At 44.7% G+C, this 60,948-nt stretch overlaps 1 protein-coding gene across 1 annotated transcript; it reads right to left on the bottom strand.

Moving 5' to 3' along the window:
• Positions 1-2,709: 2,709 nt before the first annotated feature.
• Positions 2,710-29,824, bottom strand: LOC132380874 (membrane cofactor protein-like). Its single transcript, XM_059949793.1, has 6 exons — positions 29,808-29,824; positions 24,113-24,209; positions 22,009-22,082; positions 20,457-20,633; positions 16,452-16,631; positions 2,710-2,813 (listed from the first exon to the last, which is right to left on the bottom strand). Exons 3-6 carry the CDS (start codon positions 22,019-22,021, stop codon positions 2,710-2,712), a joined length of 474 nt encoding a protein of 157 aa, XP_059805776.1. The 5' UTR covers positions 22,022-22,082; positions 24,113-24,209; positions 29,808-29,824.
• Positions 29,825-60,948: the final 31,124 nt, after the last annotated feature.

Raw genomic sequence — 60,948 nt, 5'->3', positions numbered from 1 at the left:
GGAAAACCCCAAGGCATCCTAGAAGTATGTGAAGAGCATGAGGATAAAACATGAAAGAATAGGACCTATCAAGTGTGACAGTGGGAAAGTGTGTATGGAACAGGAGGAAATAGCAGGGGTACTTAATGAATACTGTACTTCAGTATTTAATATGGAAAAGGATCTTTGTAGTGCAGACTGAAAAGCTTGAGCATGTAGATATTAAGAAAGATGATGTGCTGGAGCTTTTGGAAAGAATCCAGTTCATTAAGTTGCTGGGACCAGATGAGATGTACCCCAGGCTACTGTGGGAGGTGAGGGAGGAGATTGCTGAGCTTCTGGTGATGATGTTTGCATCATCAATGGGGACAGGAGAGGTTCTGGAGGATTAGAGGGTTGCTGATGTTATTCTCTTATATAAGAAAGGGAGTAGAGATAGCCCAGGAAATTATAGACCAGTGAGTTTTATTTCAGTGGTTGGTAAGTTGATGGAGAAGATCCTGAGAGGCAGGATTTAGGAACATTAGGAGTAGTCAGCATGGCTTTGTGAAGGGCAGGTCATGCCTTACAAGGCTGATTGAATTTTTTTGAGGATGTGACTAAACACATTAACGAATGAAGAGCAGGAGATGTAGTGTATATGGATTTTAGCAAGGCATTTGATAAGGTACCCCATGCAAGGCTTATTGAGAAAGTAAGGAGGCATGGGATCCAAGGGGTTATTGCTTTGTGGATCCAGAACTGGCATGCCCACAGGAAGTAAAGAGTTGTTCTAGATGGGTCATATTCTGCATGGAAGCCGGTGACGAGTGGTGTGCCTCAGGGATATGTTCGAGAACCCTTACTCTTCATGATTTTTATAAATGACCTGCATGAGGAAGTGGAGGGATGAGTTAGTAAGTTTGTTGAAGACACGGAAGTTGGAGGTGTTGTGGATAGCGTGGAGGGCCGTCAGAGTTTACAGCGGGACATAGAATGCAAAACTGGGCTGAGAAGTGGCAGATGGAGTTCAACCCAGATACGTGTGAGGTGGTTCATTTTGGTAGGTCAAATATGATGGCAGAATATAGTATTAATGGTAAGACTTTTGGCAGTGTGGAGGATCAAAGGGATCTTGGGGTCAGAGTCCATTGGACACTCAAAGCAGCTGTGCAGGTTGACTCTATGGTTAAGAAGGCATACGGTGTATTGGCCTTCATTAATCATGGAATTGAATTTAGGAGCCGAGAGGTAATGCTGCAGCTATATAGGAACTTGCTCAGACCCCACTTGTAGTACTGCACTCAGTTCTGGTCTCCTTACTACAGGAAGGATGTGGAAGCCATAGAGAGGGTGCCCAGGAGATTTACAAGGATGTTGCCTGGATTGGGGAGAATGCCTTATGAAAACAGGTTGAGCGAACTCGGCCTTTTCCCTTTGGAGCGACAGAAGATGAGAGGTGACCTGATAGAGGTGTATAAGATAATGAGAGGCATTGATCGTTGGATAGTCAGAGGACTTCCCCAGGCTGAAATGGTTGCCACAAGGTAACACAGGTTTAATGTGCTGGGGAGTAGGTAGAGGAGATGTCAGGGTAAGTTTTTTTACTCAGAGTGGTGAGTGTGTGGAATGGGCTGCCAGCAACGGTGGTGGAGGTGGATACAATGGGGTATTTTAAGAGACTTTTGGCTAGGTACATGGAGCTTAGAAAAATAGAGGGCTATGGGGAAGTCTAATAATTTCTAAGGTAGGGACATGTTCAGCTCAACTTTGTGGGCCAAAGGGCCTGTATTGTGCTGTAGGTTTTCTATGTTTCTAAATATAGATTTATTAATCAAATGTTTTGCATATATTTCTGGTTGCCCTACTATAGGAAGGATGCTGACACTTTGGAAACGGTGCAGGAGAGGTTTACCAGTATGCTGTCTGGTTTATGCTATCATGCAATACTGGATAAACTTGGGTTGTTTTCTCTGGAATGGCAGAGGCTGAGAGGAGATCTGATAGAGATTTACAAGATTATGAGAGACAGAGTTAGAGTAGACAGGGAGTATATTTTCCCAGTTTGAAGTGTCTAGTACCAGAATATAAGAAAGAGGATTAGAAGTAGGCTACCTGGCTCATCAAGTATGCTCTACCGTTCAATAAGATCATGGCTGATCTGGCTATGGACTCATCTCCACCTACGTGCCTTTTCCCCAAAACCCTTAATATACATTGAGTGGGGACTGGTTCAAAGGGGGTGTGAGGGGTAGGGTTTTTACTCAGAGAATGGTGCCTGGAATAACCTTCCAGGTATGTTGGTAGAGGTAAATACATTCGAGGCTTTTAAGAGGCATTTGAATAGGCACTTGGATGTAAGGAAGATGGAGGGATATAGACATGGTGAAGGTAGGAGGGATTAGTGTTTGGGTGTTTTTGATTTGCTTTTTAGCTGGTTTGGCACAACATTGTGGGCCAAATGGCCTGTACTGTTCTATGTACATAGAAACATATACTATTGTCCAAACTCTTAGGCATGTGTAAAAAAAATTCTGCAAAGCAAAGATGCTTTCAAAAATAATGAAATGAAAAGTTTCTAACAATAAAAAATGACTATAAAGAGCAGCAAACAATTGAAAACTAAATCAAAACAATATTTGGTGTGACCACCCTTTGTCTTTAAAACTGCATCAATTCCCTTAGGTAAGCTGTCATGCAGTTTTATAAGAAAGTTGGATGGTGGGTTGTTCCAAGCATCTTGGAAACTTGTCACAGTTCTGCTGCAGACTTTGGCTGTCTCGCTCGCTTCTGTTTCTCCAGGTAATGCCAGACAGCCCCTATGATGTTGAGATCATGGTTTTGTGCCATTTGATCTAAAACCATATAATACAGGGTATAACAACCTGGGCTCCATGGCATTAAAAATATGTTGGGAACCCTGATATAAAAAATCTAGGGTACCTAAGAGATTTGAACTGTGAAATGTGCTGTTTGCATTAACAACTTATGCACCCAGTGATGTGCTGGGGACAACCTGCAAGTGTCATCATACATTCCAGTGCGACATAGTATGCCCACAGTGCTCAGCAAAACTACAGAACACACCAAGCGACAGGACGACAACAGCAAAAGAAGCCTCGTGCCTCCTTCCCACCCACCCGTACAAAATCCAATAATCTTGCTGCCTCTTTGGCCCCGGCCTCCAGTGGACTCGTGGATTTACAGAGATTACACCTTCAACTTTCACAGTGGACTCGCAGAGATTCGCAGCCTTGGGGCTGTGGCCGTTGGGCCTCCATTTCTGAACTTCTGATCAACCTTCAGGCTTCGATCTTCGCTTTTGACCCAGCATTTTCCGATGATGGCGAACTAAGGCTCTCGGTGATGATCCAAAATCTAGGCCCTGAGCTCTTGGCTTGCCAACAATGACAAGGAACACTAGGCCTCGAAATGCACTCACATGATTTGCATACCTAGGGGATCAGGACCCTCATTTCTCCTGGCCACACAGGACACTGATCCCAGAATACGCTGATGACTCCAGCAGTTGTCTGTCCTGGTCTGTGGGTTTCACACCTGAACATTCTGAACATGGAGGCTTAGAATCTGGCCTGTTCTATAATTCTCCCACATTTCTGTCACTAAACACGAAGCTGCTCTCTAACTCCCCTCTCCCCTCAAACCATCTATGAACCTAAAATACAACTAATTCTGAGTTGTGACCTGAATGGAGACTGCAGCTCAACACCATATTGAAGATGCTATTGGTGTCAGGATGTGTGAGTATCGAGGATGTGGAGATCGGACAGGATATTGAATCCTGAGGGCAAACAGCTTATACAATCTTGTTACCTGTGCTCATCTTGATTGGTCCCCACAGGTCCTAAAATCTGCTGATTTTTGCCCTGTAAACAGATATTGACTGAGCCTCTCTGTGGGGAGAGGTTTACAATGGTTCAAAGCCCTCCAAGAAAAGAAACTTCTGTTCATCTTGGTTTTGAATGGCCAACCCCTCGAGAATGTGATCCCAGGTTTGAGACTGCCCATCCTGGGGAAATATCCTGATACTGGGGAGCCAGAAAATATTCCATAAAATTCATTTGAAAATGCTTGGAAAAAAATAATAATGTTAGTTTAAAAAAATTCCTTAATGCTGGGGAAGAACTTGGGTTACTCATTGTTACGATGGAAATATTAGCTCATTGGGAGGTTTTAAAAATATCCAAACTATTACACAAATTTAAGTTCATTGTTAAAAATATTACAAGCCGAGTAAAATGGTTGGCTGTTTTAAGTTTAATGATAATTTACTTTTTAATTGCTATGGGCAGCACTGTTCCACCTAATCTGTGCTGCTGCGCAGAATCTGAAATGCTCCCGCGCACATAGCCTTCGTTACCATGCAGATGGAATGTTCTTTTTTTGAACATTTAAAGCGCCGCACAGTTTTTAGGCCATGTAAAAATTTCCTGCTCAGAGCAATGGTTGGTCTGTGCAGTTGGTAAAAAAAAACCTGGAGGGAATGTTAATGGGCAGCTGGGTTGGAATGGACTGTATGGGCTGAAGGGACTCTTTCTGTGCTGTTTGAGTCTGTGCAGCTGTGAAGCCCTGGAACACCCCTACCCAAGATGGACACATGAAATCATTCTCCAAGCAGTCCTTTAGTGGTTAGATAATATCGTCAGTCTGTGTCAAAGTTTCCCATCCAGCAGGCAGGTCATTTGATTTCAGAGCACGGACTCAAAATACCAACCCCATAAAGAGCTGAGGAGATGAGATTAAATGTTACTTGTCTTTCTATCTATCTATTCATGGTAACCATAAGACCAGAAGATACAGGGGCAGAATTAGGCCATTTGGCCCATCGAGTCTGCTCCACCATTTCATCATGGCTGATCCATTATTCCTCTCAGCACCAATATCCTGCCTTCTCCCTGTATCCTTTCATGTTTTGACTAATCTGCTAATCTATCTACTTGTGCCTTAAATATACATAAAGATTTGACCACAACAGCTGCTTGTGGCAATGAATTCCACAGATTCACCACTCTCTGGCTAAAGTAATTCCTCTGTTTTAAACGGACACCCTTCTATTCTGCTGCTGTGTCCTCTGGTCCTAGACTCTCCTGCCATAGGAAACATCCTCTCCACATCCACTCTATCAAGGCCATTTGATGTTTCATTCTTCTGAATGGTAACAGGTCTTTTCAGCCCAACGAACCCATATTGCCCAATTACACCCATGTAACCAATTAAGCTACTAACCCGTACATCTCTGAAATGCGGGAGGAAATCAGAGTGCCCAGAGGAAACCCACATGGTCATTGGAGAATGTACAAACTCCTTACAGGCAGCAGTGGGAATTGAACCCGGGTCACTGGCACTGCAATAGTGTTACGCTAAACGCTATGCTACCGTACCACCTCAAAAATTTGTTTCAATTTCGAGAGCAAGTGAAGGTCCAATGGACTAAAGAGCTGAAATAAAGAGAACTTGTCATCTGTCTGATGGGATCAGAAACTCATGTCCTTAACTTCCCAACCGTGTTCAGCAGCTCAGATAACATCTGTGGGGTAGAGTAACAGACATAATGTTTCAGGTTGAAGACTGGGGAAGGAAGCAAAAGAATCTTGTTCAGCTTCAGGCTGGGGGTCTGGTGGAGGGGATTATCTCTGATGGGGTAAAACTTGGTGAACACCATCTGTTGGAGTAAATTCAATTCAAGTTTAATAATCATTCAACCATACATAAATACTCATGAATACAGCCAAACGAGACAGCATTTCTCCAGGACCAAGGTATAAAACTCAATACCAGCAGTCACACACAGCACAAAGCACACATAGCATCTACAAGATAGCAAGCACATAAAGATCTCAGTAAGATACAGCCACACAATTAGAAGTCCTGACATGAGCCGTAGAAATCTGAAGTAGTCTGCAGCCCACCACAGTACAGCCAGCGGATTGTCGAAGTGGGTTAAAGCTCCTCATCAGGACTGTAGCCAACAGCATGTCGAAGTTGCAAAACAGAGAGCAGGGGCACACCCAGCAGGTGCATGTGGGCATGTTCTTCATTCCCAGAGGACAAAAAAAATCAAGTACAGAAAACAAAAACATCTGAAATGAGCCAACGTCACAGATAGACGACTGATACGGACAGATATCAGTCACCTGAAGTTGTAGATTTCAAGTTCCAATTTTTTTCCCCAGATATACTTTCTCTGACTAGTTCTCTGATCTCACAAACCTGACCCCAGTGACTCCTTACCCACTGCAGGAAAGTAGCCTTGTCAGTCATCGCAGAATGTTATAACTCTGACAAAGAGTTTCTTTTTACATCTGTGCTAAAAGGACTGACCAGAATACTGACTGGATTTGGGGCCTGAGCTACAAGGAGAGGTCTTGTGGATGAGGACTTTACTCCCTGGAATGGATGAGATTGATGATCTCGGAGGGGCACAGACAGGGTGGTGGCACATTGTCGTTTTCTCAGGGAGGGGGTACTGAAAATCAGAATCAGAGTCAAAATCGGAATCAGGTTTAATATCACCGTCATATGTTGTGAAATTTGTTGTCTTTGCAGTAGCAGTACATTGTAATACATAAGAATAATAAAAAGAGTGTATTACAGAAAGAATATATATATTTTTAAATTGTTAAATTAAATAAGTAGTGCAAAAATGGAAATAAACACAGTAGTGAGGTAGTGTTCCTGGGGTCAATATCCATTCAGAAATCGAATGTCAGTGGGGATGATGCCATTCCTGAATCGGAGTGTGTGCCTTCAGGCCTCTGTACCTCCTCTCTGATGGTAACAACGAGAAGAGGGCATGTCCTGGGTGATGGGGTCCTTAATGATGGATGCTGCTTTTTTGAGCCATCATCCCTTGAAGACATGCTGGATGCTGGGGAGACTAGAACGCATGATGGAGTCCGCTGAGTTTACAACTTTCTGCAGTGAAGTTCAATCCTGTGCAGTGCCCCCCATCCCCGCATACCAGATGGCAATACAGCCAGTTAGAATGCTCTCCACAGTACACCTGTAGAAATTTGTGAGAGTCTTTGGTGATACATCAAAGCTCCTCAGACTCTGAATGAAATATAGCTGTTACTTACTGTGCCTTCTCTGTAGCTGCAGCGATATGTTGGACCAATATTGCCCCGGGAACTTGAAATTGTTCACTCGCTCCACTTCTGATCTGTCTCTGAGGACTGGTGTGTGTTCCCTCGCCTTACCCTTTCTGAAGTCCACAATCAGTTCCTTGGTCTTACCGATGTTGAGTGCAAGGTTGTTGCTGTGATACCTTGTTCCTGTACGCCCTCTCGTCACCATCTTAAAATTCACTCAACCAGCTGATATATCGCCTCGTTGTGGGAAATATGCTGAGGCTTTGGAGATGGTGCAGAAGAGGTTTACCAGATGCTGCCTGGTTTAGAGGGCCTGTGTCTTCATGAGAGGCTGGATAAACATTGGTCGTTTTCCCTGGAATGGCAGAGACTGAATGGAGATCTGATAGAGGTTTATAGGATTATGAGAGGCATGGGGTGAGTGTACAGTATCGGTTTCCCAGGGTTGAAATGTCTAAAACCAGAAGGCATGCATTGGAGGAGAAACGGGGTAGATTCAAGGGGGGATGTGTGGGGTAATTTTTTTTTAACTCAGAGAATGGGGGATGCCTGGAATGTGCTACCTGGTATAGTGCTAAAGGCAAATACATTTGTACATGCAAGGCTTTTAAGAGATGTACAGATAGGCACATGGCAATGGAAGGATGTGGACATTGTGTAGGCAGGCGGGATTAGTGTTTTGGATGTTTTTGATTTGCTTTTTATGTGGTTCAGCACAACTTTGAGGGCCGAATGGCCTGTTCCTATGCTGAGTGTTCTACGTTCGACCTCGCTCCTGCATACTCTCTCGTCGCCACTTAAACTCATTCAGATAAGCACAAGAATAAGAGAAGTTTAGAGGACATCTTCAAACGGAGATGTCTCAGAAAGGTGGCATCCATCGTTAAGGACTCATCACCCAGGACAAGCCCTCTGCTTTTCTCATTGCTACCATCAGGGAGGAGGTACAGAATCTGAAGACCCACACTCAATGATTCAGGAACAGCTTCTTCCCCTCTCCCATTAGATTTCTGAATGGACAATGAACCCATGAACACCACCTCACTGTTTTTATTTCTTTCTTTAACCTCTTTTTGCACCATTTATTTAAAGTACTGAGCAAATGTCTTGGGGTGCCGAGGACATTTGCACAGTACTGTACTTGTCAGCGTGGAGCGGAGAGCGAGTGCGTAAATCTGGCAGGAGCAAAGTATTTTGGGAATGGGTAGAGTGGGGCGCCACGGCAGAGGTGTGGGGCAGGTGGTAGAGAAGGAGTACCAGGAGTGCGGGGTGTGTGGGTACAGACTCACCCAGCCCTGAGACACCAGACAAAGTAATTTGTTCCAAACAATTGATATACTGATCATTACAGAATGTCTCTCTGGTGCTTCCCACTCCCTTCCCTTTTTCCCAACCATGATTCCCCTCTCCCTGTCCCCTTCCCACTCTCAGTCCACAATGAAGACCCATATCAGAATCAGGTTTATCATCTCTCACAGATGTCATGATTTTGTTTTTGTGACAACAGTGCAATGCAATACATAAAATTAGTACAGTACTCTGCAAAGTCTTAGGCATCCTAGCTGTATGTCACACACACACATACATATATATATTTCTCTGGATTGCTGCCTGTGCCATGTGCCAGTGAGGGTAAGAATAGGATGATTTGACAGGTAAATGCACGGCTGAGGAAATGTTACAGGGGAAAGGAGTTCAGATTTATGAATCATTGGGATCTCTTTTGGGAAAGGTATGACCTTTACAGAAGGGATGGGTTACACCTGAGCCAGAGGGTGTTCAATTTCATTGTGGGCAGGTTGGCTTGAGTTGTTCAGGGGGGTTTAAACTAATTTGGCAGTGGGGGGTGGGAACTGGTGTAATAGTGCTGAAGATGAGGTAGTTGGTTTACAAACAGAGGCAAGGAGAGGCTGATAGGCCAAAATTTCAGTCAGCAGGATGCGTTGTAATGTAAAAGGCAGACAAAATCAAAAAGGCCGAATACAGGACTGAAGGCGTTATATTTGAATGCACACCGTATATGGAATAAGACAGATGAACTTGTACACAGATACAGACTGGCATGTATGATGTTGTGGGCATCACTGAATCATGGCAAAAAGAATATTATTGCTTGAGTTTAATGACCAAGGATACATGATGTATCGAAAGGACAGGCTGGAATGCAGAGGGAGTGGAGTGCTCTATTGGTAAAATATGAAATCAGATCATTAGAAAGAGGTGACATAGGGCTGGAAAGTGCCAAACCATTGTGGATAGAGTTAAGGAACTGCAAGGGTAAAATGACTCTAATGGGAGTTTATACAGACCCCCAAATAATAGTAAGGGTGTGATCGACAAATTACAATGGGAGATAGAAAATGCTTGCCAAAAAGACAAATTTACCATAGTCATGGGGGACTTCAATATGCAGGTAGATAGAGTAAATCAGATTGGTGCTGGATTCCTTCCTAGAGTGACCATGAGATGACTTTTTAGAGCAGCTCGTGGTTGAGCTCACTTGGGGTTCAATTATTCTGGACTGGGTGTGTGCAATGATGCAGAATTGATGAGAGAGCTTAAGATAAAATAACCTGTAGGGAAATTAAATCGTAATATGACTGAATTCACTTTGAATTGTGAGAAGCAGATGATAAAGTCAGATGTATCAGTATCACAGTGGATTAAAGGGAATTACAGAGGCATGAAAGAGGAGTTGAGCAGGATTGATTGGAAAAGAACACTGGCAGGGATGATGGCAGAGGAGCAATGGCTGGAATTTCTAGAAGCAATTTGGAAGGCACGAAATATATGCATCCCAAAGAGGAAGAATTATTCTGAAGACAAGTTGATACAACCATGGCTAATATGAGAAGTCAAAACCAACATAAAAGTCAAAAGGAGGGTATATAATACAGCCAAAATTAGAGAATTGGGAAGCTTTCAAATACCATCAGAAGGCAACTAAAAAAGTTATTAGCAACGTTAAGATGGAAAGCAAAAGTAAGCTAGCCAATAGTATTTAAGAGGATGCCAAAAGTTTCTTGAGATATATAAAGTGTACAAGTCTAAGGTGTCTCTCATAAAAGAGAGGTGAGAGTGGAGATCGGACCATTGGAAAATGATGCTGGAGAGGTAGCAATATGACAAGGAAATGGTGGAGGAATTGAATAACTATTTTGCACCTGTCTTCATTGTGGAAGACACTAGCAGTATGGTGAACTCCAGGTGTCAGGAGTCACGAAGTGTGTTAAGTTACCATTATTTGGGTGAAGTTTCTTAGGAAGCTGAAAGGTCTGAAGGTAGATAAGTCACCTGGACCAGATGGTGTACACCCTCAGGGTTCCGTAAGAGGTGGCTAAAGAAATTATGGAGGCATCAGAAATGACCTTTCAAGAATCACTAGATTCTGGAATGGTTCCAGAAGACTGGAAAATTGCAAATATCACTTCACTCTTCAAGAAGGGAGAGTGCAAGATAGACAAAGGAGAATTGGTTGATGTTGTGTATTTGGATTTTCAGAAGGCCTTTGACGAGGCGCCAAACATGAGGCTGCTTAACAAGCTATGAGCCCGTGGTACTACAGGAAATATTCCAGCATGGATAAAGCAGTGGCAAAGAGTGGAAATAAAGGGAGAATTTTCTGGTTGGCTGCCAAAGACTAGTAGTATCCACAAGGATATATGTTAGGACTGGTTCTTTTTTACATTATATGTTAATGATTTGGATGATGGAAGTGATGGCTTTGTTACAAAATTTGCAGATGATAAGAAGAGAGGTGGGGGGGGGCAGGTAGTTTTGAGGAAGTAGAGGGGCTCTAGACGGACTTCGATTAGGAGAATGGATAAAGAAGCAGGAGATGAAGTACAGTGTCAGGAAATGTATGGTCATGCACTTTGGTAGAAGAAATGAAAGGGCTGACTATTTTCTAACTGGAGAGAAAATACAAAAAGCTGTGGTGCAAAGGGACTTTGTGGACCTTGTGCAAGACTTTCTAAAGGTTAATTTGCAGGTTGAGTCTCTGGTGAGGAAGTCAAATGCAAAGTCAGCATTCACTTGTAGAAGACTAGAATATAAAAGCAAGGATGTAATGTTGAGACTTTATAAAACACCGTTGAGGCCTCACTTGGAGTATTGTGAGCAGTTTTGGGCCCCTTAACTTTGAAAGGATGTGCTGAAACTGGAGAAGGTTCACAAAAATGATTCCAGGTTTGAACGGCTTGTCATATGAAGAGCTTTTCTGGGTTCTGGGCCTGTATTCACTGGAATTCAGAAGAATGAGGGGTGACTTTATTGAAACCTATTGAATGGTGAAAAGGGTGCTTCCTTCAGTGGGAGAGTCTAAGAGCAGAGGACTCAGCTTCAGAATAGTGGGGCACCCTTTTCGAACCCAGATGAGAGGAATTTCATTATCCAGAGGGTGGTGAATCTGTGGAATTCTTTGCCACAGGCAGCCATGGAGGCTAAGTCTGTATGTGTCTGTGTTGTACATATAATACATTTCACTATTTTTATCATTATGCATTTCAACATGCTCCTGTTGCAAAACAACAGATTTTACAATGTATGCCAGTGATAGTAAAGCTGATGCTGATGGGCAGATGGGACCAGCACTGTGGGTGATGGTCAGCATTGATGTGTTGGGCTGAATGGCCTGTGCTTTATGACTCTTTTACTCATTGCTGATATCCTGGTAATGACCAATAAAATCAAAGTAGACCCTTTTTGCCAAACTTTATTTCAAAAGAAAAAAATTTATGCCCACAGTTATGTCAATAGATTCAACTTGTGGAGTTGTCAGTAAAACACATTTGCATTAACAACTGAGCAGAACTCTAGGCTGCTTTGGGGATGCTTGTTCTGTTAAGAAGTATTTCAAGATTTTGGACAATAGCTTGGTACTTTAAAAGGATACTTTCTTTCTTCTGAAGAAGTCGATGCTCCATTTGGTTAATATCTTTTTTCTCATTAATTATCTCGTGGCTCCACTGAATGATGGTGTTTATCTTACCACGGGCTGTTTTTGAAATGGTCCATTCAGAATTGTCTGGAGTAGAAAATAGAAATCATATTTTGGGATCTTTGCTCTCTCACCTGAGGGGAATGTCATGGAACTGAGGTCAGGGCATGCTGTCTGATGAACTGCCTGTAGACGGTGTGAAGTGTGTTTCTCCAAAAGCTACAATATAATACCTTGGTATCCCAAGACCTAGCCTTTGAGTCTGCTCCACCATTCCACCATGGCTGATAGATTTACCCGCTCAACTCCATTCACCTGACTTCTCCCCGTAGCTTTGATATGCTTACTAACTAAAAACATACTTTAAATATACCCAATGGCTTGGTTTCCACAGTCATCTGCGACAACAGATTCCATAGATTCACCATCCTCTGGCTAAAGAAATTCCTCCTCATCTCCGTTCTAAAGGGGAGCTCTTGTATTAGAACATAGAACAGTACAGCACAGGAACAAACCATTCAGCCCACAATGTTGTGCTGAATCTGCAAAAATGCTAATCAAACCTACCCCCTCTTACCTTCAGTGCATGCCCTCTGGCATTAGACATTCAACCCTAGGAAACGGATACTTCTGTCCACTCTATCGATGTCCCTCATGATCTTATAAACCTCTCTCAGATCTCCCCTCAGCCTCTGGCGCTCCAGAGAAAACAACCCGTTTATCCAGACTCCTGTGATATCTCATGCCCTCTGAACCAGGCAGCCCTACCAGGGAAGGAACCATATCTGAACTGTTTCTGAGAGGTTCCTGAATTATCCCAGGAATGACAGGGTTAACATATGAGGAGTGTTTGATGACTGAGTCTATATTCACTGGAGTTTAGAAGAATGGGGGAGGGGATCTTGTTAAAATACTAAGACAGAGTGGATGTGGTGAGGAAGTTTACCATAGGGAGAGTCTAGGACCAGAGGGAAGAGTTTCAGAATACTGTAACTAGTGGAGGTCCACTACGGGGATGTGAGGGGTAAGTTTTTTACTGGAGAGTGCTCGATGCCTGGAATACGCTGCCTGCTGTCGTGGTGGAGCCAAATACATTCGAGGCTTTAAGAGATATTTGGATCGGTACATGAATGTCAGGAAGATGGAGGGATATGGACATGGTGTAGGTGGGAAGGATTAGTGTTTGAGTGTTTATGATTTGTTTTTCAACTGTTTCAGCACATCACTGCCTGCTGAAGGGCCTATTCCTGTGCTGTACTGCCCCATGTTCTATATTCAATGTTCATACTGCTTCACAAAACTCGTGTGCATTTGCATTTTACAACTAACTCCCACCTAAGCCCCCTAATTTAAAACTTCTGGGTGATTTGTATGTTTTCTGTGGGGGGAGGAGGTGTTTGATGTTTTTCTTTGTTTTGTGGCTATTTAGAGAAGACGGGTCTCAGAGGTGCATACTGCATACATACTTCAATAATAAATTATCCTTTGAACCTTTGCATGGAGGCAATTCCAGTCCGTTCCGGGATGGTTAAAATTTCCCCACTTCCATTACCCTATTATTTTTACACTCTTCTGAATTCGATCCAATTGACCCTTTCAGATTCCCACTGACTAGTTAAGGATCGAAGATTAACTTTATTCGCTGTATACACTGACATGTATTAGGAATTTGCAGTGGTGTGTTGGTCAGGGCTTGGCATGTAACAAAAAACCAACATTCAACAATGGCAAAGAATAAAGAATTATACAGAAATAAGTTAAAGTATGGATATGAAAAATAATGTGCACGGGGGGGGGGGGGTGGCTGCACTTTACAGAACAGGCGACTTGGGTTCAATGGCTGCCGTTGCCTGTAAGCAGTTTGTATGTTCTCCCCGCGGACGAGCGAGTTTCCTCCGGGTGCTCTGGTTTCCTCCCACAGTCCAAAGACATACTAGATAGTAGATTAATTGGTCATTGTAAATTACCCTTTGGTTAGACAAGGATTAAATCGGGGGATTGCTGGGTGGCAAGGCTTGAAAGGCTGGAAGTGCCTATTCCACCATGTATCTCAATAAATCAATTTAAAATAAATAACTAAATGCCAGCATGTATTTACAATGTAAACATCATTATAAAGAGTGGTGTAAAGTGATTACAGTGCAGTGATGTGGGTTATAGACAGAGGGGTGTGGGGGCTAACTGGAATCGTTGATCAGATTCACTGCCTGGGTGGAAGGAACTTAAAAGCTGGCATGAAGTTTTTGTTTTCCTAGTCTTATAGTGCCGTCCAGAAGGGTGTTTTTGGAAAAAAGAGTGTGCAGAGTGGGTGCTGTCCCCAGTGATTTTCCTGGTTCTTTCTTCTGGGAGGACTGCAGTAAAGTCCCAACAAATAATCACCCCTTTCTACCCCTGCACCCTCACTAACCAGCCCCTGAGCACTGCTGTAATATTCTGATTGATTAGCCCCTCCCTTTTCATACCCCCCCCACCCTCTGTCACAAATAGAACTGCGATATCCCAGCATTCTTGTCCCTCCCTTAACTGTGTTTCTGTTATTACAATATCGCTATTGCATAGAGACACAAGTGAGTGGAAATACTTGAACCTGGAGCTAGCGGAACTCAGTTTGTCCAGCAGCTTCTGTGGGGGGGTGGGGGGGAGTGCTGATCACATGAAGCAAATGGATCCAAATCACATGCGTTGATCCACACTCTCAGATCCCCCGTCTCACCCGTGAGCCCCCTTACGTTAAGACTCAAGATTGTTTATTGTCATTCTTCACTGCACAAGTGTAAAAGAGAATGAAATGATTGCTACTCTGTGTTTGAGCTTTTATATTGAAATATATATATATATATATATATATAGAATATAGAGCAATACAGCCATGAACAGGCCATTCAGCCCACACTGTTGTGCCAAACCAGCTAAAAAGCAAATCAAAACCACCAAACATCCTACCTACACCATAACCATATCCCTCCACGTGTTTGTCTAAATGTCTTTGCCTCTCCATATATAGCCCTGCTGACTTCAATTCTGATGGTGCTGACGCCTTTAAATTTGAAATTCAGTTTGACCACGTGAGGAGAGAAGCCGCTTTGTTTCCGTGTTTTTTTCAGACTGAAGCACTGTTACACAATCCTGAGTTTCTCCCTATGTTTGCGCCAGCAAAATCATCGTCAGTAAGATTTGGCGTAGTCCATAAAGGAGAATGCTATCTGAGCAATATTTTGCATTATTCATGATTATCGTTATTAATGCTTACATGATATTAATCTGTAAAACTTTATTCACTCATGATGTGTATAATTGCAGATATTTTATATGTAAGTCTAGCTTCAAGTATCCTTAATTTCTTGTGAATCTGTGATTTAATCGCTAAGTTTGCTGCATTAAGTACTTACAATATTTTTCTGGTTTGTTCTCAGTTTAAATTTCACTCAGTTGTATGTGTGTGTGCTGCCCAAATAAATCACCCAGACTTTGAATCCAGGGTTCAGTTGACTGCAGTTTGGCTTGCTGATGAATTGTTTATTCTTTAAAAAACAGCGCAGAACACACACTTACGGACCTTCGAGCTGCGCCCCCAGCAATCCCCTGGTTTAACCCTACCCTGATCACAGGACAATTTACAGTGATCAATTAACCCTCCAACCAGTATGTTTTTAGATTGTGGGAGGAAATCAGAGCACCAGGAGGAAACCCACATGATCAATGAAGAGAACGTACAAACTCCTTACAGGCAGTAGCAGGAATTGCTAAACACTACAGTACCATTCTTCATACATAAAAATAGAAGTACATTCCGTTCTGATGCACATAATAAAGACAAAAAGCATAAAGAACACTGAAAACACTAAATATAAATATATTTACAGTGTTTTTGTTTCCTTTTTGAGTTCTTTATGCTTATTGAGTTGTTTCTATGCTGCATCAGATATAGAATACAATTAACCTAGTGTCCCTCCCACACTTCCTGTCTTGACCCTGCCTATACTCACATCTCCTCACCAACTCTGATCAGCTCAACTCAACCCAGCTCAGCCCCATCGCAGCCCAGCCCGACCCAGTCTCAGTTCATCCAAACTCCAACCCAACCCAATCCTAGTGTCCAACCCAGTCTCAGTTCATCCAAACCCCAATCCAACTCAATCCCAGTTCATCCAAACTCCAACAAAACTAAACCCCAGTCTGACCCAATCCAAGTGCCCGTCCCTGTCCCAGTTAATCCAAACCCCAACAATACCCAATCCCAGTCCAACCCAATCCCAGTTTATCCAAATCCCAGCAAAACCCAATCCCAGTCCATCCGAGCCCAACTCATTTCTAGTCCTTTCCAGCCCAGCCCAGCCTTGCAGGTTCCTCTGGACAGTACAACCTCACTGGGACCTGACAATTGCAGCTCACGAGAGTATTTACATTTCATTCTGTCTTCAGATTTAGTAGCAACTCCTTACCTTTCTTGCAGGTAGGTGGGGGAGGGTCAAAGGTGTCTCTTCCTACACACACACTCTCAATGCTCCCCATCAGTATATATCCAGGATGACAGCTGAAGGTAACATGATCTTCATAATAATAGATGTGTTGATCTGGATAAATGATTGCATTGTTCAAATTTCTGGGTCGTTCACATTGCACTGCAGAAGATGAACAGATTGGTTGTCACTCAGGGCTGGTGGGAAGCTTTGATAGATAACAAGAAAATCCCTGAACACAAGATGCTGGAAATCCAGACCAACAAACACAAAATGCTGGAGAAACTCAGCAGGTCAGGCAGCATCTGTGGAGAGGAATAACCAACTGACAAGGTAAACCCTGTTCTTTATTTGTAACAAAGGAAGATATTAATGTTGATATTTTCTATTAGATGGAAGAAGCCAGCCTCGTCCCAGTCTCAAATCGTGGGCTCAGTTCAGTCTTTATGCACGTCAACAGCCGATTCACCTTTCTTTTGGAAACTCCTCCTTATTGGAAACTACCAAACATGACAGGAAGTAGCCCTTTCTTTTTTGGGTGATTAATAATTAAGGACCTTTGCCACCCAGAACATGCCCCCTTCTCATTGCTACCATTAGGGAGGAGGGACAGGAGCCGGAAGACACACACACAACATTTTAGGAACAGCTTCTTCTCCTCTGCCATCAGATTTCGGAACAGTCCATGAACTCCTGAACGAGATTAGAGATGAGAGAATTCCAGATAATTGGGACGCATCGGGACCAGTGCATTTTGGCCCAATTAAGCAGCTGTTCAAATTAGCTGAACTTTCAAGGAAATAGTATAAGAAAGACAATCTACTGTATAACTGAGTAACAAATTGTGTAGTTAAATGCAATGTGCAACACATTAGAACACTATTAATATTACTAAATTACTGTAAAGCTGTGTATTTGTTCCTAACAGTTATCGATGGAAGAGTCCACTCTGTGTTCTTTCGATTGACTGTAAATGAACAAAATTAGTGCAGACACCTAGTTAGATAATGGACGGCCTTTATACAACGCTTTTGATGAATACATACTTTGAACCTTCAGCTTCATTGTAATATTTAAGATGATTGTTGATAACAAATTTCTTTTGCAGTTCCTACAAAACTTGAAGTAGTGACATTGCTTAATTTTCAAGCCGGGCCATTTCTGGCAATTCCAAGCCTGAATGCTGGAAACCTCGGTGATTAAAACAGTTCTGAATTGTCTTGCTGCTTATTTTTCACCAACGATTAGTGACAAGCATCACTGTTTTTTGAACATAATCATATGCAACTGATGCCATTTAAAAACTGATCACTCTAAGTATGGTTTACTGTCTAATGGCTGTATGTGACTGACACGAGTTAGAAACAGTTCAACAACAGTCTCCAGATCCTATTAAGCAGCATATAGTCCAAAATAAATGATGGGAATCCCAGTTATTTTCTCGATTCGTTTTTAAGAGTTGGCCCATATAAACGACTGCCCCATTAACTGATGGCCCAATTAACCCATTGATCCATTGTATTATATTTTTTCTTTCTCTCTCTCTCTTTGAATATATATATTCGAAGTAAAAGTTTATTATCAGAGTACATACAAGTCACCACATGCAACCCTGAGTTTCTTTTTTCTCTCGGCAAACTTAGCAAATTCATAAAAGAGTTCATAAAGTTCATAAATTCATAAAATTCATAAATTGATAAAAGAGCCTGGGTGGTGAGGATCTTTGATGATGGATGCTGCTTTTCTACGGCAACATTTCATGTAGATGTGCTCAGTGCATGGGAAGGGTTTACCTGTGATGTAATGGGCCGGATCCACTACCTTTTGTAGGATTTTCCATTCAAAGGCATTGGTGTTCCCACCCCAGGACGTAATGGAGCCAGTCAGCACACTTTCCACCACACATCTATAGAAGCTTGGCAAGGTTTTCGATGAGACGCCAAACCTCTGCAGACACCTGAGGAAGTAGAGGTGCTGTTGTGGTTTCTTTGCAATTATATTTATATGCTGGGTCCAGGACAGGCCCTCTGAGATAGTGACAGCCAGGAATTTAATGTTACTGACCCTCTCCACCTCTGATGATTAATGGCTCATGGACCTCTGATTTCCCACTCGTGAACTCTATATTGAGTGAGAAACTGTTGATATTACACCACTCTGTCAATTTTCAATTTCCTTCCTGTATGCTGATTCATCATCACCACCACTGATATGGCCCACAACAGTGGTGTCATCGGCAAACTTGTAAACAAAAATATCTCTCTCTCTCACTTTCTCTTTCTCACTCACTCTCTCACTCTCACACTCTCACTCTCTAACTAGCTCTCTCTCTGTCTGTCTCTATCTCTATTTTGGAGAACTGTCCAGGACCCAGCACCTAAGTCAATTCCAAAGAACGCACAGCAGTGCCACTACTTTTTCAGAAGTCTGCGGAGACTCAGCATGACATGTAAAACTTTGACAACCTTTGAGAGATGTGTAGTGGAAAGAATATTCATTGGCTGCACCACAGCCTGGTAGTGGAAACAGCAATGCCTTTGACCAGAAAATCCTACAATAGGTGGTAGATTCAGCCCTTTGTTCTTTGGAATTGACTTAGGTGCTGGGTCCAGGACAGTTCCTTACTTGTTTCCCACACCTTACACAATTCAATATCCTTCTCCTTAGTGAATACCGAAGAGAAGAAATCGTTCAAAATCTCTCCCATCTCCCTCGGCTCCACACATAGCTGACCACTCTGATTCTCTAAGGGGCCAATTTTATCCCTCACTATCCTCTTGCTTTTAATATAACTGTAGAAACCTTTCGGATTTACTTTCACCTTATTTGCCAAACCAACCTCATATCTTCTTTTAGCTTTTCTAATCTCTTTCTTAAGATTCCTTTTACATTCTTTATATTCCTTGAGCAATTCCTCTTCTGCACCCTCTCCAAACTTCAACATCCTTCCTCTAGCAGGGCGACCAGAACCATATGCAATATTCCAGATGTGGCCTGAACAGGCTTTTATAAAGTTGAAAGATTTTTCAACTCATTTTCTCTACTAATGAAACCAACCATGCCATAAACCCTTCTTAAGCACCTTATCGACCTGTGTAGCCACTTTCAAGGCGCTATGAACTTCGATCCCAAGATCTCTCTGCTCTGCAACAATGTTAAGGATCTCATCTCCTGTCTCCTTGCATTTGCCCTACCGAGGTGCAACACCTCACTTTTATCTGGGTTAATCTCCATCTGCCATTTCTCTGCCCATATCTGTATCTTATCGATATTGTGCTTTCCTCTTTGCCAGTTGTCCACACTATTCACAATTCCAACTATCTTGTTATCATCTGCAGATTTACTAACCCACTCATCTACATTTTCATCCACGAGGAGATCTGCAGATGCTAGAAATTCAAGCAACACACACAAAATGCTGGTGGAACGCTGGAAATTGAAGCAACAGGAACCAGTCATGAAGAAGAGTCTCGGCCCAAAACGTCGACAGTGCTTCTTCCTATTGATGCTGCCTGGCCTGCTGTGTTCCACCAGCATTTTGTGTGTGTTACATTTTCATCCAGGTCATTTCTAAACATCACAAATAGCACAGGTCCCAGTACAGATCCTTGCAGAAATGGACTAATTACAGACCCCCAACTTGAATAAGTCCCTCAACACCTACCCTTTGTCCTCTATTCACAAGCTAGTTCTGAATACAAACGGACAGTTCACCATGGACCCCACTAACCTAGCCTCCCATGAGGGACTTTGGAAAACACCTTAGTAAAATCCATGTAAACTATATCCACGGCCCTACACCCCCATTGTCACCCTCAAACCCCAGGCAATTCCTGCCTTGTGGCATTTGGACAGGTGCTGGTATCAGGCAAATCTTTGAGATTTGGGCTGAAGAGCAGCAAGTGGGATTAGTGTGGAGTCTGACAGTGGCCTTGGACCAGGTGTGCTACAGAGACCTTTCTGCCTGTACAAAGCCTTGACGATCACCTGTACAGTTTGGAGGTGGGTGACTCCAGGCCCCGGAATCCATGCAGTGAATGGTCTCTTGACCGGTCAAGGTATATCCCTTGTCACAGGAATAAATCGCCTCGGCCCCGTACGTCCACTCCTCTCCCTGAGTCACCGTTCCATGGCTGATTATCGGTGGATGGTCACACATTATTTCTGTAAAACAGAGAGTGAAACTGTCATCACCAGTGGTTACAGGCAGGAGTGAGCAGAGAACTGAGACAAGTCTCCGTCCACCCTGAAACTGACCGAGAGCAAACTGATTTATGATGGTCACTTGGAGTGTTTATTCCAGCCGGTCACTCTCAGTGGTCACTCCCCAAGGTCAATTCCACCAATCACTCTCAGCTATCCCTTCCAGTGGTCAATCCCAGATGTTAATCCCAGCAGTCATTCCCGGAGAACATTCCCAACAGTTATTCCTAGTGGACAATCGCAGTGGTCACGCTGATGGTCATGTCCAGCAATTACCGAGACAAATCTTGACATCCAAGTTTGATCCTGAGAAACTTAGGACACTCCTCAAAGCATCCTGTCAGCTGCAGGGAGCTGTTACAATCCCTCCCCCAAACTCCCAGCAACTCCTTTCCGTTCCCTTTTCAACAGGTGCTGGGATTAAGAAGATCGAAGGGATTCGGACCGAATGTCAACGATGGGGGTATTGTTAGAGAGTCTGACAGTGGGCTTAGACCAGGTGTGCTACGGAGACCTTTCTTCCTGTACAAAGCCTTGACGATCACCTGTACAGATTGGAGGTGGGTGACTCCAGGCTCTGGTATCCATGCAGTAAATGGTTTCTTGACCGTTCAAGGTATGGCCCTTGTTACCGGAGTTATGTCAGTGCAAAGCCTATAGCTCCCTTACACTGACCACACAGGTTGACAGGGAGTTCAAGCAGGATTACAGCATGCTTGCCATTATTAATGGAGACAATGCATCGGGAGCAGTATCCAACAACAGGGATCCTGACTACAATAAAGAAATAAGGTACAGGAGCCTCAGGACCTCACCTCCAAGTGCAGAAACAGTTACTACCCCTCAATCATCAGTCTCTTACACCAGAGGGGATAACTCATCCCCATTTCTGAAATGCTCCCACAACCTATGGACTCCCTTTCAATGACTCGTCATTTCATGTTCTCGATATTCATTGCTTATTTATTATTATTATTAGTATTATTATTTCTTTTTTCCCATTTATTCTTTGCATTTACACTTCTGTTGATTTTTGCACAGTGGTTGTTTCCCACCCTGTTGGGTGCAGTCTTTCATTGATTCTGCTGTGTCTCTCATGTTACTGTGAATGCCCACAAGAAAATGAACTCAGGGTTGTATATGGTGACATTGATGTACTTTGATAATAGGTTTACTTTGAACTTTGCTCATTACGGACTGACAAGCACCTGAGTGAAGAGATCTCTCCTCCCCACTATCCCAACAGGCCAACATCTAACTTTCTCTACAACTGTTTCACAGTGAAATGGTTTAAAACATAGCAATCAAGTGAGAAGAAGGTCTATTCATCACTTACTCTGACAAGACATAGTAGTTTTGGACCATCCCTTTCTCGTGCACAGTATCCTGTTTCTCCCATACAGAATATAGCTGAAAGAAAAGGCTTCAGATGAACTGGACAAGATTCAAGATTCAGATTTACTTATCAGACATACATAGAACCATACAGTAAAAGGTATCATTGGCATTAACAACAAAAAAAATCTAAGGCTGTGCTGGGGGTGGCCAGCAAATGTTGCCACACACTCTGGAGCCAGCATAGCTTACCCAAGTGCACGGCAGAACAACACTGGACCATAAGACCAGAAGATATAGGAGCAGAAGTAGGCCATTCAGCCCACTGAGTCTGCACCGACAGTCAATCATGGCTGGTCTAATTCTTCCAGCCATCCCAACTCCCCTGCCTTCTTCACATACCCTTCCATGCCCTGGCTAATCAAGAACCTCTGTTGATGCTCACACAGTGTCACCCACACAAACCAAAACTAACTGAGTTACTATGAGTTTCCATTCCTTCCAAATGGGTGGAGTTTTTCCCAATGGAGGTTAGGAAGCAAAACTCTAAACTCCAAAGGAGTGTGTAGTGGCAGCTTTGGAGACACTGGTGTGGAACTAGACCGGCACAGGAACAGGCCATTCAACCCATCACTTCTGTGCTGATTACGATACCAGTCTCAATAAGTCCCTCTAATTCCACTCAGAATCAGGATCAGCTTTAATATCACTGGGTGTGTGGTGTGAAATTTGTTGTTATGCAGCAGTAGTACATTGCCATAGATAATGATAATTCACTGAATTTCAGTCAGCATATTTAGTATATTTTTTAAGTTTGTATAAATAAGTACTGCAAATAAAGCAGTGAGGCAATGTTCGTGGGTTCACCATCCATTCGGAAATCTGATGGTGGAAGGGGAAGAAACTGTTCCTGAATCACTGAGAGTGGATCTTCAGTCTCCTGAGCCTCCTCGCTGATGGTAGCAGTGAGAAGAAACCATGTCCTGGGTGAGCGGGGGGAGGGGGGAGGGTCCTGTCTTCCATAAACGTGGCTGTTGTATCTGCTTCTAGCTCCTCGATGAGCACATGTTGAATTCACATAACAGTCTCTCTGTAAAAGACTTACCCTCTGCTCTCACCTACACCCATGTCCTCCACTACATGACTCTCTCATAATCATTAAATACCATGTTGTATGACATAGGTGAACATGGTCTCACATCCATGATTGTTCCTGACAAATTGTTCTACAGAGATGGTTGCCATTGCCTTCTTCTGGACGGTGTCTTTACAAGACGGGCGACCCCAGCTATTATCTGTGCACTACCTGGCCAACATGACTCCACCTACCGAATCAATGCCTCTCATAATCTTATGAGTCTCTATCAGGCCACCCCTCAGCCTCGAATACTGCACGGAAAATAACCCAAGATTGCCCACTCTTCCCTTGCGTGGGGCAAGTTTTGTTTTTCACAGAGCGGAGGCTGCCCGGAACATGCTGTGTGAGCAGATGGTGTTAGTTAAAACCACAAAGTTTAAGAGGAGTTGGACAGACGAATCAACGGGCAGGGAATGGAGACACATAGACCATGTGTAGGCAGGTGGGATTAGTTTAAATTGGCATCTGGGTCAGCAGAGCTATGATGGGCCGAAGGGATTGTTCCTGTGCTCTATTGTTTTGTACTCTATTATTCCACCAGGGAGTGACGGCTTGGAGTGGCTCCACCTGGAATTAACCACAGTTACACCCTTAGCGGTCATCCCCCAATGTTCACTCCCAGTGATCACCCTGAGTGTTCACTGCCTAGTGGTCACTCCCAGTTCTCTTTGCAATGGTCACTCCTTGCAGATAGCTGGCTAAACATTCGATGTAGGAGAACCCGAGGCAGGTCTTGTCAGACTTGTGTGGAGACACTTAGACATAGAAACATAATTAGGCCATTCAGCCCATCAAGTCTGCTCTTCCATCACCATGGTTGATTTAATACCCCTCTCGACCCCATTCTCCCGACTTCTCCCCTTAACCTTTGATGACCTGACTGAAAACGTCTGCTTTAAATATACTGAATGGCTTGATCTCAACAGCCGTCTGTGGTAATATGGTCTAATGGAGAGTCACTGCTTACCCTTCATCACAGGCGTAGTGTACCCAGTTCCCAATTGCGTAGCCTGATGCAGTGTAGATCGCATTCTCCTGGTCTGGTGGAGGACCACAGTCGCTGGCTGCAGAAAACACAAGCACCATCACCATCAGTTTCAACAATTTTAGAAACCCTCATACCATACATTAAACACGAGGAGATCTGCAGATGCTGGAAATTCAAACAACACACACAAAATGCTGGTGGAACACAGCAGGCCAGGCAGCATCTATAAGGAGAAGCGCTGTCGACGTTTCGGTCCGAGACCCTTAGTCCTGACTGGTTGTATCATAGCCTAGTATGGAAACACCAATGCCTGTGAATGGAAAATTCTAGAAAAGGTAGTGTATTTGGCCCATTAACTCACAGGTATATCCCTCCTAACCATTAAGTACATCTACATGAAACACTGTTGTAGCAAAGCAGTGTCCATCGTCAGAGAACCCCACCACCCAGGTCATGCTCTCTTCTCACTGCTGCCATCAGGTAGAAGGTACAGGAGCTTCAGGACTCACAGCTCCAGGTTCAAGAACAGTTATGACCCCTCAATCATTAGACTCTAGAATAGAAGGGGATAACTACACTCACTTGGTCCATCCTTGAAATGTTCCCACAACCAATGATCACTTCAAGTCAAGTCAAGTCAAGTCAAGTCAACTTTTATTGTCATTTTGACCATAACTGCTGGTACAGTGTAAAGTAAAAATGAGGCAACATTTTTCAGGACCATGGTTTACATGACACAATACAAAAATCTAGACTGGATTACGTAATAGAAAAAAACAACAGAGAAAGCTACACTAGACTACAGACCTACACTGGACTGCATAAAGTGCACAAAAACAGTGCAGAGATTACAATAAATAATAAACAGTACAGTAGGGCAAGGTGTCAGTCCAGGCTTCCGGTATTGAGGAGTCTGATAGCTTGGGGGAAGAAACTCTTATATAGTCTGGTCGTGAGAGCCCGAATGCTTCGGAGCCTTTTCCCAGACGGCAGGAGGGAGAAGAGTTTGTATGATGGGTGCATGGGGTCCTTCATAACGCTGTTTCCTTTCCATTATTATTCGTCATTATTCATTATCATTCGTCAGTCTCGGCCTGAAACATTGACTGCTCCTTTCAATGGATGCTACCTGACCTGCTTGGAAGGGGATGTCAGGAATAAGTTTTTCAACACAGAGAATGGTGGGTATGTGGAATGCACTGTTGACGACTGTGATGGAGGTAGATACAATAGGGTCTTTTAAGAGACTCTCAGATAGATATATGGAGCTTAGAAAAATAGAGGGCAATGTGACAGGGAAATTCTAGGCAGTTCCTAGAGTAGGTTACCTGGTCAGTACAGCATCGAGGGCCGAAGGGCCTGTAATGTGCTGCAGGTTTCTAGGTTTTATGTTCTACGTTCTATGAATTGTATAAGTAAGAAGGGAGCACATGTGCTTCTTTTTGTTACATAGTAAGATTCAAGATTCAGGCAGCATACTGCCTGGCCTGCTGTGTTCCACCAGCATTTTGAGTGTGATGTTTGAATTTCCAGCATCTGCAGATTTCCTCATGTTTGCTCTTCAAGATTCAGGATTGTTTAATGTCATTTCCAACACACAAGCATAAAGGAGAATGAAATAATTGTTACTCTGGACCTGATGAAGCACAACAGATAAATCATATAATAATTTTAAAAAACAATATATATATAAATAGTAATATAATTATATAAAATAATAAGCAGTAATATGATTTCTGAACGTTGTTTTAGCCAGTGGTGGTAGTGAGAATGAGAATGACTGCCAATTAAATTTTCCCAATGGCATGCATCTCAAATGGCCTCTGACAACCAAGTCTAGCTTCTGGTCTTCACATGTGGCTTAGCTACTAAGCCTGGTGAAACCATTTCTACTGACTGAGAAATGTTTCTTCTGACAGCAGAAAGGGCAAAGGTGAGTTACTGCTGCCTTAAATCTAGTCATTTCAGGTAGATGGAACTTGTCAGCTGTGGTTGGCAGCTCATCTAGGAGAAGGAAAACTCTGATCTCGAACCCCCACTGCCTTGCAGCTGTACCCACTCATGGGGAAGGCTTCGGAGTAAACCGCGAGGAAAAAATTGTAGCTGCTGTCCTACGTTGACTGGCAACTCAGGTGATGCCGCTGGTGCCAAACTGTATCGGTCTCTGCTGTTCCTTTGGTTTGATCAGACAGGTGGAGAAGGGGAGCATGCTACATGGAAACAGCTTGCTCTCCACATCGTACCAGCTGGCTTGTGTGTCATGTAGACAGCTGGGATGCAACGTCCATGGTTGATCCCGACCAATGGAGAGCCTCAAGTATAAATACACAAGATAACTTATACACATAGATCAATTGTTGATGCTGGCACCGGAGTTTACTCAGCTAACAGGTAGTCCCCAAAATTACATGTTAATTATCCTTCTTTTATGTAACATGTGACTGAATTATTGCTGCTCAGTTATATAGTCGGTGGCCACTTGATTAGGTCAGGAGTGTCGCTGTCTAGAATTGACCCTTGTATTCACTCAAGGGTTCAACTGCAAGGCCCACAAGGCTCACACTCCTTCAGAGGCTGATCCGACCTGAAGTCATTTTCCTGAAGTGAGTCACTGGGATGATCAGAGCAGATACATGCCAGGTGGACCTTCCAGCTTAGAGCCACACACTAACTGCTGGAGAACCTCAGCAGGTCAAGCAACCTGGAGGGAATAAACAGTTAATGTTTTGGGCCAAGAAATGTATTCCCCTTTATAGTGCTATGAAGAAAATAATATTAGCTATAAACACCCTTATAAATGACTTGAGTAAAGTAGTTTTAAAAAGTAACAGCCTTCTTTAACTTTGTAACCTTTGATATATCAGTGGGTGAGGGGGAGGTACAAGAGCCAAGACCTTTGGCCCAACAGATCGGTGCTGACCATGCTGAAGAATGAGGGGCAGTCTCATAGAATACCAGATATTGAAAGGCCTCGATAGAGTGGACATGGAGAGGAAGTTTCCTATAGGACACTCCTTTAGAACAGAGAAGAAGAAGAATTTCTTTAGCCAGATGGTGGTGAATCTGTGTTCTACGTTCTCTGTTCGTGGGGTGAGGATCTGGAAAAGGATGTCGGTTACGGAAGGTTTCTGAGGGAAATAGTTGACATTTCAGATCGAGATCCTTCACCTGCCCGTCCTCTCACCAAAGGCATGGTATGGTGAATCACTTCCTTCAAGTACCAAGTAACTCACACAAAATTCTGGAGGAAATCAGCAGGTCAGGCAGCCTCTATGGAGAGGAGAAAAGACGTAGCATTCCAGGATGAGATGCTTCACCAGGAGTGGAAAGGAAGGGGAAGGAGTAGAATTTGCTTATTTGTTGAATAAATTGAGATACAATACAGAATATGCCCTTCTGGCCCTTCAAGCTGTGCCGCTGAGCAATCTCAGCCAAATCAAGGGACAACTTACAATCACTAATTAATCTACCAACTGGTACATCTTTGGACTGTGGGAGGAAACCGGAGCACCCGGAGGAAACCCACGTGGTCACCGGCAGAATGTACGAACTCCTTACGGACAGCGGGAAGGATTGAACCCGAGCGGCCTGTACTGTAAAGTGCTTTGCTAACCTCTACACCGGGGGTCGGCAACCCGCGGCTCCGGAGCCACATATGACTCTTTTACGTCTGTGCTGTGGCTCCCTGTTGCTTTGGGAAATAATTGGTCAGTATTTAATTAAAATGTATTTTATGTTAGTGTGTTAGTTTTTGAAATGTAATTCTAAATTTGAAGATTATGGTGATCTTGTACAACCTAATTAAGACGTTGTGGCGACCCATTTCCTGACACATCCGAACCGGCTCACAATTAGCCAGCGTTCAGGCTAAGGGAGATAGCCTACGGGGGTTTGTGAGTACGTGTCTTTTGCAGCATCCGCGCCCATGGGGGGCGGGTTGAGGGAGGCTTAAAAGCAAGGCTGTTTCGTTCGAATAAAGCTATCTTTGACTGCAGTTTACTGACTGCGTGTAGCACACCGCTACAACGTGTTTTTATCGCTGGCTGTCCAGAGGGGAGGTGCTGAAACGCTTTGTCGCGTGTCTGGAAGAAGTGAAAACTTTCCTGGGCAGCAAAGGGCCCACCTTTCCTGAGCTGGAACAGCCAGAGTGGCTGGAAAAGTTACACTTCATGGTAGACATGACAGCGCACCTGAACACGCTGAACACAGCTCTTCAGGGGTAAGGACGTACAGCCCTGCACATGTTGGAGGATGTTTTGGCATTCGAGCGCAAGTTGACAGTGCTTGCCAGAGATTTACAGAAAGGCACATTGTCTTACTTCCCCAATTTGAGAGAGTTCAAACAAGGTCATGACATGATAAATTCAGAGTATTTACATTCTGCAATCATCGCAATGCAAACATCGTTTGGGAAACGCTTCTGTGAGTTCAGAGAGGAAAAAAACACATTATCCTTCCCGGTCACTCCCCTAAGCATCGATCCATCCCTACTGAATACGACTGCATTGTCAGGTGTGAGTCAACCTGACCAAGTATGATAAATATTTTAATTGCCTATTATTTTACGTATATTCATATGTTTTCATTGTTCAGTGAAATAGTCCTTTTATTTTTCAGGTTGACAGCTGGCTGACGTTATTTTTGGTTTGCTGCTGGCGGCAAATTTAAGTTTGGCGTTTTTCATAAATACAAGAAGGACTCAAATAGACGTTGAGTATTTTACTTAAAAGTAACCTTCAACCCAACGTCTTTTTTTCGGAGTTCAAAATGTTTTTGTTGCATGCAGAAATGTAATTTCGTTTTCTCTGCAGGAGTTCATCAATTTCATAAATGCAACACATTATAGTTTGTTTATACATAGCATAAAGGCAAAACAAAACGTTGTATGCAGTGTTATTTCATTTTAAATGTCAAACGGGTTTTGCGGCTCCCAGTGTTTTCTTTTCTGTGGGAAACGGGTCCAAGTGGCTCTTTCAGTGGTAAAGGTTGCTGACCCCTGCTCTACACTATCGCATTTGTCCCAAAGCTAGAAGCTGATTGGTGAGACCAAGTGAGGGGGAAGGTAGGCGGTTGGAGAGGGGAAAATAAAGTGCAAAGTGAAAAAGGTAAGGGCTGAAGAAGAAGGAATCAGGTAGGAGAGGAGAGTGGACCATGAGAATAGTCCTTCGACTACTGTTCTCTCTGTGCTGAGGGCAAGAGGGTGATTGTTGATCATTTTCAGAGAGCAGGTCTTCTCTGTTTTTCAAGTCACATTTAGGCCATTCTGGGTCAGATATATATCAATGAACCACATGGTTTTATAAAAAAAAATGATAACTTCAAGCTCACCATTGCTAGTGAAATTGATTTCATCAACAATTGGATCTCCCCTGTACTGTGACGCTGTCACTAATAGACCAGGTCTCTGGATTTGAACTACATTATCATGATATTGCACTTTTGTAGAATAGAAATCCAGGTATTCATCGCCACCCTCATCAACTCTAATCTAAAGTGGAGGTTGACTGGCATTGATGATTATGGGGAGAAGGCAAGGAAGTGAGATTGAAAGGGAAAATAAATCAGCCATGATGGAAGTGGAGTAGATTCTGCTCCTATGTCTTATGGTCAAACAGAAGTAATATTTTCATAAACAGGCCAAATGTTTCTCAAAGAGCAGTCAAGTGTGACTTACGCTGACAACTTGGGACATCTCCTGACCATCCATCCTCTTCACACAGCCTCCCACTTCAGATCCTGAGAGATGGTGGTTCCCAGGAACCCGAAGTTCTCCACTTTGGGCACAGGGCTGCTGAGGATTGTGAGGGGGGACATAATGGGGGATGTCTCCTGAAATCCACTATCATCTCCTTTGTCTTGAGCGTGTTCAACTCCAGATTGTTCCGACTGCACCAGAGCGCCAGTTGGTCTCATATTACAAGTTGTTCAATCCCGGAATCATTTTCTTGAACCTCCTTTGAACCCTCTCCAATGTCAGCGCACTCTTTCTAAGATAAGGGGCTCAAAGCTGCTCACAATATGACAGGTGAGGCCTCACTAGTGCTTTATAACATTTCAACATTACATCCTTGCTTTTATGTTCTAGTCCTCTTCAAATGAATGGGAACGTCGCATCTGTCTTCCTCACCACCGACCCAACCTGCAAATGAACCTTCAGGGAATCCTGCACGAGCACTCCCAAGTCCCTTTGTGATTTGTATCACAGTGCTGGATAACTTGTTCCAGGGAGGAAAGGCAGTTTGTTTAGTCGAGTTAACATTGAAGAGGGAGAGCAGTGATACTTTGTACAGCAACAGCTGCACAAACATCGAACATGGCAGTAAACTCTTCCCACTGAATCCCGGCTGACTGACATGGAAAACAAATGATCATATTTGGGTGTGTTAATGAATTCTGCTTTACCAAGTGTTTTATAAGCCTGTGCCTTGGCTAGCGACAAACAATGCTGGAAACAGTCAGTGTCTGAGGTCACCCATCTATGGGAAGAGGGAGGGAGTTAACACTTCAGGCTGAAAAGCCTTCTCCTTTTCCTCCTCCCATACTCAAACAATTGGGCCTACTTTATGATCTCAGCAGTTTCTCCTCTTCTGCTAGATGTCCAGCAGATTGTATGATCTTTGTTTACTGTGTTCCAAATCTTTTGTCGTAACCACTTGCAGGAAGACAACTGGTGAACTGAACTGCCTGTTCAGTGCAATTTTTCTGCAATCAGATTTATGCCCAAGTTATTCAGTTGCCTTGTAAACTCCAGTGCATGTGAGGGGCTCAATCTGACGGTTTCAGTGTAATGACCCCCTTCTTTATTCCTTCAACGACGGTTCTTGCCCAGGTTTCCGCTGTGGATCCAGTCTGGTTCTGCCATTTGTGTTAACGCTCTTCATCATTGCCATGGTAACCCAGCGATTAGCACAACGCTATTGCAGCTTTGGCCATCTGAGTTTGGAGTTCAATTCCTGCACCGTCCGCAAGGAGTTCGTACGTTCTCCCCGTGACCGTGGGGGTTTTCTCTGGCCACTCTGGCTTCCTCCCACAGTCCAAAGTCGTGCCGGCTAATAGGTTCATTGGTCACTGTAAATTGTCCTGCGGTTTGGCCAGGGCTAAATCAGTGCGTTGCTGGCTGGTGCGGCTCATTGGGTCAGTAGAATCTCTTTCAGTCCGTATCTCTAAATAAATAAACAGACCCATCTGAGTAGAATGAACCAAAATGAGAAAATTTGCAGATCCTGGACACACACAAAATGCTGGAGGAACTCAGCTGGCCAGGCAACATCTACGGAAAAAAGCAGAGTCGACGTTTTAGGCTGAGAAGCAAAATGTCGACTGTTTACTCGTTTTCATAGATGCTGCCTGACATGTTGAGCTCCTCCAGCGTTCTGTGCGTGCTGATGATTAAGCTAACATTCCTAACGATTCTTGGAGCTGATAAATGCACTCTAACTGGAATTAGTATTAAATGCGGCCAATCTGGGTCAGAAGGGCCCGTCCCACTCCTCTGAATCAATAAATAAATCAGATTCATCCACCTCTCACAATCAGTTTTCGACTTCCTACCACAATGTCATGCTGTGATTGTCTACCCACCTCTGCCTCATTCATGACCCCTACCATTCCTCTGATCTACTCCCACCTCTCCCCCTACACCTTCCACCCACCTGAGTCCTCTCCCTATCCTCCACTCTGATCACCCTCCTACCCCCATCTCTCACCTCTCCACCACTGAGCCGCAGAGTCATAGGGCCTCTGCACAGAACCAGTCGCTTCATCCCGTCTACTCCCAGCTGACGGTTACTTTGCCTAGTCCCGTTGATCTGATCTGGACCATAGCCCTCCCATCCATGTTCTCAGCATATGGGAGGGAGATGGAAAATCTGTCTGAGTGGTGCCACAACACAACCTCTCATTCAATGACAGCAAGATGAAGGAGCTGATTATTCACTTCAGGAGGAGGTAACCAGTGGTCTATGAGCCATTCCTTACTGGGGAATCAGGTGGAGAGGGTCAGCAACTTTAAATCCTTCTGTGTTATCACTACAGAGGACCTGTTCTGGTTCCAGCACATATCTGCAATTATACAAGCAAAGCACAACAGCCTCTCTACTTCCGTAAAGTTTGCCAAGATTGGGTATGACATCTAAAATGTTAACAAGTTTCCATAGACGTGTGGTGGAGAGTTTATTGGCTGGTTGCATCACAGCCTGCTATGAAAATACCACTGCCCTTGAATGGAAACTCCTCCAACGAGCCATGGAGACAGCCCAGCCCATCACAGGTAAAACCCTTCCCAACACTGAGCACATCTATATGAAGAGCTGTCACAAGAAAGCTGCATCAACCATCAAAGACCCCACTACCCAGGCATGCTCCCTACTCACTGCTGCCATCAGGAAGAAGGTACAGGAGCCTCAGAACTCACACCACCAGCTCCAGGTACAGTTATTAATCTTCAACCACCAGGCTCTTGAAACAAGAGGATAACTACACCCATCTTCACTTGCCCTTTCACCAAACTGCTCCCATAGCCTCTGTTGAAGGACTCTTCATCTCATGTTCTTGACATTTATTGTCTATTTATTTACTTATTATAATTATTTATGAAACTACAACTATGAATAAATAGCAACAAATAGCGAGAACATGACAGAATGAGATAAAGAGTCTTTAAAGTGAGATAATTAATACTGTTTCTGTAGGCAGGCCATTTCCTCCCTTCCATTCCTGAGGAGCAGAGGCTGTTGTGTCCCTGAGCAGGAGAGCACGGCCTACTCTTGCACCTTTCTACAGCTCACTTTGCTCAAGAACATCTGAGAACATTACTTATTTCAAAAGTAAACTTATTCATATTACATAAAGACAATTGTGGCAACCTTTCCCTATGTTGATCATACTAACATTTCACTACAGTCTCTACAAAGCATCATTACTATTCTTAAACAAAGTACCTGTCCAGTGTTTGAGGGGCTTTAACACAGGGCCGGCTCCTCAGAGTTCAGTAAAACACTGGAGGGGCCAGACCTCCCTCCAACCTACAGGGAGGGCACTTCATAGAGTCATACAACTCAGAAACAGGCCCCTTGGCCCATCTGGTCCAGCCTCGTTTTTTTGCCCATCTCCCATCTACCTGCACCTGTACCATTGTCATCTTTACCTCTCTCAGCCATGTACCTGTCCTAACTTCCTTTGAGATGAACTTTACTTGTCACACCTTCATCTAAACTTGTAGTGAATGTGACACTTGTGTCAATGACCAACACAGTCCAGGAATATGCTGGGGCAGCCTGTAAGTACCGCTACACTTCCGACGCAGGCATAACCCACCTGCGATTTACTAACCCTAACCGGTCTTCCGACTATAGGTGGAAACCAGAGCAGCATCCCACGCGGTCACAGGGAGAACGTACAAACTCCTTACAGACTTGCTACTATAGAACCCACATCTACCGTCTCCATCACTCAACACCTGCATCACCCTCCGAGTGAAGATGTTCTCTCACATTCCCTGAATTCCCCTCATATTCAATGTCTGGAATGTTTTTTGGAATGATTTGCAGTAAACAGATTCATTCAATGCTCCTTTACCACTACGATGGTTTCTTACTAACTATAGGGAGAAGCGCTGCCGACGTTTCGGGCCGAAACCCTTTGTGTGTTGTTGTTTTACTTTTTCCCAGGGTGGAAATGGCTATTACGAGGGGGGCTTTATTTAAGGTGATTGGTGGAAAGTTCAAAGGGAACGTCAGAGGTACATTTACAGAGTTGTGGGTGCCTGGAATGTAGCGCGAGGGTGGTGGCAGAGGCAGCTACATTAGGGGCATTTAAGAATAGAATAGAACAGAACTTTATTGCCATTGCTCAAGACACCAAGATTGTGCTGCTACTCCAGTCCATGCAAAATAGATGCTTACAATACATTTACACGTTGTTTACTCAGAGAGCGGTGGATGCCTGAAATGTGTTGCCTGATAACACCTAGAGGCAAATACATCAGAGGCTTTTAAGAGATTGGACATGAGGAAGATGGAGGGAAATGGACGTTGCGTAAACTGGAGGGATTAGCTTTTGATTTACTTTTTAGCTGGTTCTGCACAGCATTGTGGGTCGAAGGGCCATTTCCTGTGTTGTCCTGGTCTATCTTTTAAGTTCTATACATGTGTCACAGCCTAGTTTTTAAAAAAAAATCCCATAGATACATGCACCAAGTGATTTTGATAGTCCATAGTACTCAAAGGCCATTGGCAAGCCGGGGTGCAGCATTATTCAGGAAGAAGCTGTTTTTCAGTTTCACTGTCTTGGCTAAGATGTTTCTGTACCTTCTACCAGATGGAAGGAAATTGTCCGAGATGGGATGGGTCTTTAATAATGTTACCAATGTACTGTTGGCATTGAAATCTGAAGATTGTCCTCAGGTCCGGTTTGAGTCCCAGTGATGTACTGAGCCTTCCCAATCACCTGTGCTTTGTGATCTGTCTTGCTGTAGCGAGAGTGTCGCATTGTCGTTCCGTATGTCAGTATGCTCTCTATCACACATCAAGCTCTTAGAAAGGCAAATGGATCGCAGAAAAATGGAGGGTTATGTGGGAGGGAAGGGTTAGATTGACTTTGGAGTAGGTTAGAAGGCTGGCATAACATTGCAGGCTGAAGGGCCTGTACAGTGTCGTAGAGTTCTATGTTTTATAAATGAGTACATTCCTGCTTCGTCTGTACAGGCTCGCCAGGAGGAATAAAATCAGGCATCTAACTCAACGATAAAAACCAAACAATAAAAGCAAAGGAAGATTTTTCATCTCTTACCAAGAGTAGGGCAGATTTGTAGCACGAAGAGAAGTGCCAGTTTTAATGCAGCTTTCAGAAACATTTCCGTCCGTCTCCCCTTCTCCCGCTTGCTTTTCCACTTGCAGTCCCTCTGGATTCTGGATTCAAATTGATTTTAAGTAACCTTTGCTCGCTTTGGGTGGTATTGACTTTGGAGAGGGCAGCTTTGTTTGGAAGTAGTTATGTCTACAGGAATCTAAGTGGCATTTTTGGGAAATTGGTATCAAATAAAATTAACAGTGAACTAGGTTCAAGGACAACATTTCACAACCAGAATAAGCACAACAGATTCTGCAGCTGCTGGAAATCCAGAGCAACACATCAGAATTGTGGACAAACTCAGCAAGTCAGACAGCGTCTACAGAGGAGAGGGAACAGTAGGCATTTTGAGCTGAGACCCTTCATCAAGGCTGGAAAGGAATGCGGTTGAAATCAGTGCCAGCGAGGTGGGGCGTGCAGAATAGAAATGCACTGTGAGTATTCCTTAATAGTGTCAATATTTTCCACAGTGGCATCAACTGTTGGGAGGAACATGGGAATCATGGGGATCTTTCATAATGAACTCATAAATTTGAAAAAAAAACTGGGCTTATGTGAATTCCCAATCCCTATTTAGTCATTAGAGATAAACAAGAACATCAATTGGGTCAATTATTCAAAGAAAGTTTTAAATCTGATTGAGGCCTCTGGCCACACAAAAACAAACTTCCAGGGATGCTTTGTACACGTACTTTACACAGGGAATGGTGGGTGTCTAGAACTTGCAGCCAGGGGATGTGGTGGTAACAGGTAACATCAGACCATAAGATATAGGAATGAGGCCATCCACCCCATCGAGTCTGCTCTGCCATTTCATCATGGCTGATCCATTTCCCTCTCAGCCCCAATCTCCTGGCCTTCTCCCCGTATCCCTTCAGGTCCTGACTAATCAAGAATCTATCAGCCTCTGCCTTAAATATACATAAAGACAGCCTCCACAGCCGCCTGTAGCAATGAATTCCACATTCACCGTTATCTGACTAAAGAAATTCCTCCTCATCATTCTAAATGGACACCCTTCTCTTCTGAATCTGTGTCCTTTGGCCACGATGGTTTCCTTTAAGAGGATTTTAGATACAATCAGAATCAGGTTTATTTTCATTGACATATGTCATGAACTGTGTTGTTTTGCAGCAGCAGTACAGTGCTGTACATAAAATATTGCCATAAATAACAATGAATATATAGAAAATAAATAAGTCATGGTTTTAGAAAACTACAGCCCAGAAACAGGCCCTTCGGCCCATTTAGTCTATATCAAACCATTTAAACTGCCTAGTCCCATTGACTGTTTCCTGGTCCATAGCCCTCCATACCCCTCCCCCATCCATGTATTAATCCAAACTCCTCTTTAATGTTGAAATCGAGCTCACATACACCACTTTTTCTGGCAGCTCATTCCACACTCTCACCACCCTCTGAGTGAAGAAGTTTCCCCTCTTTTTCCTCTTAATCATTTCACCTTTCATCCTTAATGTATGACATCTAGTTGTAATCTCATTAACTTAGAGAAAAAAGCCTGCTTGTTTTACCCTATCTATACCCCTCATAATTTTTGTATACTTCAATCAAATCTCCCCTCGCTCTTCAACGTTCTGGGGAATAAAGTTATAACCTATTCAAACTTTCCTTATAACTCAGGTCCTCCAGATCTAGCAACATCCTCGTAAATTTTCTCTGTACTCTTTCAACCTTATTTACCTCTTTCCTTTACGTAGGTGACCGAAACGGCACACGATAATCCAAATTAGACCTCAGCAAGGTCTTACACAACTTCAACATAACATCCCATCTCCTGTACTCAACATTTTGATTTATGAAGACCAATGTGACAAAAGCCTTCTTTATAACCCTTCCTACCTGTGATGCCATTTTCAATGAATTATGGACCTGTATTCCCAGAATCCCTTTGTTCCACCACACTCCTCAGTGCCCCCATTCACTGTGTTAGACCTACCCTGGTTGGTCCTCCTACAGTGCAAAACCACTCACTTGACTGCATTAAATTCCAGAGGGAAAGGATCTGCTTCTAAAACATTGAGCTTGTGCCTTCAGGCTCCTCTATCTTCTCCCTGAAGGTCGCATTGTGCAGAGGACATATCCTGGATGGCAAGGGCCCTTCAGGATGGATATCAGCTTCTGGAGGCCTCACCTTTTGAAGATGACAGGAACAGGCCAGGGCCTGCAGGAGTCCGGACAATATGTGGGCAGATAGGTTTAGTTAGATTGAATTTGTGGTCAGCATAGAAATAGCAGGCTGACGGGCCTTATCTGTTCTGTACTGTTTGATTTTCACTGTGTGATGAGCTGGGTCAAGTACAATCCGAGGACCAGAGCAAAAAGTACAAACAAACAATGAGATGAGGGTGGGGGCACAAATGGTGGTCCAGATACAAAGAGGAAGAGAAAGCAAGGGACCTGGAGATGTAGAACACAGACCATCTCTGGACAAAACGAAAGGTGCGGCTTGTGTTGGATGTCACTGTGACAGGGCAAGAGGCTGCTGACTGACAGGTCGAAGTGGAACTGGGATGGGGAGTTAAAGTCTTTCCTATATTACTGCATAGAGATGAATCATCGACTCCTACAGCAGGCACTTTAAAGCTCTGTAATAATACCATCAAAGATCCTTAAGAAAGATTTTGAGGATCAGCTGGAAGGACCGAAGTAATAACGCCTGCATACTGGAGGAGGCCAACATGAACATAATTGTTATTGTCCTGGATTATTTTTCTGTGAGTGAGGGGGTTGGGGGTTGTTATTGACACTGTTTGTTTCTGTGGGGGAGGGTCTCGATTTTGGGGTCTGCAAGTTTTGTATCTTTTCTTTACCTTGTCGGGGAAGGGGTGAGATTTGATGGCTTTTCTTTCATCACACCCGCCCCCCCCATGGCCTTTCTGTATTTCATGGCTGTCTGGAGAAGAGAAATATCAGAGTGGTGTTGTGCATGCAAACCTTTGAACTGCATCTCCACTGTGATAAAGCAGCACCAACTCAGGTGGGTCGGTCATTCTGGCAAGGCTCCCAGAAGGTTAATTTACAGGGTGACTCTGTGGTAAAGAAGGCAGATGCGATGTTGGCATTTATTTCAAGTGGAATAGAATATAAAAGCAAGGATATGGTAGCTAGTCAGGCTGCACTGAGAGTATCATCAACAGTTTTGGGCCACATAACTCCGAAAGGAAGTGTTGTCATTGGAGAGAGTACAGAGGAGGTTCACAAGGATGATTCTGGGAATGAAGGGGTTAATATATGAGGAGCGTTTGCCAGCTTTGGACCCGTACTCATTACAATTTAGATGAATGTGGTGGGGGTGGGGGTTCTCATTGAAACCTACCGAATGTGGAAAGGACTAGATAGACAGATAGATAGATAGATGTGGAGAAGACGTTTTCTATGGTGAGGGTATCCAGAACTAGAGGGCACAGCCTCAAAATTGAGGGGCAACCCTTTTGAACAGAGGTAAGGGGGAATATTTTTAACCAGTGTCACTCACCCTGTGACCGGGTTACTGAACCAGCAGAAATGGAATGATAGATTGGAGTCTGGTATTACTGTAATTAATAGTGTTTATTAGTAAACTACATAATACAGTACTATAAAATGCAATTATATATAAAACAGGTTAGCAATGATATATACATAAGTGTGGAAATAGGAATCAAAACCAAGCTCTATCGAAGTCTAGGGGTAAATGAATAGTCTTATGATGGTGTAGAGTTCAGTTCAGTTTAGTTTATGTCGAAGTAGTTGCTGTTGTACCATTGGGGGGGGGGAGAGAGAGAGAGAGAGAGAGAGAGAGAGAGGTGTCGCAGTTGCAGGCAAACCTTCCATTGTCCATTGTCTTCTTGTCCTGCTGTGGTCACCAACCATGACCCCTCCATACCAGGCCAGACCATTCTTCAGTGTCACCCTGGCGAGGGTGGACACACACACAAGCCCTCACCAGTCTGCCTTCACACACCGTGAGCCTCTGATCGATTCCTCTGAATCAACCCTCCATACCCCCACACTCCTGTGGGTGCACAACGCTCTTTCAGTGTCCCATGGTGCGTCTGCCTGTGTCTCAGCAGACTTGCTTTTTATCTCCCCTGACGGGGTACCAGCCATCCATCACCTGGTCCCACCTTGCTGTCTCAGCAGGAATCACACGAGTAGGCAGAGAAAGTGTCCTTGCAGCAAAGTAAACGATTATCGAAAAAGCCATAATACTAAATCCCTCTCTCTCTCATTTTCAGCATCTGCAGCAGGATGCCTCCCCCCTCTTCTCTCTCTCTCATTAGCAGCATAGTTCACCGGGGGGGGGGGGGTCAACTCTGGACCCCATCTCAGCCTGGTTTGCTCATCAAACATAACACCAAAGAGCAATAAATCTGTGGAATGCTCTGCCGCAGTCTGCGGTGGAGGTCAAGTCTGTGATTATATTTAGGGCGGAAATTGATAGATTCCCAATCGGTTTGGGCATTAAAAGATATGGTGAGAAGGCAGATATATGGGGTTGAATGGGATCCAGGTCAGCCATGGTGGAGCAGACTCGATGGGCTGAATGGCCTAATTCTGCTCCTATGCCTTATGATTTTATGGTCTTATGTTATCCAGATACCTAACTCACGTCTCCCCAAACAGATCCTTTACTCCCAGCTGAAGGAAGGTCAGCGATGCCCTGATGGGCAAAGGGAATGCCTCAAACAAAATATCAAAATCAACCCGAAGAAATTCAGCGTTACATTTAAAAACTGAAGATATTGCCCTCAGTAGACACACCTGGGGGAGATCTACTCAAGAGGGAGCCGTGCAACATGAGAGTCCTTCGCTGTGCCACAGAAAACAATCGTCAGCTGTGAAAGGAGAGACTGAGTAACCGAGAGGCCCAACCGCTAACCACAGCCACCACTTCCTCTCACCGTACTAAACCGGAATACGTGGATCCCAGATCAGTCTCTACAGCCACCTGAGGACCCACCAATAGACAACCCCTCAGGAGAGCATCGTACTTGACTCGAGTGATCTACTACAGCCACGGGCAGGTCACGGTCCCCCCTGGGGACTGCACACTGGAGTTCACCCAGTCTCTGTTTGGTTTCAGCAGTGTCAAGGAGACCTCATGCTGAATGCTGACTGGGTTGGAAGACGTGCAAGTGCATCACAGCTACACCAGGTCGGACTGTTTCGGTCCCAATGTGGTGGGGAGGGAAGGGAGTTATGGGACAGGGCTCTCTACACTTCTCCCTGCCTGGTAAAGCACCCACCCTGGAGATTCTCTCTTCTCCACTCTCTCATCAGGCAGATGATATAAAAGCCTGGAAGTACATACTACCGGACTCAAGGACAACCTCTACCCCACTGTTTAAAGACTATTGAATGATCCCCCAGTACAATTCTGAGCTGGCAGGGTGCAGTAGCAGTTAGCACCACACTGTTAGTGGCAGCTGTGGGGTTGGGGTTTGTTTCTCTCTGCTACCTGTAAGGAACTTGTACATTCTCCCTGTGACCACGTGTGTTTCCTCCGGGTGCTCTGGTTTCCTCCTGCAGTCCAAAGATGAATGGGCCAGGGTTAGTGAGTTGTGGGTATTCCATGTTGGTGCTGGAAGCATGGCGGCACTTGCGAGCTGCCTTTTCCGCTCGCTGTGACCGTCGAGACATGGAGGCACCTTCAAGAACTGCCAGAACCCCAGGTGACCCTGTGATGACAGACTCTGAGGAGGGTGAATCCATAGAAGGCATCTAACCTAGAGAGTGTACCTGTTGAGTACTGAAGACCTATGCTAATCAACTGCCTGGAGTGTTCACTGAGATCTTTAACCTCTCACTTCGGCAGGCCGAGGTACGCATCTGCTTCAAACAGGCTTCAATTATACCAGTGCCCGAGAAGAACATGGTGACCTGACTCAATGACTTCCATCCACGGTGTTGAATCCTTACAGCTCCTGCCTGGGGAACCACTTGGATCCACTCCAAGTAAACACAAAGTACACTGTAGCTCAGCAGGTCCAAGGATGCTGCCCGACCTGCTGAGTTCATCCAGCTTGTTTGTACGTGTTGGATCCGCTCCAATTTGCCTACTGTCACAACAGATCTACAGCAGATGCCATTTCCTTGGCTATTCACTCAACCCTGGAACAGCTGGGCAGCGAAGATGCACAAATCAGAATGCTCTTCGTCAACTAGAACTCTGCATTCAAAACCATCATCACCTCAAAACTAATCAATCAGCTCCAAGACCTAGCTCTCAACACATCCTTGTACAATTGGATCCTGGATTTCGTTACTTGTAGACCCCAGACATTTGGATTGCCAACAATATCTCCTCCACAATGTCTGTCAGCATAGGTGCACCACAAGGCTGTGTAGTTAGACCCCTGCTCTGTACCTATGATGATGAGGCCAAGCACAGCTCCAGTACGTGTTTAAACTTGCTGACACCACCATCATTGGATAAATCAAGAGGTATGGCAGTGACCCTACTTCCTTAGTTGGTGGAGGTTTGGCATGTCAGCTAAAAATTTGACGAACTTCTATAGGTGCATGGTGGAGAGTATATTAACTGGTTGCATCACAACCAGCGAGGGTTTGAATATATAGGCAAGAATGTGGTATTGTTGAGGCTTTCTAAAGCACTGGTGAGGCCTCACATGAAGTATTGTGAACCGTTTTGGGCTCCTTATCCAGGAAAGAACGTGCTGACATTGGAGACGGTTGAAAGGATGTTCATGGATATGATTCTGGGGTTGAATGGTTTGTCATACAAACAGCATTTGGTGGCTCTGGGCCTGTACTCACTGGAATTCAGAAGAATGAGAGGTGACCTCATTGAAACCTATCGAACGTTGAAGGCCTCTATACACTGGATGTGGAGAGCATATTTCCTATAGAGGGGGAGTCTGAGACTAGAGGACACAGCCTCAGAATAAAGGGGCATCCTTTTAGAATAGAGATGAGGATGAATTTCTTTAGCCGGAGACTGGTGAATCCGTGGAATTTGTGCCAGAAGTGGCTGAGGAGGCCAAGCCACTGGGTATACTTAAGGAAGGGGTTAATAGGTTCTTGATTAGTCAGTGCATGAAGGGATACAGGGAGAATGCAGGAGATTGTGGCTGAGAGGAAATTGAATCAGCCATGATGAAATGGCAGAGCAAACTCAATGGGCCAAATGGCCTAATTCTGCTTCTCTATCTTATGGCCTGGCATGGAAATGCCAATGCTCTTGAATGGAAAAGTGTGGAAAAAGTAGTGGGTACGCCCTAAATTCCTCTTCACCATTGAGCACATCTAAAAGGAGCACTGTCACAGGAAAGCAGCATCCATCATCAAGGACCCCCACTATCCAGGTCATCTTCTCTTCTTCTTGTTCCCAAGAAGGAGGTACAGGAGCCTTAGGTCCTACGTTACCAGGTTCTGGAACAGTTATTACCCCTGGACTGTAAGTCTCCTGAAACAGAGTTCATCAATGTTTCTATTGAGATTCTTTGTATTTACTGTGAATGCCCACAAGAAAGCGATTCTCGGTGTATAGGATGCGGTGACAGGTGTACATTGGTAATAAAACTGACTTTGAACTTTGGTGTGTAGGGTCAGATTGAGGGGCTTTTGTGATGAGGTAGGATTGGGGTGTGGTGTAATGGGCAGAACTGAGGGTAGGTTGTGGGGTTCAGTTGTGACGGGTGTTGTGTAGGGTTAGACTCAGGCTGAGCTGTTGAGTTGTGATGTGAATGTGGAAGTTAGTGGTGTTGACACAGAATCTGCAGCCCTGCTGTTACCACATTTGGGGCGTGCCTGTTGCTGTTTTATTTTCACATCAATATTTCCTGACCTGCTATCAGATCAGCTTTAGCTGTGACTAACTCGGCCCAACCCTTTCCTGACAATGGTTGGAAAATAACTTTCAGTGAGCAGAAGTCAGAGACTGCAAAGTTCATATCATTCACACACCAAGCCTTCCCTGCTTTCATTGGGTTTCCACTCTAGGTCTTCTCCATGCTCACCACAGCCAATACAGACTTCCCCACACAAACCACAGATGTTTATCATTAACAGAAACACTATTTTCCAAATGTGAGTAATCTTGTCTTTCAGAATCTTCTCCACTGATTACTGTCTCACTGACACAAGGGTCACTGGATTATAAATTACTGGTTTATCTTGGTTTTCCTTGCTGAACAACACTGGATATTGTTCAGTCTTCTGGCACCTTGCTTGTGATCAAAGAGGGTAACAAGATCTCCATTAAGGTCCTGACAACCTCCTATCTTGATTCCCTCAGTATCCTTAGATAGATCCAGAGGCTTTGTGGATGCATCCGCCTTAAAGTTCATGAAGACCCCCCCCCCCATACCTTCTCCTCTCTCAATACCTATTTATTTAACCTTACTTTTAACTGCCATCTTTTTGTCTCTTCATGTTTGCACTTTATCCCATTGTAAAGCACTTTGATTACATCGTCTGTATGAAAAGTGCTCTGTCAATAACTCATCATTATTATTACACACTGTACCAGAATCAGGTTATTATCACTGACATGTTGACGTTCCTTTGGATTCATCAGCTGTGTGGAGAGGGGAAGCCTGCTGCATGCATTAGGGTTAGGGTTGTATTAGGGTTAGGTTTGTCCTGGGTTAGGGGTTGTACTAAGGTTGGCATTGTTTTTGAATTAGGGTTAGGGTTGAATTTGGGTTTGGGTTGAATTTGGTTTCATGTTATATTAGGGTTAGGGGTATACTGGGCCGGGGTTGTACTAAGGTTGGCATTGTTTTTGTATTAGGAATGTATTAGGATTAGGGTTGTACTGGGCCAGGGGTTGTATTCGGGTTAGCATTGTTTTTGAGTTAGGATTGTATTAGGGTTTTGGTTGAATGTCACTACAACTGGGCTGCAGAATCTTTGACAGCACAGAACAGAAAGCAGCCCACCAGCACAATAGCTTGCTGTCTGTATCACACTGCCCTTGCTTCCACAATTACTTGTGTATCATGCTGTTCACAAGGGTGCACCATCCATGGTTGACTCTGAGAAACAGAGGGCCTTATTTTACAGGGGAATAGTTTATTAACTTATCACAGCCAGGCAGCATGGGAATCCTTGCGAATGGATGTTATCACATTTCCACCTGTTGGTAGGTCATGGACTGGGGAAAGCCTGTAATACATCTCCTCCTCACTGACAACCATCTCCAAAGTTTTCGGAACAGCTCCCTCTCTTCTGCCATCTGATTTCTGAATGATCCATGAACTCAGAAATGGACCTCAATAGTCCTCTTTTACACTTTAATTTCTTTGTTTTCCCTCTGTGGACTCTGTCTACACTTTTTGCAGCCTCATTAAAGCAGACAGCACAACCAGAGTTCCCACCTGCCACAGGCACTCTCTCTTCCCCCCTCCCATCAGGCACAACATACAAAAGATTGAAAGCATGCATCATCAGGCTTAAGGACAGCTCTATCCTGTTGTTATCAGACTCTTGAATGGACCTCTTGTAAGACAAGATGAACTCTTAACCTCACAAGCTACCTCATTATAGCTTTGCACCCTATTAGAATCTTAAAGCCATAGGATATCACTATACTCCATAGAAACAGGCCGCTTGACTCATTTAGTCTGTGCCAAACCACTTAATCTGTCTATTCCCACAGACCTGCACCCGGACCATAGCCCTCCATTCCCCTACCATCCATGTACCTATCTAAGCTTCTCTTAAATATTGAAATTGAGCCCACATCCACCACTGGCACAGTCAGCAAGCTCCACACTCACACCACCGTCTGAGCAGGTGAAGTCCCTCCATGTTCCCCCACATCATTTCACCTTGCACCCTTAACCCCGATCTAGTTCTAGTTCTTGTCTGGAACTGAGACAAACTCGCTCGCATTTACCCTATCTATACCCCTCATAATTTTGTATACCTCCATCAAATCTCCCTCAATCTTTGACCGTTCTGGGGAATAAAGTCCTGACTTACTGAACCTTTCGCTCTAACTCAGGTCGTCAACACGTACATACTTCACACTGCAACCATCAAGGAGGAGGTACAGGAGTCTGAAGGTCAGCTTCTTCCCCTCCACCATCAGATTTCTGAATGGACATTGAACCCATGAAAACTCCCTCACTAATTTTATATAACTTATTTAGTTTACTCATATGTACAAATGTTTGTATTTATCTTTATTTTATACTTGTACCTATTTAATTTACTCTTAAATATTTATTATAATCTGTAGTTTTCATTATGTATTGCACTGTACTGATGCCACAAAAGAACAAATTTCACGTCAAAAGCCGGTGATAAATAACCCCATGATAACAAATCGTTAAGGATGGTCAGAAACAGGACACAGAGCGTGATGTTTGCTGCCACCATGTGGTAGTTATTGGACATGCTTCAACTCAGGTTCAATCATTTAACTTTCTTTAGACCTTCGAACGTGCTCATTCACAATTTAAAAACATTCACTCTGACAATTTTCACTCTCTGGCCAAGGCAGCTCTGCGACTCGCTGAATATGTCTTCTGACTCCTGTGAATGTCTCTGGGGTACGGGTGACTGTGCAGACTGGCAGACGTGATCTTTATTACAAATATATGTTTATTGCAAACTTACAATAACAGAACAGAATAACAGAATACTATAACAGAACAGAGACAATGCAGTGATTAATACAAGCTAAGTTAAAAGTCTCATCCCATTCTTGGATGACATTTATCCGCTGCTGTGCCCAACATTTCTAAAACACCTCCATGGTACCAACGAACCCTCTGTGAGGTTACCCAGGTATGGGCATTGCCAGGGCTCTGCTGTGCAGTGTGGATAGCTATCTTTGCAGCCCCAAGACCAAGTTTACCAGGGCATCTTCCTCCCTCCTTGACCCCATCCATACTAGGTGACTAAATAAGGAGCGTGTGGGACGATATCCTTGTGGGTAGGTTTGCTCCAGCTGTTGAGGAGAGGGATGGGAACAGAAGAGGTCGGCTGAAGATGGTCTTCTGGTCTGGAATACAAGTTGATGCAGTGAGACTGTGAGGAAGGATTGGCAGATAGGACAAAATTGAAGAGTGAGATGAGTTGAAGCACAGCATGGGGACACGATGGAAAAGGGTGATGTGTACAGGAATCCAAGTGTTAAATTTCCATGCACCCATTGTATGGGATGAATTAGGTGATCTCAGGACCATAGGGACAATTTTGCAGATGATACAAAGGTCGGTGGAGCAGCATGCGGTGTTGAAGAAGCAGGGTGTCTGCAGAGAGAATCCGTCAGATTGGGAGGATGGGCAAAGAAGTGTAAGGAAGTGCACGGTCATGCATGTTGCTTGAGGGGATAAAAGTGTAGATTATTTCCTAAATGGGGAGAAAATTCAAAAACCAGAGGTGCAAAGGGACTTGGGGGTCCTCATGCAGGATTTCCTGAAGGTTAATTTGTAGGTTGGGTTGTTGGTAAGGCAGGTGAATGCAATGTTAGCTTTTTTTCTCAGAGGACTAGAATTTAAGAGCAGGGATGTAATGCTGAAGCTTTCTGAGGCTTTTGTCAGCCAAAGAACTGGTGACATGTCAGAATGGGCTTCCTTTTCATGAAGGAACAGGAAAGTCTGGTTCTAAACCTGCGCCATAGGGATGCACACAGTATTTACTTGTGTAAATTCTTGGAACATTTGGAACAAGAACTTCTGGAAACATCAAACTGGATTTTGAAAGCAGTTTTTGACATCCTCAGGAAAAGGCTAACTTGACAAATTTGTGTTCTGAGACTGACTTGTGACCCAAGGCAGCCACCAACCAAAGTTCAACAGGGGGTGGAATTTAGAAAAATAAAGAGGGATCTCATTGAATCTTATTGAATAATGGAAGTCCTGGATAGAGCGGACGTGGAGAGGATGTTTCCTATGGTGGGAGAGTCTAAGACCAGTGGGCACAGCCTCAGAGGAGAGGGACGTCCATTTAGAACAGAGATCAGGTGGAATTTCTTTAGCCAGAGGGCGGTTAATGTGTGGAACTTGTTGCCACAGATGGCTGTAGAGACTAAGACATTGGGTATACTTAAAGTGGAGGTTGACACTGAGGTCTTGATTTGTAAGGGTGTCAAAGGTTACAGGGAGAAGGCAGGAGCATGGAGTTGAGAGGGTGGATAAATGATGGAATGGCGGAGCAAATTCGATCGGCCAAGTGGCCTAATTCTGCTCCTATGCCTTATGTTCTTATAGTCTCTATGCTCTCTAGTATTTAATATTTCCACCCGATAAAAAAAACTTTACCAACCCTATCTATGCATCTCCTAATTTTGTTAACCTCTTTCACAGGGGTTCTTAACCTGGATAGATTCCAGAGGGTCCATTTGTGAATCAGGATTATCAACTTGTAACCATTAAAACAAATAATCAAAAGTGATTGGACAACTAACATGATGTGTATGTTGCTTTGTTGAACACCAGCCCACAGTTGAATGTTCTATTCAAGCTAAGCACCAACAGCCATCACATTACATGTCTTAAAAAAAATTAATTTTAACTTGCCTATATTTTAAATGTATAATCTTGGAACGTAATGTGTTACTGAAGAAGCACATATATTACTAGATCAGAAATTTGTTTTTAAAAATATTTTGATAAGTACTATTCAAAATAATTGGATTCTTGTGTAATCCAAGGCATTTTATTTTATATTAAGGTACGTTATTCTGACAAAGGGGTACATAGGCTTCACCAGACTGACAAAGGGGCCCATAGGCTTCACGAGACTGACAAAGGGTCCCATAGGCTTCACTGGACTGCCAGATGGGTCCATAGGCTTCACCGGACTGACAAATGGGTCCATTGGCTTCACCGGACTGACAAATGGGTCCATAGGCATTACCGGACTGACAAATGGGTCCATTGGCTTCACCGGACTGACAAATGGGTCTATAGGCATTACCGGTCTGACAAAGGGAACCATAGGCTTCACCGGACTGACAAATGGGTCTATAGGCATTACCGGTCTGACAAAGGGAACCATAGGCTTCCCTAGATTGACAAAGGGGCCCATAGGCTTCACTTGACTGACAAAGGAGTCCATAGGCTTCACTGCATTGAAAAAGGGACCCATACGCTTCACCAGACTGACAAAGAGGTCTATAGGCTTCACTGTATTGACATGATTGTCCATAGGCTTCTCCAGACTTACAAAGGCATCCATAGGCTTCAGGGGACAGACAAAGGGGTCCATAGGCTTCACTGGACTGACAAAATAGTCCATGGATTCACCGGACTGACAAAGGGATCCATAGGCTTCATGAGACTGACAAAGGGGTCCATAGTTTTCACTGGACTGACAAAGGGGCCCATAGGCTTCATTGGACTGCCAAAGGGGCCCATAGAGTTCACCGGACTGACAAAGGGATCCATAGACTTCACTGGACTGACAAACGGGTCCATAGACTTCACCGGACTGACAAAGGGGCACATAGGCTTCAGAGAACTGATAAAGGAGTCCATAGGCTTCACCGGTCTGACAAAGGGGCCCATAGACTTCACCGGACAGATAAAAGAGTCCATAGGCTTCACTGGTCTGACAAAGGAGCCCATAGGCTTCACTGGTCTGACAAAGGGGCCCATATGTTTCACAGAACTGATAAAGGAGTCCATAGGCTTCACCGGACTGACAAAGGGGCCCATAGGCTTCACTGGTCTGACAAAGGGGCCCATAGGCTTCACTGGTCTGACAAAGGGGCCCATATGTTTCACAGAACTGATAAAGGAGTCCATAGGCTTCACCGGACTGACAAAGGAGCCCATAGGCTTTACCAGACTGGAAAATGGTTGCATAGGCATCACTAGACTGACAACGAGTCCATAGGCTTCACTGGATTGAAAAAGGGGACAATACGCTTCACCAGACTGACAAAGAGGTCTATAGGCTTCACTTTATTGACATGATTGTCCATAGGCTTCACCAGACTAACAAAGGGATCCATAGGCTTCAGGGGACTGACAAAGGGGTCCATAGTCTTCACCGGACTGACAAAGGTGACTATAGGCTTCACTGGATTGACAATGGGGCCCATAGGCTTCACTTAACTGACAAAGGAGCCTTAGGCTTCACTGGATTGACAAAGGGGCCCATAGGCTTTACTTGACTGACAAAGGAGCCATACGCTTCACTGGACTGACAAGGAGGTCTATAGGCTTCACTGTATTGACATGATTGTCCATAGGCTTCACCAGACTGACAAAGGGATCCATAGGCTTCACTGGACTGACAATGGGGCCCATAGGCTTCACCGGACTGGCAAAGGGGTCCATAGGCTTCACGAGACTGACAAATAACCATATAACCATATAACAATCACAGCACGGAAACAGGCCATCTTGGCCCTCCTAGTCCGTGCCGAACCCTTAATCTCACCTAGTCCCACCTACCCGCACTCAGCCCATAACCCTCCACTCCTTTCCTGTCCATATACCTATCAAATTTTACCTTAAATGACACAACTGAACTGGCCTCTACTACTTCTACAGGAAGCTCATTCCACACAGCTATCACTCTTTGAGTAAAGAAATACCCCCTCGTGTTTCCCTTAAACTTCTGCCCCCTAACTCTCAAATCATGTCCTCTAGTTTGAATCTCCCCTACTCTCAATGGAAACAGCCTGTTCACGTCAACTCTATCTATCCCTCTCAAAATTTTAAATACCTCGATCAAATCCCCCCTCAACCTTCTACGCTCCAATGAATAGAGACCTAACTTGTTCAACCTTTCTCTGTAACTTAATTGCTGAAACCCAGGTAACATCCTAGTAAATCGTCTCTGTACTCTCTCTAATTTATTGATATCTTTCCTATAATTCGGTGACCAGAACTGCACACAATATTCCAAATTTGGCCTTACCAATGCCTTGTACAACTTTAGCATTACATCCCAACTTCTGTACTCAATGCTTTGATTTATAAAGGCCAGCGTTCCAAAAGCCCTCTTCACCACCCTATCAACATGAGACTCCACTTTCAGGGAACTATGCACAGTTATTCCTAGATCTTTCTGTTCCTCTGCATTCCTCAATGCCCTACCATTTACTCTGTATGTTCTATTTGGATTATTCCTGCCAAAATGTAGAACCTCACACTTCTCAGCATTAAACTCCATCTGCCAACGTTCAGCCCATTCTTCTAACCGGCATAAATCTCCCTGCAAACTTTGAAAATCCACCTCATTATCCACAACACCTCCTACCTTAGTATCATCGGCATACTTACTAATCCAATTTACCACCCCATCATCCAGATCATTTATGTATATTACAAACAACATTGGGCCCAAAACAGATCCCTGAGGCACCCCGCTAGTCACCGGCCTCCATCCCGATAAACAATTATCCACCACTACTCTCTGGCATCTCCCATCTAGCCACTGTTGAATCCATTTTATTACTCCAGCATTAATACCTAACGACTGAACCTTCTTAACTAACCTTCCATGTGGAACTTTGTCAAAGGCTTTGCTGAAGTCCATATAGACTACATCCACTGCCTTACCCTCGTCAACATTCCTTGTAACTTTTCAAAAAATTCAATAAGGTTTGTCAAACATGACCTTCCACGCACAAATCCATGCTGGCTACTTCTAATCAGATCCCGTCTATCCAGATAATTATAAATACTATCTCTAAGAATACTTTCCATTAATTTACCCACCACTGATGTCAAACTGACAGGTCTATAATTGCTAGGTTTCCTTCTAGAACCCTTTTTAAACAATGGAATCACATGAGCAATACACCAATCCTCCGGCACTCTGTCAGAGCTCCTGCTATTTCTACACAAACTTCCCTGAAGGTCCTGGGGAATATCCTGTCAGGACCCAGAGATTTATCCACTTTTAAATTTCTTAAAAGCGCCAGTACCTCCACCTCTTTAATTGTCATAGGTTCCATAACTTCCTTACTTGTTTCCCACACCTTAAACAATTCAATATCCTTCTCCTTAGTGAATACCGAAGAGAAGAAATCATTCAAAATCTCTCCCATCTCCCTCGGCTCCACACATAGCTGACCACTCTGATTCTCTAAGGGGCCAATTTTATCCCTCACTATCCTCTTGCTTTTAATATAACTGTAGAAACCTTTCGGATTTACTTTCACCTTATTTGCCAAACCAACCTCGTATCTTCTTTTAGCTTTTCTAATCTCTGTCTTAAGATTCCTTTTACATTCTTTATATTCCTCGAGCAATTCCTTTACTCCATGCTGCCTATATCTATTGTAGATATCCCTCTTTTTCTGAACCAAATTTCTAATATCCCTTGAAAACCATGGTGCTCTCAAACCTTTAACCTTTCCTTTCACCCTAACAGGAACATAAAGATTCTGTACCCTCATAATTTCACCCTTAAATGACCTCCATTTCTCTATTACATCCTTCCCATAAAACAACTTGACCCAATCCACTCTCTCTAAATCCCTTCGCATCCCCTCAAAGTTAGCCTTTCTCCAATCAAAAATCTCAACTCTAGGTCCAGTCCTGTCCTTCTCCATAATTATATTGAAGCTAATGCTATTGTGATCACTGGACCCGAAGTGCTCCCCAACACATATATCTGTCAGCTGACCTATCGCAACAGGAGATCCAACACTGCCCCATCTCTAGTCGGTACTTCTATGTATTGCTGCAAAAAACTATCTTGCACACATTTCACAAACTCTAAACCATCCAGCCCTTTTACAGAATGAGCTTCCCAGTCTCCGTGTGGAAAATTAAAATCTCCCACAATCACCACCTTGTGTTTACTACAAATATCTGCTATCTCCTTACACATTTGCTCTTCCAACTCACGCGCCCCATTAGGTGGCCTATAATACACTCCTATCAGTGTTACTGCACCTTTCCCATTCTTCAATTCCACCCAAATGGCCTCCCTAGAGAAGCTCTCTAATCTATCCTTCCAAAGCACCGCCATAAGATTTTCTCGGACAAGCAATGCAACACCTCCTCCTCTGGCCCCTCCTACTCTATCACACCTGAAGCAACTAAATCCAGGAATATTTAGTTGCCAATCACACCCTTCCTGCAACCATGTTTCACTAATAGCTACAACATCATAATTCCAGGTATCAATCCACGCTTTAAGCTCATCCACCTTTCTTACAATGCTCCTAGCATTAAAATAGATACATTTAAGATACTCTCCATCTCCTCCTCTCTTTCCATCCCTAACAATGCATTCAAATTTATTATCCTTTTCTTTCTTCTCCCCTGCATCTTCGGGCTGAGCGCATCCCTTCTCCATCACCTGCCTTTCCTCCCCTCACACACTGTCTATTTACTTGCTCCACTGGTGAACTAACCTCCTCTCCCATAGTCTCCTCAAATAGTCTCCCGCCCCCCCCCATCTTACTAGTTTAAAGTCCGCCCTGTAGCCCTAGCAAACCTCCCCGCTAGGAAATTGGTCCCCCCACGATTCAAGTGTAACCCGTCCTTCTTGAACAGGTCACTCCTGCCCCAGAAGAGGTCCCAATGATCCAGAAACTTGAATCCCTGCCCCCTGCTCCAATCCCACAGCCACGCATTCATCCTCCACCTAATTCTATTCCTACTCTCACTGTCGCGTGGCACAGGCAGTAATCCCGAGATTACTACCTTTGCGGTCCTTCTTCTTAACTGCCTTCCTAACTCCCTATACTCTCGTTTCAGGACCTCTTCCCCTTTCCTTCCTATGTCATTGGTACCTACATGTACCACGACCTCTGGCTCTTCACCCTCCCACTTCAGGATATCTTGGATGCGATCATAAACGTCCCGAACCCTGGCACCAGGGAGGCAAATTACCATCCGGGACTCCCGGTCACCTCCACAGAAACGCCTGTCTGAGCTCCTGACTATTGAGTCCCCTATTACTATGGACCTCTTTCTTCTAACCCTACCCTTCTGAGCTACAGGGCCGTCCTCTGTGCCGGAGGCTCGGCCACTGTCACTCCCACCAGGTAGGCTGTCCCCCCCAACAGTACTCAAACATGAGTACTTATTGTCAAGGGGTACAGCCACTGGGGTACTCTCTAGTACCTGCCTCTTCCCCTTCCTGACTGTAACCCACCTATCTGCCTCCCGTGGTCCCGGAGTGACCACCTGCCTGTAACTCCTCTCTATCACCTCCTCACTCTCCCTGATCAGGCAAAGGTCATCGAGCTGCAGCTCCAGTTCCCTAACTCGGTCCCTCAGGAGCTGCAGTTCGGCGCACCTGGCGCAGATGTGGACGTCCGGGAGGCTCGGAGACTCCAGGATCTCCCACATCCGACACCGAGAACAACAAGCTGCCCTCACACTCATACCTCCCAAATAACTGAAAATACAAGAACTAAAAGATAAGCCTACTGTGCCCTCTTCCGCCTAAGCCCTCTGAGCCCGGCTCACTCCGCTGCCCGCAAAAGAAGCTGCCCGCTTCTTAAGGCGGCGTTCTTTATATATCTTCCCTCCTTCCCGGGCCTCCTTCACGCGCCTGCGCAGTCACGCATCTCAGAACTCCGATCTGAGAAGCAATTGGACAATTTGAAAATGGCCGCCGCCGCACTTCCTCTCAAGCCTCACTGTCCTCTTCCAAATGGGTCCGTAGTTTTCACTGGACTGACAAAGGGGCCCATAGGCTTCATTGTACTGACAAAGGGGCCCATAGACTTCACCGAACTACAAAGGGGTCCATTGGATTCACAGGACTGACAAAGGGGTCCATAGTTTTCACTGGACTGACAAAATAGTCCATAGGCTTCACCAGACTGACAAAGGGGTCCATGGATTCACCAGACTACAAAGGGGTCCATTGGATTCACAGGACTGAAAAAGGGGTCCATAGTTTTCACTGGACTGACAAAATAGTCCATAGATTCACCGGACTGACAAAGGGATCCATAGGCTTCACCGGACTGCGAGATGGGTCTATAGGCTTCACCGGACTGACAAATGGGTCCATAGGCATTACCGGTCTGACAAAGGGGACCATAGGCTTCACTTGACTGACAAAGGAATCCATTGGCTTCACTGCATTGAAAAAGGGGCCCATACGCTTCACCAGACTGACAAAGAGGTCTATAGGCTTCTCTGTATTGACAAGATTGTCCATAGGCTTCACCAGTCTTACAAAGGGATCCATAGGCTTCAGGGGACTGACAAAATAGTCCATGGATTCACCGGACTGACAAAGGAATCCGTAGTTTTCACTGGACTGACAAAGGGGCCCATAGGCTTCATTGGACTGACAAAGGGATCCATAGACTTCACCGGACTGACAAAGGGGCACATAGGCTTCACTGGTCTGACAAAGGGACCCATAGGCTTCAGGGGACTGACAAAATAGTCCATGGATTCACCGGACTGACAAAGGGATCCATAGGCTTCAAGGGACAGACAAAGGGGTCCATAGGCTTCACCATACTGACAAAGTGGTCCATTAGCTTCACCAGACTGACAAATGGGTCCATAGTTTTCACCGGACTGACAAATGGGGCCATAGTTTTCACCAGACTGACAAAGGGGTCCATAGTTTTCACCAGACTGACAAATGGGTCCATAGTTTTCACTGGACTGACAAAGGGGCCCATAGGCTTCATTGGACTGACAAAGGGATCCATAGACTTCACCGGACTGACAAAGGGGCACATAGGCTTCACTGGTCTGACAAAGGGACCCATAGGCTTCAGGGGACTGACAAAATAGTCCATGGATTCACCGGACTGACAAAGGGATCCGTAGTTTTCACTGGACTGACAAAGGGGCCCATAGGCTTCATTGTACTGACAAAGGGGCCCATAGACTTCACCGAACTACAAAGGGGTCCATTGGATTCACAGGGCTGACAAAGGGGTCCATAGGTCTCACCAGGCTGACAAAGAGGTCCATAGGCTTCACTAAACTGAAAAAGGGGTCCATAGCTTTCACTGGACTGACAAAATAGTCCATAGATTCACCGGACTGACAAACGGTCCATAGACTTCACCGGACTGACAAATGGGTCCATAGGCATTACGGGACTGACAAATGCATCCATAGGCAATACCGGTCTGACAAAGGGGACCATAGGCTTTACTAGATTGACAAAGGGGCCCATACGCTTCACCAGACTGACAAAGTGGTCTATAGGCTTCTCTGTATTGAGCTTCACGCGACTGACAAATGGGTCCATAGTTTTCACTGGACTGACAAAGGGGTCCATAGGCTTCATTGGACTGACAAAGGGATCCATAGACTTCAACGGACTGACAAAGGGGCCCACAGGCTTCAGCGAACTGACAAAGGGGTTCATAGGCTTTATGTGACTTACAAAGGAGTCCAGAGGCTTCATGAGACTGACAAAGGGGTCCATAGTTTTCACTGGACTGACAAAGGGGCCCATAGGCTTCATTGGACTGACAAATGGGTCCATAGACTTCACCGGACTGACAAAGGGACCCATAGGCTTCACAGAACTGATAAAGGAGTCCATAGGCTTCACCGGACTGACAAAGGGGCCCATAGGCTTCACTGGACTGACAAAGGGGTCCATAGACTTCACCGGACTGACAAAAGGATCCATAGACTTCACCGGACTGTCAAAGGGGCCCATAGGCTTCACCAAACTGACAAAGGGGCACATAGGCTTCACCGGACAGATAAAGGAGTCCATAGGCTTCACTGAACTGACAAAGTGGCCCATAGGCTTCACCAGACTGACAAAGAGGTCTATAGGCTTCACTGTATTGACATGATTGTCCATAGGCTTCACCAGACTTACAAAGGGATCCATAGGCTTCAAGGGACAGACAAAGGGGTCCATAGGCTTCACCATACTGACAAAGTGGTCCATTAGCTTCACCAGACTGACAAATGGGTCCATAGTTTTCACCGGACTGACAAATGGGGCCATAGTTTTCACCAGACTGACAAAGGGGTCCATAGTTTTCACCAGACTGACAAATGGGTCCATAGTTTTCACTGGACTGACAAAGGGGCCCATAGGCTTCATTGGACTGACAAAGGGATCCATAGACTTCACCGGACTGACAAAGGGGCACATAGGCTTCACTGGTCTGACAAAGGGACCCATAGGCTTCACAGAACTGATAAAGGAGTCCATAGGCTTCACTGCATTGAAAAAGGGGCCCATACGCTTCACCAGACTGACAAAGAGGTCTATAGGCTTCACTGTATTGACAAGATTGTCCATAGGCTTCACCAGACTTACAAAGGGATCCATAGGCTTCAGGGGACTGACAAAATAGTCCATGGATTCACCGGACTGACAAAGGGATCCATAGGCTTCACCAGACTGACAAATGGGTCCATAGGCTTCATTGTACTGACAAAGGGGCCCATAGACTTCACCGAACTACAAAGGGGCCCATAGACTTCACCGAACTACAAAGGGGTCAATTGGATTCACAGGGCTGACAAAGGGGTCCATAGTTTTCACTGGACTGACAAAATAGTCCATAGATTCACCGGACTGACAAACGGTCCATAGGCTTCACCGGACTGACAAATGGGTCCATAGGCATTACGGGACTGACAAATGGGTCCATAGGCATTACGGGACTGACAAATGGGTCCATAGGCATTACCGGTCTGACAAAGGGGACCATAGGCTTCACTAGATTGACAAAGGGGCCCATACGCTTCACCAGACTGACAAGGAGGTCTATAGGCTTCTCTGTATTGACATGATTGTCCATACGCTTCACCAGACTGACAAAGTGGTCTATAGGCTTCTCTGTATTGAGCTTCACGCGACTGACAAATGGGTCCATAGGCATTACCGGTCTGACAAAGGGGACCATAGGCTTCACTAGATTGACAAAGGGGCCCATACGCTTCACCAGACTGACAAGGAGGTCTATAGGCTTCTCTGTATTGACATGATTGTCCATACGCTTCACCAGACTGACAAAGTGGTCTATAGGCTTCTCTGTATTGAGCTTCACGCGACTGACAAATGGGTCCATAGTTTTCACTGGACTGACAAAGGGGTCCATAGGCTTCATTGGACTGACAAAGGGATCCATAGACTTCAACGGACTGACAAAGGGGCCCACAGGCTTCAGCGAACTGACAAAGGGGTTCATAGGCTTTATGTGACTTACAAAGGAGTCCAGAGGCTTCATGAGACTGACAAAGGGGTCCATAGTTTTCACTGGACTGACAAAGGGGCCCATAGGCTTCATTGGACTGACAAATGGGTCCATAGACTTCACCGGACTGACAAAGGGACCCATAGGCTTCACAGAACTGATAAAGGAGTCCATAGGCTTCACCGGACAGATAAAGGAGTCCATAGGCTTCACTGAACTGACAAAGTGGCCCATAGGCTTCACCAGACTGACAAAGAGGTCTATAGGCTTCACTGTATTGACATGATTGTCCATAGGCTTCACCAGACTTACAAAGGGATCCATAGGCTTCAAGGGACAGACAAAGGGGTCCATAGGCTTCACCATACTGACAAAGTGGTCCATTAGCTTCACCAGACTGACAAATGGGTCCATAGTTTTCACCGGACTGACAAATGGGGCCATAGTTTTCACCAGACTGACAAAGGGGTCCATAGTTTTCACCAGACTGACAAATGGGTCCATAGTTTTCACTGGACTGACAAAGGGGCCCATAGGCTTCATTGGACTGACAAAGGGATCCATAGACTTCACCGGACTGACAAAGGGGCACATAGGCTTCACTGGTCTGACAAAGGGACCCATAGGCTTCAGGGGACTGACAAAATAGTCCATGGATTCACCGGACTGACAAAGGGATCCGTAGTTTTCACTGGACTGACAAAGGGGCCCATAGGCTTCATTGTACTGACAAAGGGGCCCATAGACTTCACCGAACTACAAAGGGGTCCATTGGATTCACAGGGCTGACAAAGGGGTCCATAGGTCTCACCAGGCTGACAAAGAGGTCCATAGGCTTCACTAAACTGAAAAAGGGGTCCATAGCTTTCACTGGACTGACAAAATAGTCCATAGATTCACCGGACTGACAAACGGTCCATAGACTTCACCGGACTGACAAATGGGTCCATAGGCATTACGGGACTGACAAATGCATCCATAGGCAATACCGGTCTGACAAAGGGGACCATAGGCTTTACTAGATTGACAAAGGGGCCCATACGCTTCACCAGACTGACAAAGTGGTCTATAGGCTTCTCTGTATTGAGCTTCACGCGACTGACAAATGGGTCCATAGTTTTCACTGGACTGACAAAGGGGTCCATAGGCTTCATTGGACTGACAAAGGGATCCATAGACTTCAACGGACTGACAAAGGGGCCCACAGGCTTCAGCGAACTGACAAAGGGGTTCATAGGCTTTATGTGACTTACAAAGGAGTCCAGAGGCTTCATGAGACTGACAAAGGGGTCCATAGTTTTCACTGGACTGACAAAGGGGCCCATAGGCTTCATTGGACTGACAAATGGGTCCATAGACTTCACCGGACTGACAAAGGGACCCATAGGCTTCACAGAACTGATAAAGGAGTCCATAGGCTTCACCGGACTGACAAAGGGGCCCATAGGCTTCACTGGACTGACAAAGGGGTCCATAGACTTCACCGGACTGACAAAAGGATCCATAGACTTCACCGGACTGTCAAAGGGGCCCATAGGCTTCACCAAACTGACAAAGGGGCACATAGGCTTCACCGGACAGATAAAGGAGTCCATAGGCTTCACTGAACTGACAAAGTGGCCCATAGGCTTCACCAGACTGACAAAGAGGTCTATAGGCTTCACTGTATTGACATGATTGTCCATAGGCTTCACCAGACTTACAAAGGGATCCATAGGCTTCAAGGGACAGACAAAGGGGTCCATAGGCTTCACCATACTGACAAAGTGGTCCATTAGCTTCACCAGACTGACAAATGGGTCCATAGTTTTCACCGGACTGACAAATGGGGCCATAGTTTTCACCAGACTGACAAAGGGGTCCATAGTTTTCACCAGACTGACAAATGGGTCCATAGTTTTCACTGGACTGACAAAGGGGCCCATAGGCTTCATTGGACTGACAAAGGGATCCATAGACTTCACCGGACTGACAAAGGGGCACATAGGCTTCACTGGTCTGACAAAGGGACCCATAGGCTTCACAGAACTGATAAAGGAGTCCATAGGCTTCACTGCATTGAAAAAGGGGCCCATACGCTTCACCAGACTGACAAAGAGGTCTATAGGCTTCACTGTATTGACAAGATTGTCCATAGGCTTCACCAGACTTACAAAGGGATCCATAGGCTTCACCAGACTGACAAATGGGTCCATAGGCTTCATTGTACTGACAAAGGGGCCCATAGACTTCACCGAACTACAAAGGGGCCCATAGACTTCACCGAACTACAAAGGGGTCAATTGGATTCACAGGGCTGACAAAGGGGTCCATAGTTTTCACTGGACTGACAAAATAGTCCATAGATTCACCGGACTGACAAACGGTCCATAGGCTTCACCGGACTGACAAATGGGTCCATAGGCATTACGGGACTGACAAATGGGTCCATAGGCATTACGGGACTGACAAATGGGTCCATAGGCATTACCGGTCTGACAAAGGGGACCATAGGCTTCACTAGATTGACAAAGGGGCCCATACGCTTCACCAGACTGACAAGGAGGTCTATAGGCTTCTCTGTATTGACATGATTGTCCATAGGCTTCACCAGACTTACAAAGGGATCCATAGGCTTCAGGGGACTGACAAAGGGGTCTATAGGCTTCACTGGACTGACAAAATAGTCCATGGATTCACCGGACTGACAAAGGGATCCGTAGTTTTCACTGGACTGACAAAGGGGCCCATAGGCTTCATTGTACTGACAAAGGGGCCCATAGACTTCACCGAACTACAAAGGGGTCCATTGGATTCACTGGACTGACAAAGGGGCCCATAGGCTTTATGTGACTTACAAAGGGGTCCAGAGGCTTCACGAGACTGACAAAGGGGTCCATAGTTTTCACCGGACTGACAAAATAGTCCATGGATTTACCGGACTGACAAAGGGATCCATAGGCTTCACGCAACTGACAAATGGGTCCATAGTTTTCACTGGACTGACAAAGGGGCCCATAGGCTTCATTGGACTGACAAAGTGGCCCATAGACTTCACCGGACTGACAAAGGGATCCATAGACTTCACCGGACTGACAAAGGGGCCCATAGGCTTCACTGGACAGATAAAGGGGCCCATAGGCTTCACTGGTCTGACAAAGGGGCCCATAGACTTCACCGGACTGACAAATGGGTCCATAGGCATTACCGGTCTGACAAAGGGGACCATAGGCTTTACTAGATTGACAAAGGGGCCCATACGCTTCACCAGACTGACAAAGTGGTCTATAGGCTTCACTGTATTGACATGATTGTCCATAGGCTTCACCAGACTTACAAAGGGATCCATTGGCTTCACCAGACTGACAAATGGGTCCAAAGTTTTCACCGGACTGACAAAGGGGTCCATAGTTTTCACCAGACTGACAAATGGGTCCATAGTTTTCACCGGACTGACAAAGGGGTCCATAGTTTTCACCAGACTGACAAATGGATCCATAGTTTTCACCGGACTGACAAAGGGGTCCATAGTTTTCACCGGTCTGACAAAGGGGCACATAGGCTTCACTAGACTGACAAAGGAGTCCATAGGCTTCACTGCATTGAAAAAGGGGCCCATACGCTTCACCGGACTTACAAAGAGGTCTATAGGCTTCACTGTATTGACATGATTGTCCATAGGCTTCACCAGACTTACAAAGGGATCCAGAGGCTTCAGGGGACTGACAAAGGGGTCCATAGGCTTCACTGGACTGACAAAATAGTCCATGGATTCACCGGACTGACAAAGGGATCCATAGGCTTCACCAGACTGACAAAGTGGTCCATTGGCTTCACCAAACTGACAAAGGGGTCCATCGTTTACACTGAACTGACAAAATAGTACATAGATTCACCGGACTGATAAACGGTCCATAGGCTTCACTGGACTGACAAAGGG

This window comes from Hypanus sabinus, chromosome 25, assembly GCF_030144855.1.
Source record: "Hypanus sabinus isolate sHypSab1 chromosome 25, sHypSab1.hap1, whole genome shotgun sequence".
In the NCBI taxonomy this organism is placed as follows: Eukaryota; Metazoa; Chordata; class Chondrichthyes; order Myliobatiformes; family Dasyatidae; genus Hypanus; species Hypanus sabinus.
The sequence above is the reverse complement of the archived record's forward strand: the minus strand, read 5'-3'. Positions and strand labels throughout refer to the sequence as shown.

What these genes read in the sequence shown, in the direction of transcription:
- LOC132380874 (XM_059949793.1), bottom strand. An exon ending in CCCACCTCCAAACTGTACAG is followed by an intron (nt 16,632 to 20,456) that starts GTGATCGTCAAG and finishes CATCTTCTGCAG; the next exon opens with TGCAATGTGAACGACCCAGA. An exon ending in CCCACCTACCTGCAAGAAAG is followed by an intron (nt 2,814 to 16,451) that starts GTAAGGAGTTGC and finishes ATATGGTTTTAG; the next exon opens with ATCAAATGGCACAAAACCAT.